Source organism: Leucopleurus acutus (assembly GCF_964270905.1).
Source record: "Leucopleurus acutus genome assembly, chromosome: 6".
Lineage (NCBI taxonomy): Eukaryota > Metazoa > Chordata > Mammalia > Artiodactyla > Delphinidae > Leucopleurus > Leucopleurus acutus.
In genome coordinates, this window is record NC_139149.1 from 50,623,138 (window position 1) to 50,695,226 (window position 72,089).

Here is a 72,089-nt window from a genome sequence, read left to right on the forward strand (position 1 = left end):
ACCTAGGGGTAAGGCAGGAATAAAGACGCAGACCTACTAGAGAACGGACTTGAGGTTATGGGGAGGGGGAAGGGTGAGCTGTGACAGGGCGAGAGAAAGTCATGGACATATACACACTAACAAACGTAGTAAGGTAGATAGCTAGTGGGAAGCAGCCGCATGGCACAGGGATATTGGCTCGGTGCTTTGTGACAGCCTGGAGTGGTGGGATAGGGAGGGTCGGAGGGAGGGAGATGCAAGAGGGAAGACATATGGGAACATATGTATATGTATAACTGATTCACTTTGTTATAAAGCAGAAACTAACACACCATTGTAAAGCAATTATACCCCAATAAAGATGTTAAAAAAAAAGAGAGAGAGGAAACTATTGATTTGAAGTGCCTTAGAAACACATGAACCCAATGCAAACTTGTTTGGGTTCTGATTTGAACAAACCAACTGGAAAAATATGTGACAATAAGGGAAATTTGTATACTGACTGGATATTCAGTGATACTAAGAATTATTTTAATTATTTTAGATATGATAATGCTACTATCTTATATAAAAGAGTTCTTATATTTTAAGGATACAGACTGCAGTATTTACGGATGAAATGATGTGATATTTGGAGTTTGCTTCAATATAATCAAATGGCAACAGTAGCAGAGTGAATGGGACAGTTGAAAGAAGACTGATCATGTGTTGATAACTGTTAAATCTGTGTAATACACACATGGAGTTTCATTATATGATTCTCCTTACTTGTCTGCTTATATATGTTTGAATCTTTCCACAACTAAAATTTACAAAAATTGAATTAATACAAAATTGAGAAGAATTTTACCCCACGCAACAAATAGAACTAGAATCAATGAAGATATGCACAAGAAAAAATACATATTTTTTATATCCTCGAGCATATAATGATAGAACTATACATATGGTTGAATTCTCAATTACACGATGTGTTCCTAAATATAGAGAAACACAAGACACTAGAAACCTGTTAAAATGACAGTAAGTAATAAATTCATTTTCCACAGAAAGAGGCACCATATAGTCCTTGGAATAAAACTTCACACCTGTTAGAATGGCTACCACCAAAAAGACAAGAGATAACAAATGCTGGCAAGGATGTGGGCAAAAGGGAAGGAACCCTTGTGCACTGTTGGTGGGAATGTAAATTGGTACAGCCACTATGGAAAACAGTATGGAGGCTCCTCAAAATATTAAAAATAGAGCTACCTTGGGACTTCCCTGGTGGTCCAGTGGTAAAGAATCTACCTTACAATGCAGGGGATGCAGATTTGATCCCTGGTCAGGGAACTAAGATCCCACGTGCTGTGGGAAAACTAAGCCTGTGAGCCACAACTACTGAGCTCGCACACCTCAACTAGAGAACCCATGTGCCATATATATACATATATATATTTGCCGTATATGCCACACTACAGAGCCCATGCTCTCTGGAAACTGCGCGCCACAACTACAGATCCCATATGACTCGGAGCCTGCACGCCACAACTAGAGAAGAGAAAACCTGCATGCCACAACTAGAGAGAAGCCTGCGTGTCGCAACGGAATATCCTACATGCCTCAGCGAAGATCCTAGGTGCCACAACTAAGACCCAATGCAGCCAAAAATAAATTAAATAAATAAATAATTTTAAAAAACAGAGCTACTTTGTGATCCAACAATTCCACTTCTGGGTATATAAGTGAAGGAAATGAAACCACTGTCCCCAAAATATACCTGCACCCTCACATTCATTGCAGCACTATTTACAGTAGCCAAGACCTAGAAAAAACCTAAGTATCCATCTACGGATGAATGGATAAAGAAAATGTGCCATATATATATACAATGGAATACTCTTCAGTCTTAAAAAAAAAAACAAAAAGGAAATCCTGTCAATTGTAACAATAGGGATGGACTTTGAGGGCATTATACTAAGTGAAATAAGTCAGACAAAGAAAGACAAATTCTATATGTTCTCACTTACATGTGGAATCTAAAAAAAAAAAACTCAGAAAAACAGAGATCTGAATGTAATTAATATGTACTAATTTATGTATTAATAATGAATTGTCATATTAATTTTAATTTTTAGATTAAAAAAGCTCAATTTGTTTCCAAGTGGACAAACATTTCAGAACTGAAATTATAGGGTTTTAAATGTCAAGGTGATCAAGATCACAAATGCCAGATTTGGCTGACTGTCAAACAGTGTTCCTCTCTGGTATAGCTCAGCATATACCTGTGAGTCCAGTATTATTGCTATTAGATGTTTTTGGGAATTGAAATAATTATACTTAAAAAAGCTAAGGTATAGGTTCTATATTTTAGAACACTGAGAAGGAAAAAAAGATCTCTCTACAAGCCATCTGTTCCTCATTATGACTAACTAGGTATTAAGAGTCACTGATTAACAAAAAGCAATGAGGTGTGCTCTTAAATCATCTATGGCAGTCTCCTTCATATTCTGTGAAATAAAAATAATGTTTTTCTTAACTGTCTTTAAACACACACATGGCTAATGAATGGCTATTTTAAAGTCACAACATAAACACCAAATGCTAGGACTAGTCAATTTCTCAGGTGTAGCTTGCAATCCATCTGTACCATATGTTAGAAACACTCAGTATACCTTAAAAGTCTGACTCAATCCTTAGGGAACCATAGTTACTTTTTTCCTGGAACTTTCCATTCATCACAATATTATAATCATACAAAGGAATTTTTCCTCTATAGAACAGGTGTTAACAGTGACCGTAAGAAGTGATTCTAGGGGCTTCCCTGGTGGTCCAGTGGTAAAGAATCCACCTTCCAATGCAGGAGATGTCGGTTCAATACCTGGTCAGGGAAATAAGATCCCACATGCCACGAGCCACAACTACTGAGCTTGTGCGCCTCAATGAGAGAGCCTGTGTGCCGCAAACTACAGAGCCCATGCGCCACAACTAGAGAGAAGCCTGCTCACCACAACGAAGAGCCTGCGCCTCAATGAAAGATCCCACATGTCTCAACTAAAACCCATCCAATGCAGCCAAAAAACTTAAGAAAATAAATAAATAAAATAGAGATTTAAAAAAAGACTGAAAAATAAAAAGAAGCGATTTTATAAAATTCCACTCTTTCCCTTTGAGAATATTCCAATTTTACATATCAGAAAGTGAGCTATTCCTTTGGATTCTCACTTTCACCAGGCTTGAGTGATTTCAAATAAATCTGTGACTTAAATATGATTGATATGCACAAAGACCATTTAATCCTCAGAAACTTGTCCTACATTATCAAAGTCTTCTCAATGCCAAATAGTGGTCAAAATGTATACAACCCAAAATATTGCTCTACTTCAATGGGGTTACTTAACCCCATTTCTTTCTTTCTTGTACTTTTGGCAAATCCAAGTCTTCTATGTCTACCAGAACAAATTTTACACTATAAAAATGGGTTTAAAATCTAAAATTTAATGGAATTTTAAAAAATAAAGCAAAAGTAATCAAAAGCCATCTATTTTCATTATTCTGCAACAAAATTAATTGGATTAAATGCATATAACAAGAGTGTTTACTATATAGTAGAATTCTAAACCACACTGTTGGGGGCATAATTCTGAGTATGACTTTTGTAACCTTTATTGTTTTATTTATGTAATTATCTGAAGATGTTAAATCTAGTACATTAATGCTGAACAATGTTTGGGGTAGAATTAGTAACTGTCAGTTACTAAACACAATGGTTAGCTTCATTAAAGACACATATCATGGGAGAGGAGAAAAGCCAATGCCAGAGTTTTAAGATAGACAAGCAAGGCCTCCATCTTACCAGGGTATCTGAGTGTGGTCATGGGCATGACATTCAGAGACCTAGGTGGGCTTCTCTCAGAGTGCAATATTTAAAACACAAAGCTTGATCAGAGACAGCTAAGCTGACACATAGCTTACAGATGGTACACCTTTCAGTTTCTAAATGTTCAGTTATTGCAATGGAAGAAAAGTGCTGCTTCCATGAACTGTAACTGACATTAATTGTATGTGTCTTTATTTCATCTTCACTGGGTTTTCTGGGGGGAAAGCCTGTCAGAATATAAGAATTCACAAAGAGGAAATATTTTCTGTATTATTTCATGGTAGCGTATTATACTTTCAGAATGTTACAGAACAGACAAAAACGAGTCACTGTCCAGAGATCACATGGTAACAAAGACGAACAAACCTTCCAGAAAGCATTAATATTTCAGAAGTTGTTTGTTATGTGTAAACTGACAGAAGAAAAGTAATCTGAGTTTTACTTTCTCAAACCTCAGTATAGTGTTAGCTATAGTAAGGTGGTCTAGGGTAGAAGACCTCTCTCTGAAAAATAAATAAATAAATATGCCCTACATCTGAATCAGAGGGAAGTAAACTCATTTTTTTACCTCTTCCCAGAAAAGGATATTAAATTTGGGCAACCCTATGTACTGTTTCAGTCAATATGGATTTATATTAGAAAAGTAAACAAAGACTTGCTCTCTTCAAATATGCAGAGAACATTTCCTTTAAAGAAGTGTGGATGCATTTGCACTTAGTAAACTCAGAGACTCAAAGGGCCAGAAGTGGCCTTAGAATTTGTCTAGTCCCATCCCCTGCCCCAATTCACTACTGGTTTCATAGGCGAGAAAATGGAGACCCAGAGAGTATCCTGGACTAAGCCACGGTCTCAAAGCTAGTGAGAAGGTGGTGTTAAAATTGAACTATGTCAGTGTGTGTGCCCCCAGAGCTTACTCTTTTAATGAGTACAACACAGTGTTGCTGACATCTTGATATTAAAATTTGAAAACATATTTTAAACTTAGCTGGAAACTCAGTACATTATTTCAAAATGCTCATATAACTTCCCACAGCTGCCCTTTTCTTATCTTTGGAACACCACAAGAAACTTTAGATGTTGGTGAACACAGACACTGGACAACACAACATACAGCAGCAGATAGTAAGGTAGAATTATAAGTGTTTCTTCTTCCTTATTATGAAAGTTATGCTGTTTTTACACCTACACAACACAGGCATAAATCTTTAGCAAATATTTTCCAAAGATCTGAAATTGTACTTACTGAACAGCTGAAATAATCACAATAAAGCTTTGCTGAGTTTTAAAAATTGTTGTGATTTTGCCGCCAGTTATAACATAACCATTTTCAATAATAAGGAACATTGTTCCTAATCAAAATTTACAAAATAAAGGTAGTATTCACATCAAAGGAACATGCTTTGTACGCTATTTATTTTTCCAAAAGGCAGTGATCTCATTGAAAGGAGGATTAAACCAGACTTAAGGTAATGTGTTTATGTAAAAATAGTAGATACATATTCAGGCCTTATCCATTCATGTCGCAATATATTGAGAACCTGGAGAAGACTTGGGAAATAGAAAAAACTTGTATTGGGGTTACAGGAGAATTACAAGAGGTGAGGTTATTTGGCCTGAATAAAGGAATAAAATATGATTCTACATGGGCCTCAACAGCTGCATGGAGGTCTTCATTATCAGGAGGACATACCTTGTTAAAGCTCATTATCTCTAAAGAAGATCAAAGACAAATAAAAGGGATTAGATTCGTGAATAGAATTGTTCAATTAGACCATGAAGAGACTGTAGAATTCTTGCTGTGTTAGTCCACATCCTCCAAGAAACAAACAACATGACAGAATTAGATGTTCAAGAGATTTATTGGGGAAAACACATATGAATGATAAAGAGAAGTCCAAGCAGGAGTAGGTATGGTGAGCTTTCAGGACATGATGCAGGTCTGACACCTGGAAAAGGACAGAGGGAAGGAAGGAGGACTGAACGGGGGAAGCACAGTTCTGAGAAAGTTTGGACCAGGCTAAGGAAGAGTCTCAGAGAAAGGATTGCCTTCATAGGAATGCCTCATTGCAGGAATAGCCTGGTGCTAGTACTCCACCATGCTCAGTCATTGGTTGGGAGAAGCCCAGGAAGGATGTGGCTTTGGTGTGAACGTTCAGGCAGATCAGAAGGTGTGGAGGGATATGTCTACCAACTATGTCCCTAGCAGCAGCTTCTCTTAAAGGAAGGTCTGAGCTGTTCACCTCCATTGCCACCACAGGGACTTTACAGATTAAGTCACCAGTAAAGTTAGAGCAATTTTAGTTTTAAAATGCCAGGGATTCAGGAAGTGAAAGCAATAACCATTGGCTAACCTTTCCACCACATTCACTTTGGTTTTGAACTTTTATTTGGCAATAATGCTTAAACAAAAGACATCAATCTTTAAACTGAATTATTCAATATCACTCTTCTTTTATTTGTCATAAATTAAAAACATTTTGTTCATTCTTTCAGGCATTTCATGACAGCTAGTAGATTGAATTAAAATAAATTTTAATGCTTATTTGAAGACAGATCACAAGCAGATTGCCTTTTGTTCTTCTGGATTGATTTAAAGCAAATTGCTCTATGTGCTACAGCAATTTAAAATGTATTAAAAGTTTTTTTTCAAATTGGAATTATGTGAAATAGTCTAACAGTTTAAGTTTAGAGGAGGCAATTAGCTGGTTACAACTGGAACTACCAGTCCCTATTTAAAATAATGAGGTCTGACAGTTATGGAATCTGAATTATTCATTGATAACTAGCTTTTCCTCATCAGCAAACCATGGGTAACATTAATAACAGAGGTGTAAGTGTGATAACCAAAGAGTCTGACATTAAGAACACACACGAAAAGTGCTAAATTCTTATTTAATTAAAAAGGATCATGATAGTAATATTTCTCCTGAAAGAAAATCATTAGGCAAAATGTGTTTTCTCATATGTTTAATCTTTCCCTTTCCTGATGTAGATTTTGCATAAGGAAATAATTGTTTTTGACTGCACACAACAAAATAATTTCCTACTCAAGTATTGCCAGTAAAATGTAAAGAACAATTAACATTTCTAATTGTTACATCTTTAAGATAATCATCTAAGAATTCTAGTTTCCTTGTAATCCCTAGAATCAAGTAAATTATATACTCCAACTTTCTAATTGAAAGAGAAAAGTAGACCATAATAAATTACATGAAAAAAGGTAAATAACTCTATTGATGATCATTTAATAGAAGTGAATACTGTGATTACCATGAACCAATTTACTTATTGGCAGTGCAGTTCAAGACTCATGGAATAAATCAAGTTGTTGTTCTCCATAATTTTGCAACAAAGAAAGAAAACTTGCAAGAGGTCACTAAGCATAAATCCATATTGTCCTTTACAGTCAAAAGTGGTTTAACTAAAGGAGGGACTACCCCTGTATGCACGTATGCATGAGCAAAACTAAAAGGCATGACTACAAACTGTTCCTAAGAAAGCAGGTTTACAAAAAAAAGTAAAATGTAAAGCAAAACTAAAAAACCTATCCCCTGGTTTGTTACTCTCGTTGTCCTATGTGCCTCTTAACATTGGAACAAAATGAGAAATTCAGTATCTAATTTCCCCATGCTCATACTTAGGTTGTTTATAGCCTACAATAATCAGGTTGACCATTTGTCCCACTAGACTCAGGATAGCACTGGTTTATGCCTGTTGTTCAGTATAATTATGAAAAAATACACAGTGACCCTGTTTATCTCCAAATTTTCCTGATTTGGCCATGCTAATAATAATAGTAATAATGATCCCACTTATTGAGGACTTACTGTGAGGCAGGCCCTGAGCTTGGGGCTTGTACAATATTACTATTATCTCCAATTCATACTCAGGAAAATTGAACTTCTGAGAGGTCAAGTAGCTTGCCCAAAGTCACACATTTAGGCTGTGTCGTGATTCAGACTTTGGTTAGCCTGAATACAAATCCGTGCTCTTACTCATTACACTAGAATCCTACTGCTCTTCAACTATAAAAACCCATGCCATATTATAGAAAACCATAAACTTACAGACACAAGTACATTTCCAACGTCCCCTAACATCAGAAAGCCAAAGGGTTTTATAAAGCATTAGTGGCAAAATAATTTTAAGCTGAGAAATTTACACAAAGAAAAATATATACCAATACAGATGAGGTAAAATAGCACAGCCAGCTAATAGGGCCAGAAAATCCCGTTTCAAGTTTTCTCCCTGGTATTCATCAGCAGCACGGCCTAGAGAAAGAGTAAGTGACTCTTGTTAAGCCTGAAGTGTCCCAAGAGTCCAAGTAAAGAATGTCCCAGAATGGGCTTTCAGATATGTCTGAAATTGCTGGATTTATGGCTCAGTGCCTATGCATTTGTAACACAGTGGTCTTTTTAGTAAGATTTTCAAAAGGAGGATTCGAAAAATGGTTTTTTTTATTAGTGCAGATATACATGCCACAGCCCGATTTTTTTTCAGTACAGATGTCAGTTACAGTATACCTATCATGTTCTGCAGATTGTGTCATTGGTCAAGAAAGGAGAGAAACCCCAATATAATGATTAATAATCAATGTGTCTGGCCTTTAAGTCCACCCAAAGGAGAAATGAAACACTGATATAGAATCTCTCCCTGAAGGAAGAAAAACAGTGAGGGTGGAAAAAGAGGGCAGGATGAGCCACCCTTAGAGGAATATAAATAGTAGAGCTGTCTAGTGTTGGGTTCTGACTGGTTTGGTCTAAAATGTTGTAAGTGAATGATACATGAGGTTTACATCATGGTTTCTTTTTGTAATAAAGCCATTAATATAAAATAAAGTAAGTAAAATGGAAGAATATCATTTTAGTGTTTGGTTTTTTTTGACAGCTGACCTGATGCCTCCTTTTTTCTCCCGACTAAGCGACATGGTTTGAAACAGGTAAAGGAAGATTTGGCCATTGCGTCTATTACTAATGATATCTGGGCAGGGAATTATTACAGTTTATTCTCAGGGGCTAGAATCTAGTGAGACTGTCTCTTAAAAAAAAGCTAATCTGCATGTTGCTGTTGCTTATCTCCTTAATGTTTTACTCTCCTTTTCTCCCCTCTTTCCCTCTCTATTTTCTTCTGTTAACTACATTTGTCCCTTAAAAGAAAATCTGGCAGTGGTATTTGAAACTCCAGTATATAATTGCACTGATTATTTTATGCTAATGAGTGAACTATCTAGCAATATAATATTTCACTTTCTGTGCCCTCTTGGTGGTAGCATAAGATAAATTCTAGAGTATCTTTAATTAACTAAAAGAAGCAGAGAGAAATCTCTGTGGATTATAATATTTATGGCCCTAAAATGAACAAAATAACGGATGAGGGTGGGAGGGGGCAACTAAACGGTAGACAAATCTTAGAGAGTTAATTAAAACAAAACTCATGCTTATTTTGGCCTTTTTATCTGCATACGGTACTCATGCCAGGGAACAATAAATGGAAAATTTTAAATGTTCTCATTCTTCCTCCAAGCCTATTTAGTCTAAATATCCCACCCTCCCCCAGGACTCCTTCCTCCTACCCTCCACCACCATCCCACACACATATTTCTATACATAACCACTCAGACTTGGCCCTAACACCTTCTCACAAAACTCCAGACTGTTCAAAATGATGGTGACAAGGCTCCTCAGACAGGAGCCCTCCCTCAATATTTGTTTGATTTGTAGATTGAAATGAAGTACTCAAAATAATGAAGCTACGTGCATACTAACAGCCTAACTGCTTTGCTCCCAAGCATTGAGAGAGGCTATCACTGAAAATTCTTACAGAAAGAACCGAAGCAATTCACAGAATTTGGTTCTAGTTATTTTCCCAAAAGTCACAGTAAAAACCAAGTTGTTACCAACAAAACTGGTTATCAGAAACAACTGTTACGAAGATTGAACAGATTGCATGGATGACAAGGGCCAAGAAATCTGAAGCTAGATAAAAGAAGAAATAGGGAACAGGTCAAAGACATGCAGACTAGATTTACCTTGATATTTGGTCTGCAGTAGACCTCCTGGTCTTGAAGACAAATGAACAGCATCTTCTTGATTTTAACTAAATAGGAAAGAAAAAAAAAAAAAGGCAGACATAAACTAATTTAATACAAGTCTGGGATAAGACCTGTAACTCTTAGTGGGATTGTAAATTAATTTCTATTTCATTCTCAGTATTTTTGTATTTTCAAAATTTTGTATGACAAGATATATTACTTTCATAGTGACTACTACTGCTAGCAGTACAAACATAGTAACAGGATATATCAATACATAATATTGTTAACTAAGTAACAGGTTCAAGAAATATACAAGCCCAGTGACTAAAGAGAAACCTGGAGCCCCTTATTTGAAACTTAAAATAATGCTTTCTTTCAAAAAGAGTTTTGAAATCTTCATAGTCTGCTATAATCGTCCCTAAAGACTACTTAAAATGCCACAATAATCAATACCCCTTCAGTGAAAAACTAAAAACACCTAGATCCTTTTCTAGGCTCAATATTAGAGGGAGGTCACTTTGACAACATCTTCAAATAACTATGATTCTTCCTGAACCAAAGCTCACATTTTCCACATTAGTTCCAGCTTCTACCCTACAGGGTGGAGCCTCAGTGAGCCTATAGCTCTGTAAAGCTGCTAGCGCTCCTTGCTTCCAGGATACACCAAAGACAAGAGGAAGGTTCAGCCTTAAATAACGTTGGTTCTCAAGCTTATAATAAGCATACTTTTTTCCCTTTTCCTACGGGCCTATGACCTCATGTACTCCACTGGGAAAAACTGGGGCTGCCAAGTAAGGTTGTGTAAGTTGTGCACACAGGTACTGAGGCAAGGAGGAACATGTGGAGCTAGAAGTCCAGCTCATACTCCCCCTACCTACAACCTTTGTGCCCTGGCTTGAGGGCTACATCATTTGAATTTTAGTAATCCAACCACCAATGATAAATTCACAAAAAGGTGCTATATGTTCTAGCACTGACCAAGAGAGAAGCCCGCTTTGACAACCTCTTAGCTATTCAGTTTCAAGCATCCCCGAAGACCTTGAATCTTTCAACTCACTATTGCAATTCCCCTAGCCTATGTTCCATGCCCTTGGGGTTCTATTCGGAGATAAAATCTGAAAAATAATTCAGACTAAGGTATTAATGGTTAAGATCATGTGTTTGTCCTTCTAGGACGCATTTTTGCATTTTAACTGATGGCTCTGACTTGCTTCTAGAACCACAGGAAACTACCACAGGAACCCTACCTACCTAGGGGCAGAGCTGGTCCCTCCAGCTGTTCTTTGTAAGCCAACAATATACTTGATACCTTCTTTAAATTTAATCCAGGTCCTATGCACTCAAAAATGTGGCGGTTGTGCAAAACCATTGGTTCAAGATATTAAAAATCAATAGGCCAACATCTGACTATATAGAGAGATATTTTTAAAGATTTCAGCTCAAATCCTAAACGCTTATAACGTGTGTGACTTTAGTCAAGTCACTTCACTTGAACAATATAGTATTATTCTGAAGAATAAATTGGACATTTATGGCAAAATCTAGCAAAATGGCAGAAAAATAGGAGACACACAAATACAATGTGTGAAATTGGACGCAGAAAAATTCACAGTTCCCATGGATCTGGTACCACATATGCTACTAGTATACAAATAACCAAAAGATGTGTTCACCAGATAGGGTAATTTTAATAGAAAAAAATGCAATTAATAATACAAGTATAGCCATTTTCAATTTCCGTTTCTGAATTTATTTGTAGTACTACTAGGTTAAGATGAAAAGTAAAGACTATGGGCATAGGCATGTTTGAAGCATCACCAACCATATCAGGCTTACCATGGGAAAATATTTCTTTAACATTACGATTCTTTTGTGGCATCTTCCCTCAGCGGACTTGTTCTTTCATTGGAATTACTCATTTTAATTGAGAATTATAAAACCACACAGGGGGTATCATCACGCTGAGATGAAAATGACTGAAGTTTTCAGAGACGTCTTTTGTGTGCTAGGTTGATGATGGCACACTCTAGCTTAATAATAGATAAAAGAGTTCTGTTTCTTAAATACAGAAAACAGATGAAATATGTTTGCTTTTCACAGCCAAGGTCTAAATAACTGTATTCCTAATTTTCATCTTGCACTAAAATATTCACAGAATATTTCACCAATGAAGTGTGACATTTCTTAACATTATTGTCAGTCTGATTTTTAAATTGTTTCTATTAACTTCAGGAAAACACTCTCATTCATACTTCCTATGGATGTCCTCATATCCTAAAATTTTCCATGATCCCATTGCCAAATTATACTGTGAAAACCCTGCCCTGTAAATAAAACATAAAGTTAATGAAATGTGTAAAGAGAAAGGTTGGTGATATAACAAGGTCAGTTTATATCAAAATATTTAAACTCAGACTTGGAATTAACACCTACATATACAGACTAAAAACGTAAACAATTATAACTTAAAATTAATCTGGCACACAGCATGAGGCTGCCCAAAATGAGATAGCAAAATAAACTTTTTTTAAAAATTACTAGGTACTAAGATTCTAGAATTTCAGACATTTTTTAAAAATGTAACATTAGCAAGAGCTGTGGAAATGATGCGATTCATACATTTTCCTCTTAAAGATAAGGAAACTGAGGCCCAAGTGTCTAAGTATTCTGCCCCAGATCAAAAAAGAGTTAATGTCTGAGGCAGAGGAACCTGGTTCCCTGATTCCTGTTTGAAGCTTCCTCAGAACACTGTACAGCTACTGGATCCGGATTCTACTGGAGGAAAGCAAATTGAAGGACATGTTGATGGAAGTTCAAGCTAGAGAAGGACAATGGGCAGAAGCCTATAGGAAGGTAAGAAGGAGCAAATGTGCCTGCACAGAAATCTGTCTTCCCCACTCTTGTCACATGAAGCTCACTCAGACTCCTTGCATTTGTTTTTCTATTCTTTGTACCTTTTTTAAAAGCCTTCTTATGACTTTGGGAAAAGTCCCATTCACATTAATTTTTCATTCTTCAAATGCCCCATCTTCTTTAAAATCATTTCCAAAATACTATCTTTTAATAGAAACCTACTATCATAATAAAAATAACTGACATTATTGAACAGGCAACCTGTGCTCCCAAGTGAAGACCAGAGATTGATGGCCACATATCATTGTCACAACTACTCCTCTCTCACAGAGCCACATATGTACCATGACTGTATTCCACTTGGGATGCTTACTGTTCTAAGGAGTGTGGAGATTGCAGTTAGTCTGAGTTCAAGTCCTGTCAAGACTCCACATCTTAATAGCCATGCCTCATTGGGCGATTTACTCTTTGCTTTAATTTTCTCATTTATGAAATGAGCTAATACTATCTCATTGATTACAGGAATTAATTCTTACAAAGAATTTAGAACACTTCCTTGTACATTGTAAGCCACTGGTAAGTTTAGATATTATTATTAGTTCACTTTTAGTTATTTAATTACATTTCACTTCTAGACAGAGAGCTCACTGAAAGTAAGGACCATGTATGACTTAACTTTGTACGTTTAGCACTTTACTCAAAAAAGATTTCAAGTTGGAATGCAGTCCCTGGGACAGCGATACGTACCCAACATATTTCTTCTTCCTGGGCACACAGCTTAATTACAGTCCCTTTGTACTAGGTCCCCAGCCCTTTGTACCAGGGTGGAGCCATGGACTGGGTCTCACTAATGAAATATGAGCTGAAGTGACTTGTCTCTTCTGGGCTGGTTAAGAATGGGTATGCCCTGGACTTATATACACTACCAAATGTAAAACAGATAGCTAATGGGAAGCAGCCGCATAGCACAGGGAGATCAGCTCAGTGTTTTGTGACCACCTAGAGGGGTGGGATAGGGAGGATGGGAGGGAGGGAGACGCAAGAGGGAGGGGATATGGGGATATATGTATACGAATAGCTGATTCACTTTGTTATACAGCAGAAACTAACACACCATTGTAAAGCAATTATACTCCAATAAAGATGTTAAAAAAAATAATAATAATGGGTATGCCTGCGCCATTCTTTCTGTCTTCCTGATTGGCTGGTTGGATGCTGAATTTCATGCACTAGAGTAGGCAGAACCACTATCAGCCTGGCTCTCTACATAACTATGTGGAGCAGAAGCCTCTCCTTCCCTCTCCAACCTGCACTGAACTGTAAGATAAAAAAGGAGAAAAAAGCCTTTGACGTGTTAAGTCATTTAAATTTTGCAGTTGTCTGTTAACAGCAATTAGCCTGCCCTGGTTAGTAAAGTCCCTATCAGCCAGACATGACATGTAGAGGAAGACAACAAGAAATAGCCATTGAGAAAGGGGTTATTTGTTTTCACTTTTCCTAGCAGCTCTTCTCTCAGAAACTTTTTCCTCCCAGAATCACAGGAATAAAGTATTTAAATCCTTTAATATATTTTTCATATTAGGTGTCCACAGCAGATTTTTTTAATGGCTTAAAAACCACTGGATTGTGGAATAAGCTCTTATATTTTCTTTATTCTCACAGCCTATTTTAGATACTGAATAAATGTTAAGTAAACAGTGTATTGACCTAGAGTTAGGGCACAGTTTTTCTGTCTAACTTACTTGAACCTTAAAAAAGACAAGTAAGTCAAATCATTATGCTCTACACCTTAAGATTATACAGTGCTGTACGTCAATTATATCTTCCAATAAAACTGGAAGATAAAAAACAAATAAAATAAAGTAAAAAATAAATAAACATTTGGTAGAATTCATCACGGGAAAAAAAAGGCATCATACTCAACTGCTTAAAAGATAAAAATGATCATGATATTTTCTTATGTAAAAGCCTACGAGAGTTCTCAGTTGACAATCTACTGTCCTAGCATTCAAGACCCCTTATGTTCTGGACCCACCTTATCTCAGTCTTTAAGACAGTACGGTATCATGGTTAAAAACTCAAAGTCTGGGATCTGATTTCTCAGATTTAAACCCTGGATCTGCTGGCAACTGTGTGCATGATCTTGAGCAAGTTATACAGCCTCTCAAGCCTCATCTGCAAAGACGGAAATGTCTCATAAAGTTTTTAAGAGGTTTAAATGGATTAATATATCTCATGTTCTTAGAACAGCATCTGACACAGTATGATCAGTCATGTTAATTATTGTTGTGATTACACATCATTGTCTAATCAAATTTTATACTCTAGTGTATGCTCAAGAGACTATGTTGGTTGTATAGGAGAAACAAAAAAATAAATAAAACAGTTTTTGTTCACTAGAATTTGTCAGGTCAGGTAAAAACATCTTAAGCTGGAAAAAATATTAGCTTTAGTAGGTCCACGGTATACGCTTCATTTAATTGAAAATTTTAAAGGAAGACTTATACTATGTTTTAAATATGTTCTTTGAAAGCAAGCTTCATATAAAAACCCCTTTTCATAAGTTTTTTAAAAAACTAAATGCTCAGCATTTTACCAGAAGGGAAAAAAAATAATTTTTATCTTCAGAGATTTAAAAATGTTTAATACTAGAAATCATATTTCAGATAACAAAAGTAAATATCAATTAGCCATATCCTAAATGTGAAACTTGCTAAAGCTTGTTAATGTTGCTAAGTGTACTTGTTAGATATGCAAACAAAAAAATTAACTGTATCATTTTTTTTCCTCCACAATGATGATCTTCGATAGTGAGTTTTTAGAGCCCTGTTCACTCTGATGTTAAATATGCAAAATAAGAGCTTTCCCATATTTTATTCCCTTAGAATTTTTTAATAAAAGATTAACTTCTGCTATGAGCACTTTTATGATATTTTAACTTACAGTGTCTTTCTCCTGATTTTACCTTACTATTTCTGGTTCTATCACCTCGAATCAGAGCCTTCTCTTGCTGTTTTTCCAGCCTCTCAAATGCTTGTAGACAATGATGGAGGTAGGGAGAATGCCAGCAAACACAGTTCCAAGACCTCTTTGCCCCATCAGCCCGTAACTCATTTAACAGTATACAAATGATTTAACAGTAATACCAGCCGAGTTCCCACAGGAAATCATTTCCATTCCCACCACAGTTTGCAGATGGAGGTCATGTTTCCCTCTCTCCTTAGTCACTGCTCAGCCAAACTATTCATATTTACATAATTCTCCCAGTAGTATTAGGTAAACTTTTTGAAATCAGAGCAGTTCGTAGAGTTGCATTTCCAGAAGGGGTTGTGGAATGGGAGGACTGAAGAGATCCTGCACCAGGGCATGGATGATTTTTTATTTGCTCTATCCTGGAATATTGTCCATTTTCTCCTCCATATCCACTCCTACCTTTATCCATTCTCCTCTGTGCCCTTGGAGGCTAATGTGCACAGCCCTGTTCTCTGATTTTCTGTCGGGTTTGATCAAACTGAGGCACTGAGGAGATCAGAGGGCAGGAAGAAATTGGAGCTATAGTATTTATAATTACTGGGTTTCTCCCTGCTGTGCCTCAGATTGGCAATGAGTATATTCCTATACCAACAACCACAGTTTATTTCTTAGGGCTATCTCTTACATCCACAAGTATTCCCTTTAGATTCTAGGTGCAGTTTTTTCTCCTTCCCTCTCTAGGCTTCTCCTTCCCTCTCTAGGCTGTCCTACCATTGCTAGTCCCAGGGTGATTCACCATCCCTTAGTTTCCCTTAATACTACCTACTTCTTTGAAAATAGTGCTTTTGCTGAAGTCTCCTCAATTGCCCTTTATAAGTGTACTCCCCTTTGCTCACCGGGACCCAGGTTGATATTGCTCTAAACCTGGATTGTGCTGATAATATCAGATAGCCTCAACCAGGTTGAAACTGGTGGTATCTAAATAACCAAAAAAGAATGACTTTTTTCTTTCTGAAAAGTCAGTGAAATTTGCATTATTGGGAATCCAGAATTAAGGACAAATTTAATGCGAGACTGCTCAAAAAAAAACTGATTATAAGTCTATTAACTTCAAAACTCCTTGAGGAACTTATCATTTCTTTCATGTATTGAACTTCTTAGTCCTCTCACATATCAGCAAATACCTCCATTTGACGGGACCAGCACATGATACAGTGGATATGATACTGTTCCGGGGGCCAGAAACCCCTGTTCCAGTACCAGCTCTTTCACTGACAAATTATATGACCTTGGACAAGTCAATTTCTCTAACTTCAGCACTTTTTCAGTCTTCAATAGGACAAAGCTGTAATTCATGGGCTTCCAGTTCCTGCTACATCTTTAATATAGGCACAGTCCTTCTCAACAGTAAAATCCACTGGTGAAATACTGGCCTGATCATGCCAAATCCTGAAGTCCATATTTTCATGTAGCCTATAAACCATTCTGCATTGTCTTGAGTTATAGTCAGTGAGGGAGGAGGGGGCCTGCTCTGAGAAATGTGCATTGTTGTCTTCTTGGCTTAAACAGGCAGTGACTGTGTTTTATATCTGACCTCTCAAAACTCTGTGGCTGATGGGGTGGTGTTTTTGAGTTGAGATTTAAACGTGAATCAGGACTCTTTCCTGACCTGGAAAGGATGGACCAGCACTAACGTAGCATTATTTGATGCCTATTCTCTAGATAAACAGCTTTTGAATCTGATCTAATCATACTCTATTACTTTCCTAATAAGCTAAATCTTTTCACAACTCTGTGTATTTGAACATACTATTCCCTCTGCCCAAAATGCTTATGTTCAAGTTTTTTAACTTCTCCTTTACCTTCAAAACCCCATTCAAATATTAATTCCTCTGTGAAACATTTTCCTGCACTCCCACTTTCTTCTCTGCTCTTCCTACCTCTGCTATGACCGTATCATATTACAGTATGCTTATCCCTTTACCTATAGCACATCTCCCACCAGTCCCAATGGATCAAGAGCTCTTCTGTCTCCCCTTTAGTCCCCAACAGAAAATGTAGAATAAAAATGTGTAATTGAGTTATAAAAATATTAATGAAGAAATGTATGATAAAATAAAACACCTTTCAAATGATAGAACTGCAAGATGTCCTTGCTTTGACTTTCTTTTAAAACCAGTGACCCTTCCTTTACATGGAACCACCCTAAAAGCTGAGACACAACTAGACTGACTGGGGCAACAACAGCAATAAAACAACAAATTACAGGGTGAGATGACATAAAATGCTTAGTGGCAGAAGAGAGCTGTAATAGCTTTGAAAGAAAGCTGTCCTGTCAGTAGACATAGAGCTAGGAATAACAGAATAAGAGGAAAAGGAGGAAACTTTTATTTGGTTGTGGTGGTAGTGGTGGTGGTGGTGCCTGTGGTTGTGATGATGCTTCCCGTTGTTACTATTCTCCCAAAGCCTTTTGAAAGTTGAATAGTATGGCCTGAACTGGAGTGGAAAATAAGTCTGCAGACAGCTGTCATGACTTCTGCAAATTTTTTACTAGGGTGTGTTGTTGCAACTACTCTGGTGCAAAATACTCATGAAGTAAGTAAACTTTTATTATGGACTTACATGTTCTTAGCTCTAGGAATAAAAATAGTATTAAGACACATTCACTGTCCTTGTCTTTGAGGACTGCATAATCTAGCATGGAAAACTTGCCCATACACATAAACAACTGCAAACACATTTGCAGGAAGAGAACGAAAGCAGAACGAGATCGTGAAGAAGAAAAAACAAATACAAGGAGATATAAAAGTACACATCCTAAGATGTAGTAAGGGATATGGCCAGAGATGAGATTTAGAAAAAGGAGGTTGGAATGATGTTGGGAAGGTCTTTGAGACACCAAAGAATCACTGCCAAAAGTTTTGCTCTATACTAGGCATTTATGATTCAAGTATGAAAAACACCCTCCAATGAGTTAGGAAAGAACACAGAGGAAACAACTTTAGTATTTTTCTTGTGTCTGTTTTTCTTAGGGCTCTACTCACTAAACCCGATTCCTTCAAATAGCCACTCACTCTTTGGTCTTAATCCCTGTCCTTCTCCTTACCAGTGTATCCTTTTACCATAATCCTGTTCACTGACTTCATGATTCATCTGTTGACTACATGAACGTAATTTTTTAAATCAAATAAATTGTGAGTATTTATGTCTTCTACTCCCCTGGGAGACATTACTTTATGTTTTGAGGGGGATAAACCCAAACCAGTTATTGACACACTTATTTATTAGCTTGTAAGGTTTTCAAGGGTAGGAAATAAGTGTTTAGTTTAATAATATACCAGGTAAGGAAATTCTAAAACCTAAGCTTAGAATTTTTCATGTGGCTGAATAGTCTTTGCTAAGGTCAAAAAGAATTTCAGATTGGATTGTTTAAACATTAAAACTTTTTAATAAGGAATATGCTAGGATTATTAAGAATTTCAAAATGAGTTTGTAATCAGTATACTTTAAAGCTTTTTGAAATGTTTTCTCCATTCATTTCATTTCTAATGTTTTATTGCTATTATTGTCATTATGTATTTGTAAAAGGGAAGAATAACATTTTATGTCTACTACTGCTACTCTTCTAACTACAATCAGTCAACATAAGATATGACAGCTACAGCTTTGTAGTCTTTTTTCTATCTTTCTAACATTTCAGGAATATTTTAAAACCATCAGAAGAAACCAAGCTTATACTTTGCTCAAATCTTTGCTTTTTAGGGCTGGAGAGGAAGATAGCGGAAGAGTAAGATGCGAAGATCACCTTCCTCCCCACAGATACACCAGAAATACATCTACACATGGAACAACTCCTACAGAACACCACTGAACACTGGCAGAAGACCTCAGACCTCCCAAAAGGCTAGAAACTCCCCACGTACCTGGGTAGGGCGAAAGAAAAAACAGAGACAAAAGGATAGGGACCGGACCTGCACTAGTGGGAAGGAGCTGTGAAGGAGGAAAGGTTTCCACACACTAGAAGCCCCTTCGCGGGCGGAGACTGCGGGTGGCGGAGGGGGAGAGCTTCAGAGCCGCGGAAGAGAGCACAGCAACAGGGGTGCGGAGGGCAAAGCAGAGAGATTCCTGCACAGAGGATCAGGGCCGACCGGCACTCACCAGCCCAAGAGGCTTGTCTGCTCACCCGCCGGGGCCGGCGGGGCTGGAGCTGAGGCTCGGGCTTCAGTCGGAACACAGGGAGAGCACTAGGGTTGGCGGCGTGAACACAGCCTGCACGGGGTTAGTGCACCACAGCTTGCAGGGAGAAAAGTCTGGAGTTGTCGAAGAGGCAAGAAACTTTTTCTTCCCTCTTTTTTTCCTGGTGCGCGAGGAGAGGGGATTAAAAGCACTGCTTAAAGGAGCTCCAGAGATGGGCACGAGCCGCGGCTAACAGCACGGACCCCAGAGATGGGCATGAGATGCTAAGGCTGCTGCTGCAGCCACCAAGAAGCCTGTGTACGAGCACAGGTCACTATCCACACACCCCTTCTGGGGAGCCTGTGCAGCCCGCCACTGCCAGGGTCCCGGGATCCAGGGACAACTTACCTGGGAGAACGCACGGCGCGCCTCAGGATGGTACAACGTCCTGCTGGACTCTGTCGCTGCAGGCTCACCCCGCACTCCGTGCCCCTCCCTCCCCCTGGCCTGAGTGAACCACAGTCCCCGAATCAGCGGCTCCTTTAACTCCATCCTGTCGAAGCGAAAAACATACGCCCTCCGGCGACCTACACGCAGAGGCGGGGCCAAATCCAAAGCTGAGCCCCGGGAGCTGTGCGAACAAAGAAGAGAAAGGGATATCTCTCCCAGCAGCCTAAGAAGCAGCGGACTTAAGCTCCACAATCAACTTGATGTACCCTGCATCTGTGGAATGCCTGAATAGACAACGAATCATCCCAAATTGAGGAGGTGGACTTTGAGAGCAAGATTTAAGATTTTTTCCCCTTTTCCTCTTTTTGTTAGTGTGTATGCTTCTGTGTGAGATTTCGTCTGTATAGCTTTGCTTCCACCATTTGTCCTACGGTTATATCCGTCCGTTTTTTTTTTTTTTCTTGTTTGTTTTTTTAATTTGTTTCTTAATAATTATTTTTAATTTAATAACTTTATTTTATTTTATCTTACTTTATGTTATTTTATCTTTTCTTTTCTTTCTTTCTTTCTTTCCTTCCTTCCTTCCCTCCTTCTTCCTCCCCCCCTCCCTCCCTCCTTGCTTTCTATCTTTCTCTCTTTCTTCCTTCCTTCCTTCCTTCCTTCTTTTCTTTCTACTTTTTCTCCCTTTTATTCTGAGCCGTGTGGATGAAAGGCTCTTGGTGCTGCAGCCAGGAGTCAGTGCTGTGCCTCTGAGGTGGGAAAGCCAACTTCAGGACACTGGTCCACAAGAGACTTTCCAGCTCCACATAATATCAAACAGCGAAAATCGCCCAGAGATCTCCATCTCAACACCAGCACCCAGCTTCACTCAACGACCAGCAAGCTACAGTGCTGGACATCCTATGCCAAACAACTAGCAAGAGAGGAACACAACCACACCCATTAGCAGAGATGCTGCCTAAAATCATTATAAGCCCACAAACACCCTGCAAACACACCACCAGACATGCACCTGCCCACCAGAAAGACAAGCTGCAGCCTCATCCACCAGAACACAGGCACTACTCCCCACCACCAGGAAGCCTACACAACCCACTGAACCAACTGTAGGCACTAGGGACAGACACCAAAAACAACGGGAACTACGAACCTGCAGCCTGCAAAAAGGAGATCCCAAACACAGTAAGATAAGCAAAATGAGAAGACAGAAAAACACATAGCAGATGAAGGAGCAAGATAAAAACCAACCAGACCTAACAAATGAAGAGGAAATAGGCAGTCTACCTGAAAAAGAATTCAGAATGATAGTAAAGATGATCCAAAATCTTGGAAATAGAATAGACAAAATGCAAGAAACATGTAACAAGGACCTAGAAGAACTAAGGATGAAACAAGCAACGATGAACAACACAATAAATGAAATTAAAAATACTCTAGATGGGATCAATAGCAGAATAACTGAGGCAGAAGAACGGATAAGTGACCTGAAAGATAAAATAGTGGAAATAGCTACTGCAGAGCAGAATAAAGAAAAAAGAATGAAAAGAACTGAGGACAGTCTCAGAGACCTCTGGGACAACATTAAATGCACGAACATTCAAATTATAGGGGTTCCAGAAGAAGAAGAGAAAAAGAAACGGACTGAGAAAATATTTGAAGAGATTATAGTTGAAAACTTCCCTAATATGGGAAAGGAAATAGTTAATCAAGTCCAGGAAGCACAGACAGTCCCATACAGGATAAATCCAAGGAGAAACACGCCAAGACACGTATTAATCAAGCTGTCAGAAATTAAATACAAAGAACACATATTAAAAGCAGCAAGAGAAAAACAACAAATAACACACAAGGGAATCCCCATAAGGTGAACAGCTGATCTTTCAGCAGAAACTCTGCAAGCCAGAAGGGACTGGCAGGACATATTTAAAGTGATGAAGGAGAAAAACCTACAACCAAGATTACTCTACCCAGCATATCAAATCAAATCTCATTCAGATTTGATGGAGAAATTAAAACCTCTACAGACAAGCAAAAGCTGAGAGAGTTCAGCACCAACAAACCAGCTTTACAACAAATGCTAAATGAAATTCTCTAGGCAAGAAACACAAGAGAAGGAAAAGACCTACAACAACAAACCCAAAACAGTTAAGAAAATGGGAATAGGAACATACATATCGATAATTACCTTAAATGTAAATGGACTAAATGCTCCTACCAAAAGACACAGATTGGGTGAATGGATACAAAAACAAGACCCATATATATCCTGTCTACAAGAGACCCACTTAAGACGTAGAGACACTTACAGACTGAAAATAAGGGGATGGAAAAAGGTATTCCATGCAAATGGACACCAAATGAAAGCTGGAGTAGCAATTCTCATATCAGACAAAATGACTTTAAAATAAAGACTATTAGAAGAGACAAAAAAGGACACTATATAATGATCAAGGATTCGACCCAAGAAGATATAACAACTGTAAATATTTATGCACCCAACATAGGAGCACCTCAATACATAAGGCAAATATTAACAGCCATAAAAGGGGAAATCGACAGTAACACATTCATAGGGGACTTAAACACCCCACTTTCACCAATGGACAGATCATCCAAAATGAAAATAAATAAGGAAACACAAGCTTTAAATGATACATTAAAAAGATGAACTTAATTGATATTTATAGGACATTCCATCCAAAAACAACAGAATACACATTTTTCTCAAGTGCTCATGGAACATTCTCCAGGATAGATGATATCTTGGGTTAAAATTCAAGCCTTGGTAAATTTAAGAAAATTGAAATTGTATCAAGGATCTTTTCTGACTACAACGCTATGAGACTAGATATCAATTACAGGAAAAGATCTGTAAAAAATACAAACATATGGAGGCTAATCAATACACTACGTAATAACAAAGTGATCACTGAAGAAATCAAGGCAGAAATCAAAAAATACCTAGAAACAAATGACAGTGGAGACACAATGACCCAAAACCTATGGAATGCAGCAAAAGCAGTTCTAAGAGGTAAGTTTATAGCAATACGATCCTACCTTAAGAAACAGGAAACATCTCGAATGAACAACCTAACCTTGCACCTAAAGCAATTAGAGAAAGAAGAACAAAAACAACCCAGACTAAGCAGAAGGAAAGAAATCATAAAAATCAGATCAGAAATAAATGAAAAAGAAAAGAAGGAAACGATAGCAAAGATCAATAAAACTAAAAGCTGGTTCTTTGAGAAGATAAACAAAATAAATAAACCACTAGCCAGGCTCATCAAGAAAAAAAGGGAGAAGACTCAAATCAATAGAATTAGAAATGAAAAAGGAGAAGTAACAAATGACACTGCAGAAATACAAAAGATCATGAGAGATTACTACAAGCAACTCTATGCCAATAAAATGGACAACCTGGAAGAAATGGACAAATTCTTAGAAATGCACAACCTGCCAAGACTGAATCAGGAAGAAATATAAATATGAACAGACCAATCACAAGCACTGAAATTGAACCTGTGATTAAAAATCTTCCAAAAAACAAAAGCCAAGGACCAGATGGCTTCACAGGCAAATTCTATCAAACATTTAGAGAAGAGCTAACACTATCCTTCTCAAACTCTTCCAAAATCTAGCAGAGGGAGGAACACTCCAAAACTCACTCTACAAGGCCACTATCACCCTGATACCAAAACAGGACAAGGATTTCACAAAGAAAGAAAGCTACAGGCCAATATCACTGATGAACATAGATGCAAAAATCCTCAACAAAATACTAGCAAACAGTATCCAACAGCACATTAAAAGGATCATACACCATGATCAAGTGGGGCTTATTCCAGGAATGCAAGGATTTCTTCAGTATACACAAATCAATCAACGTGATACACCATATTAACAAACTGAAGGGGAAAAACCATATGATCATCTCAATAGATGCAGAGAAAGCTTTTGACAAAATTCAACACACTTTTATGATAAAAACCTTCAAGAAAGCAGGCATAGATGGAACTTTGCTCAACATAATAAAGGCCATATATAACAAATCCACAGCCAACATCGTCCTCAGTGGTGAAAAACTGAAAGCATTTCCACTAAGATCAGGAAGAAGACAAGGCTGCCCACTCTCACCACTCTTATTCAACATAGTTTTGGAAGTTTTAGCCACAGCAATCAGAGAAGAAAAGGAAATAAAAGGAATCCAAATCGGAAAAGAAGAAGTAAAGCTGTCACTGTTTGCAGATGACATGATACTATACATAGAGAATCCTAAATATGCTACCAGAAAACTACTAGAGCTAATCAATCAATTTGGTAAAGTAGCAGGATACAAAAGTAATGCACAGAAATCTCTGGCATTCCCATACACTAATGATGAAAAATCTGAAAGTGAAGTCAAGAAAACACTCACATTTACCACTGCAACAAAAAGAATAAAATATCTAGGAATAAACCTACCTAAGGAGACAAAAGACCTGTATGCAGAAAATTATAAGACAAATAGATGGAAAGATATACTATGTTCTTGGCTTGGAAAAATCAACATTGTGAAAATGACTCTACCACCCAAAGCAATCTACAGATTCAATGCAATCCCTATCAAATTACCAGTGGCATTTTTCACAGAACTGGAACAAAAAATTTCACAATTTGTATGGAAACACAAAAGACCCCGAATAGCCAAAGCAATCTTGAGAATGAAAAACGGAGCTGGAGGAATCAGGCTCCCTGACCTCAGACTATATTACAAAGGTACAGTAATCAAGACAGTATGGCACTGGCACAAAAACAGAAATATAGATCGATGGAACAGGATAGAAAGCCCAGAGATAAACCCACGCACATATGGTCACCTTATCTTTGATAAAGGAGGCAGGAATGTACAGTGGAGAAAGGACAGCCTCTTCAATAAGTGGTGCTGGGAAAACTGGACAGGTACATGTAAAAGTATGAGATTAGATCACTCCCTAACACCATACACAAAAATAAGCTCAAAATGGATTAAAAACCTAAATGTAAGGCCAGAAACTATCAAACTCTTAGAGGAAAACATAGGCAGAACACTCTATGACATAAATCACAGCAAGATCCTTTTTGACCCACCTCCTAGAGAAATAGAAATAAAAACAAAATAAACAAATGGGACCTAATGAAACTTCAAAGCTTTTGCACAGCAAAGGAAACCATAAACAAGACCAAAAGACAGCCCTCAGAATGGGAGAAAATATTTGCAAATGGAGCAACTGACAAAGGATTAATCTCCCAATTTTATAAGCAGCTCATGCAGCTCAATAACAAAAAAACAAACAACCCAATCCAAAAATGGGCAGAACACCTAAATAGACATTTCTCCAAAGAAGATATACAGACTGCCAACAAACACATGAAAGAATGCTCAACATCATTAATCATTAGAGAAATGCAAATCAAACTACAATGAGATATCATTTCACACCAGTAAGAATGGTCATCATCAAAAAATCTAGAAACAATAAATGTTGGAGAGGGTGTGGAGAAAAGGGAACACTCTTGCACTGCTGGTGGGAATGTGAATTGGTACAGCCACTACGGAGAACAGTATGGAGGTTCCTTAAAAAACTACAAATAGGGGCTTCCCTAGTGGCGCAGTGGTTGAGAGTCCACCTGCCGATGCAGGGGACACGGGTTCGTGCCCCGGTCTGAGAAGATCCCACATGCCGCAGAGCGGCTGGGCCCGTGAGCCATGGCCACTGAGCCTGCGCGTCTGGAGCCTGTGCTCCACAACGGGAGAGGCCACAACAGTGAGAGGCCCGTGTACCACAAAAAACAAACAAACAAACAAACAAAAACTACAAATAGAACTACCATATGACCCAGCAATCCCACTACTGGGCATATACCCTGAGAAAACCATAATTCAAAAAGAGTCATGTGCCAAAATGTTCATTGCAGCTCTATTTACAATAGCCCGGAGATGGAAACAACCTAAGTGTCCATCATTGGATGAATGGATAAAGAAGATGTGGCCCATATATACAATGGAATATTACTCAGCCATAAAAAGAAATGAAATTGAGCTATTTGTAATGAGGTGGATGGACCTAAACTCTGTCATACAGAGTAAGTCAGAAAGAGAAAGATAAATACTATATGCTAACACATATATATGGAATTTAAGGGAAAAAAATGTCATGAAGAACCTAGGGGTAAGATAGGAATAAAGACACAGACCTACTAGAGGATGGACTTGAGGATATGGGGAGGGGGAAGTGTAAGCTGTGACAAAGCGAGATAGTGGCACGGACATATATACACTACCAAACGTAAAACAGATAGCTAGTGGGAAGCAGCCGCATAGCACAAGGAGATCAGCTCGGTGCTTTGTGACCACCTAGAGGGGAGGGTGGGAGGGAGGGAGACGCAAGAGAGAAGACATATGGGAACATATGTATATGTATAACTGATTCACTTTGTTATAAAGCAGAAACTAACACACCATTGTTAAGCAATTATAGTCCAATAAAGATGTAAAAAAAAAAAACTTTGCTTTATATTTTATTTTCCTATGGTACTGCATGACTTGAAGAAGCAAGATAAAAATTGTCAGAATATTGTCGGGGCAATGCATGCAAAAACCAATCTAGTTTCACCGCCCATATTAGCTTTTCCACTTTCCATGCAAAAATTATTTCTGTCAATATTTTAATTTCAACTAGATGGGGTGGAAGGAATGAGTGACATCTAAGCAGATGGTTGTCAGAAAACTGATGACTACATAGTGTGATTAAGAATTAGGGAATAAATATATGTAGCTAGTTGTAAATACCTGGCATCTACATATATCCCCCTGGAGAACTCAATCTTAAGGATTATATTTGATTAATATAAACATATTTTGATAATATATTTTAACAAATGACTAAAGTGTTACATAAATATTGGCTATGCTTTAAAGGGCCAATAAAAGAAGTTATTTTAGGTGGACATAAATATGACATTAAAATCATTATTCAGCTTTCTTATTAACTTTCTAAACACCTTGTAAGATGTGTCAGCTGCTCAAATAGAAAGAAGTATAATTAGAATCATACAAATTATTTGCCTGTGGTTATTGGGGTCAGAGAGGACCACCCCAAATCAGTACACTTTATACCATATTGCATCTTCAAATCAATATACAATTTTGCTCTTTTTGAATAGCTTGGTTTTAGGGGCTAAATGTGGACAGGAAATGCCTACACAGAAGCTCTCAAACTTTTTTTACCATGACCTATCTTATGGGTTGAACTGGGTGCCCCAAGAGATGTTAAACTCCTAATATCCAAGTGTTCCTGAATCTGGCCTTATTTAGAAATAGGGTCTTTGCAAATGAGCTAAGAATAAGTCATTAGGGTGAGCCTGAACACAATATGAATGTGTCGTTATAAAAAGGGGAAATTTGGACACAGAAAGAAAAATGCACAAGTAGAGACTGCCCCGTGAATATGAAGGCAGATATCAGGGTGATGTGTCTATCAGCCGAGGCATGCCAAAGGTTGCCAGAAAACCACCAGGAGGTAGGAGAGAGGTATGGAATAGATTATCCCTCACAGCCCTCAAAAGGAACCAGTCCTGCCGATACCTTGATCTAAAATTTCTAGCCTCCAGAACTGTGAAACAATAAATTTCTATTGCTTAAGCCATCCAGTTTGTGATACTCTGTTATGGCAGCTCTCACAAACTAATACAACCCACAATCAGAAAGGCACTGAAATCCACAATAACCACACCCATACAGGATGGAAAGTTTTCACAAAACAATGTTTGCCGTTACTCTGAGTGATGCATTCTGACATTTTCTAATCCACATACTTTAAAACTTTTTCTTGTCACATCTCATGAAATCGATTTTTTACAGTTTAGAAAATATTAGCCTAATAGTGAGAGCAATATTTAGTTCCTACACATGGGTCCCTTTTATTTGTTGTGACCGAATAAGATTTGAAATGAGATAACATTTTAAAAGGACATGGTAGGTACCACTTATGGAAAACAACATCCAATCTACGAAACATGACAAAAATTATTATTTTTTAATAGATCTTTATTGGAGTATAATTGCTTCACAATACTTTGCTAGTTTCTGTTGTGAGGAAAGTGAATCAGCCATATGCATACATATATCCCCATAGCCCCTCCCTCTTAAGCCTCCCTCCCACCTTCCCTAACCCACCTCTCTAGGTCATGCAAAGTACCAAGCTGATCTCCCTGTGCTATGCTGCTGCTTCCCACTAGCTATCTATTTTACATTTGGTAGTGTATATATGTCGATGCTACTCTCACTTTGCCCCAGCTTCCCCCTCCCACCCCGTTTCCTCAAGTCCATTCTCTATGTCTACGTCTTTATTCCTGCCCTGCCACTAGGTTCATCAGTACCTTTTTTTTTTTTTTTTAGATTCCATATATATGCGTTAGCATACAATATTTGTTTTTCTCTCTCTGACTTACTTCACTCTGTATGACAGTCTCAAGGTCCATCCACCTCACTACAAATAACTCAATTTCGTTTCTTTTTATAGCTGAGTAATATTCCATTGTATATATGGGCCACATCTTCTTTATCCATTCATCTTATGATGGACACTTAGGTTGCTTCCATGTCCTGGCTATTGTAAATAGTGCTGCAATGAACATTGTGGTACATGTCTCTTTTAGAATTATGGGTTTCTCAGGGTATATGCCCAGAAGTGGGATTGCTGGGTCATACGGTAGTTCTAATTTTACTTTTTTAAGGAACCTCCATACTGTTCTCCATAGTGGCTGCATCAATTTACATTCCCACCAACAATTGCAAGAGGTTTCCCTTTTCACCACACCATTTCCAGCATTTATTGCTTGTAGATATTTTTGATGATGGCCATTCTGACCAGTGTGAGGTGATATCTCATTGTAGATTTGATTTGCATTTCTCTAATAATTAGTGATGTTGAGCATCTTTTCATGTACCTCTTGGCCATCTGCATGTCTTCTTTGGTGAAATGTCTATTTAGGTCTTCTGCCCGTTTTTTAATTGAACTGTTTCTTTTTTTGATATTGAGCTCCATGAGCTGTTTGTATATTTTGGAGATTAATCTTTTGTCCATTGTTTCATTTGCAAATGTTTTCTCCCATTCTGAGGGTTGTCTTTTTGTCTTGTTTAAAGTTTCCTTTGCTGTGTAAAAGCTTTTAAGTTTGATTAGGTCCCATTGGTTTATTTTTGTTTTTATCTCCATTACTCTAGGAGGTGGGTCAAAAAAGATCTTGCTGTGGTGGATGTCAAAGAGTGTTTTTCCTATGTTTTCCTCTAAGAGTTTGATAGTGTCTGGCCTTACATTTAGGTCTTTAATCCCTTTTGAGTTTATTTTTGTGTATGGTGTTAGTGAGTGTTCTAATTTCATTCTTTTCCATGTAGCTGTCCAGTTTTCCCAGCACCACTTATTGAAGAAGCTGTCCTTCTCCATTGTATGTTCCTGCCTCCTTTGTCATAAATTAGGTGACCATATGTGTGTGGATTTATCTCTGGGCTTTCTATCCTGTACCATTGATCTATATTTCTGTTTTTGTGCCACTACCATACTCTCTTGGTTACTGTAACTTTGTAGTATAGTTTGAAGTCAGGGAGCCAATTTTCTCCAGCTGCATTTTTCTTTCTCAAGATTGTTTTGGCTATCCGGGGTCTTTTCTGTTTCCATACAAATTGTAAAACTTTTTTTTCTAATTCTGTGAAGAATGCCATTGGTAGTTTGATAGGGATTGCATTGAATCTGTAGATTGCTTTGGGTAGCATAGTCATTTCCACAATACTGATTCTTCCAATCCAAGAACATGGCATATTTCCCCATCTGTTTATGTCATCTTTGATTTCTTTCATCAGTACTTTATAGTTTTCTGAGTACCAGTCTTTCGCCTCCTTAGGCATGTTTATTCCTAGGTATTTTATTCTTTTTGTTGCGATGGTAAGTGGGATTGTCTCATTAATTTCTCTTTCTGATTTTTCGTTGTTAGCGTATAGGAATGCTGAAGATTTCTGTGCATTAATTTTGTATCTTGCACCCTTACCAAATTCATTAGTTCTAGTAGTTTTCTGGTCACATCTGTAGGATTTTCTATGTATAGTATCATGTCATCTGCAAACAGTGACAGTTTTACTTCTTCTTTTCCTATTTGTATTCTTTTATTTCTTCCTCTTCTCTGATTGCTATGGCTAGGACTTCCAAAACTATGTTGAATAAGAGTGGCTAGAGTGGACATCCTTGTCTTGTTCCTGATCTTAGTGGAAATGTTTTCAGTTTTTCACCATTGAGTATAATGTTTGCTGTTGGCTTGTAATGTAAGGCCTTTATTATGTTGATGTAGGTTCCCTCTATGCCCATTCTAGAGATTTTTTATAATAAATGAGTGTTGAATTTTGTCAAAAGATTTTTCTGCATTTATTGAGATGATCACACGGTTTTTATTCTTTAATTCATTAATATGGTATATCACATTGATTGATGTGTGTATACTGAAGAATCCTTGCATCCTGGGGATAAATCCCACTTGATCATGGTGTATGATCCTTTTAATATGTTGCTGGATTCTGTTTGTTAGTATTTTGTTCAGGATTTTTGCATCTATGTTCATCAGTGATATTGGCCTGTAGTTTTCTTTTTTTTGTGACATCTTTTTCTAGTTTTGGTATCAGGGTGATGGTGGCTTCATAGAATGAATTTGAGAGTGTTCCTCCCTCTGCAACTTTTTGGAAGAGTTTGAGAAGATAGGTGTTAGCTCTTCTCTAAACATCTGGTCCTGGACTTTTGTTAGTTGGAAGATTTTTAATTACAGTTTCAATTTCATTACTTGTGATACATCCGTTTATATTTTCTAATTCTTCCTGGTTCAGTCTTGGAAAATTGTACATTTCCAAGAATTTGTCCATTTCTTTGTGGTTGTCCATTTTATTGGCATAGAGTTGTTTGTAGTAGTCTCATAATCCTTTGTATTTCTGTGTTGTCAGTTGTGATTTCTCCTTTTTCTTTTCTAAATTTATTGATTTGAGTCCTCTCCCTTTTTCTTGATGAGTCTGGCTGAGGGTTTATCGATTTTGTTTATCTTCTCAAAGAAACAGCTTTTAGTTTTATTGATCTTTGCTATTGTTTTCTTTGTTTTTATTTCATTTATTTCTGCTCTGATCATCATGATTTCTTTCCTTCTACTGACTTTGGGTTTTCTTTGTTCTTCTCTCTCTAGTTGCTTTACATGTAGGGTTAGGTAGTTTATTTGAGATGTTTCTTGAGGTTAGACTGAATTGCTACAAACTTCTCTCTTAAAACTGCTTTTGCTGCATCCCATAGGTTTTGGGTGGTCGTGTTTTCATTGTCATTTGTTTCTATGTATTTTTTTATTTCTTCTTTGATTTCTTCAGTGATCTCTTGGTTATTTAGTAGCATACTGTTTAGCCTCCATATATTTGTGGTTTTTACAGCTTTTTTTCCTGTGATTGAGTTTCTGTCTCATAGGGCTGTGGTCAGAAAAGATACTTGATACGCTTTCAATTTTCTTAAATTTTCCGCAGTTTGATTTGTGACCCAAGGTGTGGTCTATCCTGGAGAATATTCCATGTGCGCTTGAGAAGAAAGTGTATTCTGCCACTTTTGGGTGGAATGTTCTATAAATATCAATCAAATCTATCTGGTCTATTGTGACATTTACAGCTTTTGTTTCCTTATTTTCTGTTTGGGTGATTTGTCCATTGGTGTAAGTGGGATGTTAAAGTCCCTAATATTATTGTGTTACTGTTGATTTCCCCTTTCATGGTTGTTAGCATTTGCCTTATATATTGAGGTGTTCCTATGTTGGGTGCAAAACATTTATAATAATCATTATATTTTCTTCTTGGATTGATCTCTTGATCATTATGTAGTGTCTTTCGTTAACTCTTGTAACAGTCTTTATTTTGCCATCTATTTCATCTGATACAAGTACTGCTACTCCAGCTTTCTTTTGATTTCCATTTGCCTGGAATATCTTTTTCCATCCTTTTACTTTCAGTCTGTATGTGTCCCTAGGTCTGAAGTGGGTCTCTTGTAGACAGCATATATATGGGTCTTGTTTTTGTATCCATTCAGCCAGTCTGTGTCTTTTGGTTGGGGCATTTAATCCATTTACATTCAAGGTTATTATCGATATGTATCTTCCTATTACCATTTTCTTAATTGTTTTGAGTTTGTTTTTGTGGGTCTTTTCTTCTCTTGTGTTTCCAGCCTAGAGAAGCTTCTTTAGCATTTGTTGTAAAGCTGGTTTGGTGTTGCTGAATTCTCTTAGCTTTTACTTGTCTGAAAAGCTTTTGATTTCTCCACTGAAACTGAATGAGATCCTTGCTGGGTAAAGTAATCTTGGTTGTAGGTTTTTCTCTTTCAACACTTTAAGTATATCCTGCCACTCCCTTCTGGCCTGCAGAGTTTCTGCTGAAAAATCAGCTGATAACCTTATGGGGATTGCCTTGTATATAATGTTATTGCTTTTCCCTTGCTGCTTTTAATATTTTTTCTTTGAATTTAATTTTTGCTAGTTTGCTTAATATGTGTCTTGGTGTGTTTCTCCTAGAGTTTATCCTGTTTATCCTATTATCTCCTAGAGATTATCTAGCTTATCCTATTATCTCCTAGAGCTTCCTGGACTTGGGTGACTATTTCCATTCCCATGTTAGGGAAGTTTTCCACTATAATCTCTTTGAACATTTTCTCAGACTCTTTCTGTTTCTTTTTCTAGGACCCCTATAATTCAAATGTTGGTGCATTTAGTGTTGTCCCAGAAGTCTCTGAGATTGTCTTCAATTCTTTTCATTCTTTTTTCTTTATTCTGATCCTCATCAGTTATTTCCACCATTCTGTCTTCCAGCTCACTTCGTTCTTCAGCTTCAGTTATTCTGTTACTGATTCCTTCTCATGTATTTTTCATTACAGTTATTGTGTTGTTCATCACTGTTTGTTTGTTCTTTAGTTCTTCTCGATCTTTGTTAAACATTTTTTGTATTTTCTTGATCCGTGCCTCCATTTAGCTTCCAAGATTCTGGATTATCTTTACTATCATTACTCTGAAATCTTTTTCAGGTAGGTTGCCTACTTCCTCTTCATTTATTTGGTCTTGTAGGTTTTTACCGTGCTCCTTCATCTGTGACATATTTTTTTGTCATCTCTCTTTTTTTTTTTTTGATGGGTGGGATTGTGTTCCTGACTTACTGGTTGTTTGGTCTGAGGCTTCCAGCACTGGAGTTTGTAGGCTCTTGGGTAGAGCTGGGTCTTGGTGCTGAGATGAGGACCTCCAGGAGACCTCACTACAATGAATATTCCCTGGGGTCTGAGGTTCTCTGTTAGTCCAGTGGTTCAGACTCGGAACTCCCACTGCTGCAGGAGCTCTGGTCCAACCCCTGGCTTGTGAACCAAAATCCCAAAAGCCATGCAGGGAAGCAAAAAAAAAAAAAAAAATAAGAAAGGAAAAAAGGAGAACAATAACAAAAAGTAAAAAATAAAATAAGATTAGAAAACTAATGGAAATGTTATAAAAAAAATTAAAGAAATAAAAATATGGATGCAATGACAACTGGAAGGTAAAACAGAACCACAGTAGCAAAAAAGAAGAGAGAAAAAAAAAGTGGAAAAGGCCTTGGCTGTGGAGGGCAGGGCCTATGCTTAAGACCCACAGGGCTGGAAAAGGCTTTGGGGGGTGGGGGGGGGTGGTGCTTAGGCTCAACAGAAGAGGCCCAGGCATGCCCCGCACCTCTGGTCTCAGAGTGGGGGCGACCCCACCTGGGAGCCCAGCAGGCTTCCTGTGCCCGAGTGGGTGGGACAAATGCCCTCAGCTCCTTTCCCACTCTTCCAGTCCTGGAGGGTCCCTCCCACCTGCCTCTCCTGTCCTCTCCTGGCCTCCCTTCTATGCCCCCAGGACCAACCCGGCCCGGAGAGGACCTCTGAGGCTGTAGGACCCAGCCCAAACGCCAGGCAGACTTCCCTAGCCAATTGGGCAGGGGAAACACTAGGCATGCTCCCCCCGATCAGAGCCCCTGAGGGTCCCTCCAAGCATGGGAATCCCTCCCCCCTCTCAGCCACCCCTCAGCGGCGCTGGTCCTTTCTGGCCTCCACTTCTCCTCCCCCCTCAGTCCCGTCACATCCTACCAGTTCGCTTGAGGGTTCTTCCCGTCTCCTTGGGAGTTGGGATCCCCTACCAGCATCCAGCAGGTGCCCTAGTTGTGGGGAGATGCAAACTCCATGTCTTCCCACACACTGCCATCTTGACTCCAACAAAAATTATTTATAGGAGTTCTTTATCATCATCACTACAAACTCTAGATTAGTAGGATTCTGAAGCGTCTTCAAGTATTGTTCTGACCCCAGCTGACATCCAAAGAATAATTTCTACCCCAGTAACCATTCTGACTGCTATTTATCTTGAACAACATTGAGCAGGTTTAAGTAGGTGAAGATCTGTGACCAATTGTTAAATCACTAATCAAATTTTAATAATCTCTAGATCAGAGGTGGTCTACTCTTTAGCTCACAACTGTAAAGGTATGTTCTCACTGGATCCTCTATTTCTAAATTACTAACACTATGTGTCCTTTTGTCTCTTTCTTCTCTCAATACTTTTTGGTTTTTTTTTTTAATTTTTAAAATGTTTTTTAAAATGTTCTCTCATCTCTCACACTGGTCAAGTTTTTGATTCCACCTTCATGCTCTTCATGCTTAGTGTACCCCACTCTCATTGCTTCTGTATCTGTTTCCTTGCCTATTCTTGACTAGGTTTTTTTAATCTTTCCTTCCTCATCTCTCTCTGTGTTTTTATTTCTTTATCCTTCTCTCCTTTAACTCACATTGATACACAGAATTGAGTTTTCAGGTTATATATGGTAAACTAAAATTAATAATGTATTTTGATTGTAATAAGATAAACTGAATTAAAAAATTTTTTTATTTAATGCATTTTTAAGTGTAAATTGTTGATTTTCATAATGTAATCTTTAATGGATCTCCCCAATGGTCAGAAGCTCTTGATAAGAAAGAAAAAAAAAAAAGGTTCCTATCCCTCCTTAAAGAGCAGCCCCTCCCTGCAGTGGTTTCAAAAGGGCTGGTTTGTATATTGTTAACTTATTTAAAAGAGGATTTTTAGAGAAACTTTAAAACTAAAGTGATAGGAGGGCTTCCCTGGTGGCACAGTGGTTGAGAGTCCACCTGCCGATGCAGGGGACACGGGTTCGTGCCTCGGTCTGGGAGGATCCCACATGTCGCGGAGTGGCTGGGCCCGTGGGCCATGGCCGCTGGGCCTGCGCATCCGGGCCCTGTGCTCCACAACGGGACAGGCCACAGCAGTGAGAGGCCCGCGTACCACAAAAAAAAAAAACCAAAAAACTAAAGTGATAGGAATTAATGACAATGAAATATCTACAGAAGTAGAAAAGGAACATCCTTAATGTTTTAATTGAAGTCAATGGAAAATTGATTTCTAAAATTTAAAACTTTCTAAAATTTTTAAAGCAGATACATAAAGGACCTTGCAATGTTTTAAGTATAAAGATTTGCCAAGGGGCACAATTTAATATCACTTAAAAATATGGTCATGATGGCTAAGGAAACTACACTTTTATCAGGCAAAATTGCTCACTGTGTTTCTTTTGCACCTCTGAGAACAATTCACCCACTTCTAGCCTTCACTCTTATGTTTTCCTAAAGCTGGCTCTCTTGTCTTCTGCAAACCCCAAATCTCCCAAATATACCAAGGTCTTTTCTATTACTGCCAAATTCCTCTCTATTTTAACATAGCAAGTTAAAATAATCATTCTCTGAAGACTCAGAAAGCAATCCATAAAGAGAGATTTCGAGTATTCAGATTTAAGGATTTCCCCACTTAGGCATAAATGTGGGGCATGTACAATACTGTAACTCACCTTCCAAAGGGATCTCAAATGAAAGAATCTAGTTAAAAATACTCTTGAGGGCTTCCCTGGTGGTGCAGTGGTTGAGAGTCCGCCTGCCGATGCAGGGGACACGGGTCCGTACCCTGGTGCGGGAGGATCCCACATGCCGCCTAGCGGCTGAGCCCGTCAGCTATGGCCGCTGAGCCTGCGCATCCGGAGCCTGTGCTCCGCAACGCACGGGAGAGGCCACAGCGGTGAGAGGTCTGCGAACCGCATTAAAAAAAAAAAAAAAAATACTCTTGAACTAAATTCTCCCACCTTGCCCCGACAAATCTCCTATATCCACCATAATCCATCAGTGGGAAAAATAGAGAAAGTCAGTTATGTCATTGTTTCTTATACTGAGATCCATATATATTTGTATGCTTAGGAGTCTGCAAAAAAACAGTGTTTTTCTAAAAGGAATCTTTAGGGAGAGAGATTGTGGTAGGTTGAATTATTTTCCCATTTCTTTATCACTCACAGATTCCACATTTTAACCATGTAACTTTTCAGTTTCTCCCACAAAAAAAAAAAAAAAAAAAAAAAAACCACAGTGTATTTCCTGCGCTCTTTACTTTTGGCTCAGTTATATGACTTACTTTAGCTATAGAAAATTAGTAGAAGCAATGCAAGAAGTCATCTAAAATGTGCTTGTGCTTCCCCTGTGCAGCTGCTGCCCTCTCACTCTGGACCCCAGAAAGAACACACATGGAACATATGCATATCAAAGCCAGGTAACTACACTTGAAGCCTTTCAGCCCAGCATAGTCTAGCTTAGCCAGGCCCTAGTCAACCTGTAGACATGTAGGCAAGCCCACCTGAGATCAGCAGAGATACCCTGAAAATGGATGAGAAATAAATGCTGGTTAGTTTGTATACCATTGAGATTCCGTGGGGTTTCTTTTATAGCTGACTTATCCCATGCAAGAGTAAAAGGAGCTCAGGAATTTTAAGGTCCTAGCAGGACCTAGGAAGTGGTAAAGGTACTAATATATTTTAGATGTTAAAAAGTCAAATATATGTGTCTCAATTTTTAAGTAACTATTAAAATATTAGTAAAAGGGTAAATAGCTGACAAATTGATGGGTTGAGATGAAACAACAATGTATGATTAATCAGAAAGAATTAAAAGTGAGAGAAAAAGAATAAAGAACAGGTGGGAAATAGAGGATGATTAGGTATAAACCCTTAAGTGTAAACGAACTAAATACTCCAATTAAAAAACTAATATTGTTTGACAAGTTAGAAAATGAAACTTGAACTCACAGTGCTTACTGAAAACTCAACTTTAGTAAGGACACAGAAAGAAAACTCAATTTTATTAAGGATATAGAAAAATTAAATGTAAAAGGATGGAAAAAAGATTTATCATGTTCAAACTGACTGAAAGCAAGCTAGTGATGATACATTAATATCATATAGAATAAATTTTAAGAAAATAAGTATTAACAGGACTAAAGAGAAATATTTAATAAAGGTAAAGGAGCTAATCACCCAGGAATATATAACTATTCTGAATTTAAATGCCTCCAGTAGCACCTCTTCACAATTTATAGAGAAATTGACAAAACTAAACAGAAAAATCCACACTCATAGTGAAATATAAGCATACTTACATCTACAAAATAAGCACCCCAAAATTCATCTGTGAAAATACGGATCTATAAAACCTATAAAAATATGGATCTATAAAACCTATAAAAATATAGATCTGAACAACATGATTAATAACTTAATAATTTACCCATATAGATCACTGAATCCAACAGAGTATGTATTCTTTTCGAGGAAGATTTGTTCCAATAGCAATAGAAATAAATACATATAACAATAAATGAAAATCACAATCCAAACTTTCTTACAACACAGATGCAAAAATCCTAAAGAAAATATTAGCCAATCAAACCCAGTGATACATACGAACATAATATATCACAACCAATTAGATTTATTCCAGGAAAATAAAAAATGTAATGTACTATGCTATATGAACAGTATAGGGCACAGTGGCCAAGATGGTGGAGTAGAAGGACCCTAAGCTTGCCTCCTCTCACGAGCACACCAAAATCACAACAATCTGCAGAACGACCATCACTGAAAAACTCTGAAACCCATCAGAAAATATCTTCTACAGCTAAAGACACAAAGAAGGAAAGAAAACAAGACTGGTAGGAGGAGTAGACTCACGATATAATCAAATCCCATACTCCCCAGATGCATAACCCACAAACTGGAGAATAATTATATTACAGAGGTTCTCCTGCAGGAGTGAGAATTTTTTTTTTTCCTGCTTGGCGCCTCAGCTCCCCACGTGGCCACTGCCTGTCCCTACCCAGGGAAAGGGACACTGGGGTTCACACACATGTGGACTTTGGTCAGGCATTGTGCAAAATGGGGTCAGAGGGTAGGGGCCACATCTGACTCGGCCTGGGTAGGGGTTGGAGAGGACCCAGAGAAGGGGCAGTGGTGACCCTGAGTCCTGGATGGAGAGGGAGAAGAAGCTTAGGGGGAACCACTTGGGGACAGACACCACAGCACCTGGCAGCACAGCATAGTCACAGAACGAAGCAACCGCATAGTTCCTGCATGAGGCTTGTGCCAGGTCTCTCTGTGGCCGTGTACCTGGGATGGGGAGGCTGGCAACTGGGGGGCTGAGAGCCATACTTTCCAGATAACTACGACAACAAAAATACAGACCCTCCTCCAACCAGTAACAGGTGGCTGGCTGAGTAGTTAACAAGGTGCCTGTGTCTAGCCTCATTCGAATACTACTTTTTTTTTTAAGAATTATTAAGGAGTGAGAATTTTGAGCCCCACATCAGGACCCCAGCCTGGGGGTCCAGCACTGGGAAGCAGAGTCCCCAGAGTATTTGGCTTTGAAGGCCAGCAGGGCTTGATTGCAGGAGCTCCATGGGATTGGGGGAAATAGATATTGCACTCTTAAAGGTGCACGCAGAATCTCATGCACAGCAGGACCAAAGGAAAATCCAGTAATGTCATAGGAAACTAGGCCAGATCTACCTGCTGGTCTTGGAAGGTCTCCTGGGGAGGCGGGGAGCAGCTGTGGCTTACTCTAGGGACAAAGATGCTGGTGGTGGACATATCTGGGAGTATTCATCTGCATCTCTCCTGGAGGCTGACATCTCGCTTGGGTCATTAGCACCAAGACCTGTTCCTATCCAACAGCCTTTAGGCTCCAGTGCTGCGATGCCTCAGGCCAAACAACTAACTGGGTGGGGACACATGCCTACCCATCAGCAGACAGACTGACTAAAGATTTCCTTAGCCCACAGCTGCCACTAGACACACCCCTAGAAATGCCCCTCTCCACCAGAGAGCCAAGACCTATCTCCATCCCTAGTGGGCAGGCACCAGCCCTTCCTGCCAGGAAACCTGCCCAAGCCTCTAGACCAGCCACGAGAAGCAAGAAAACTGAGATCCCACAGCCTGTAGACAGAATCCACAAAAGCAGGCTAGATACTACCTGGGGACCAGCTAGTCCCTGGCTCTTGGGTGACAAGAAGGGAATGCACTGCTGAGAAGTACAAAATGTCTCCTAAAGAGGGCTACTTCCCAGGGTTGGGAAACGTAACTAACCTACCACATAGAGAGGCTGAAGGAGATGGCGGAAGAGTAAGACGCGGAGATCACCTTCCTCCCCACAGATATATAAGAAATGCATCTACACGTGGAACTGCTCCTATAGAACACCCACTGATCGCTGGCAGAAGACCTCGGACCCCCCAAAAGGCAAAAAGCTCCCCATGTACCTGGGTAGGGCAAAAGAAAAAACAGAGACAAAAGAATAGGGACGGGACCTGCACTAGTGGGAAGGAGCTGTGAAGGAGGAAAGGTTTCCACACACTAGAAGCCCCTTCACGGGCGGAGACTGCGGGTGGCAGAGGGGGAAGTTTCAGAGCCACAGAGGAGAGTACAGAAACAGGGGTGCAGAGGGCAAAGCAGAGAGATTCCCGCAAAGAGGATCGGTGCCAACCAGCACTCACCATCCCGTGAGGTTTGTCTGCTCACCTGCCAGGGCAGGCAGGGGCTGGGAGCTGAGGCTCAGGCTTCGGTGGGAGCACAGGGAGAGGACTGGGGTTGGCGACGTGAACACAGCCTGAAGGGGTTAGTGCACCACGGCTAGCCGGGAGGGAGTCCGGGAAAAGGTCCGGAGCTGCCGAAGAGGCAAGAGGCTTTTTCTTGCCTCTTTGTTTCCGGGTACGCAAGGAGAGGGGATTAAGAGCGCTACTTAAAGGAGCTCCAGATACGGGCGCTAGCTGAGACTATCAGCGCAGACCCCAGAGACAGGCATGAGACGCTAAGGCTGCTGCTGCCGCCACCAAGAAGCCTGTGTGAGAGCACAGGTCACCATCCACACCTCCCCTCCCGGGAGGCTGTGCAGCCCTCCACTGCCAGGGTCCCGGGATCCAGGGACAACTTCCCCGGGAGAACTCACGGTGCACCTCGGGCTGGTGCAACATCACGCCGGCCTCTGCCACCGCAGGCTCGCCCCACATCCGTACCCCTCCCTTCCCCCGGCCTGAGTGAGCCAGAGCCCCCAAATCAGCGGCTCCTTTAACCCCATCCTGTCTGAGCGAAGAACAGACGCCCTCCAGTGACCTACACGCAGAGGCGGGGCCAAATCAAAAGCTGAAACCCGGGAGCTGTGCCAACAAAGAAGAGAAAGGGAAATCTCTCCCAGCAGACTAAGGAGCAGCGAATTAAAGCTCCACAAGCAACTTGATGTACCCTGCATCTATGGAATGCCTGAATAGACAACGAATCATCCCAAATTGAGGACATGGACTTTGGGAGCAAGATATATTATTTTTTCCCCTTTTCCTCTTTTTGTGAGTGTGTATGTGTATGTTTCTTTGTGAGATTTTGTCTGTATAGCTTGCTTTCAACATTTGTCCTAGGGTTCTGACCGTGTGGTGTTTTTTTTTGTTTTTACTTAAAATAATTTTTTTTCTTAATTATATTTTTATTTTAATAATTTTATTTTACATTACTTTATTTTATTTTATCCTCTTCCTTTCTTTCTTCCTTTTTCTTTTTTTCTATTTTTTTCTCCCTTTTATTCGGAGCCGTGTGGATGAAAGGCTCTTGGTGCACCAGCCAGGCGTCAGGGCTATGCCACTGAGGTGGAAGAGCCAACTTCACGACACTGGTCCACAAGAGACCTCCCAGCTCCACACAATATCAAACGGCAAAAATCTCCCAGAGATCACCATCTCAACACCAACACCCAGCTTCACTCAACGACCAGCAAGCTACAGTGCTGGACATCCTATGCCAAACAACTAGCAAGACAGGAACACAACCACACCCATTAGCAGAGATGCCTAAAATCATTATAAGCCCACAAACACCCCAAAACACACCACCAGACGTGGACCTGCCCACCAGAAAGACAAGATCCAGCCTCATCCACCAGAACACAGGCACTAGTCCACCAGGAAACCTACACAACCCAATGAACCAACTTAGCCACCGGAGACAGACACCAAAAACAACGGGAACTACAAACCTGCAGCCTGCGAAAAGGAGACCCCAAACACAGTAAGATAAGCAAAATGAAAACACAGAACAACACACAGCAGATGAAGGAGCAAGTCAAAAACCAACCAGACGTAACAAATGAAGAGGAAATAGGCAGTCTACCTGAAAAAGAATTCAGAATAATGATAGTAAAGATGATCCAAAATCTTGGAAATAGAATAGACAAACTGCAAGAAACATGTAACAAGGACCTAGAAGAACTAAAGAGGAAACAAGAAACGATGAACAACACAATAAATGAAATTAAAATTACTCTAGAAGGGATCAATAGCAGAATAACTAAGGCAGAAGGACGGATAAGTGACCTGAAAAATAAAATAGTGGAAATAACTATTGCAGAGCAGAATAAAGAAAAAAGAATGGAAAGAACTGAGGACAGCCTCAGAGACCTCTGGGACAACATTAAACACACCAACATTCGAATTATAGGGGTCCCAGAAGAAGAAGAGAAAAAGAAAGGGACTGAGAAAATATTTGAAGAGATTATAGTTGAAAACTTCCCTAATATGGGAAAGGAAATAGTTAATCAAGTCCAGGAAGCACAGAGTCCCATACAGGATAAATCCAAGGAGAAACACGCCAAGACACATATTAATCAAACTATCAAAAATTAAATACAAAGAAAACATAATAAAAGCAGCAAGGGAAAAACAACAAATAACACACAAGGGAATCCCCATAAGGTTAACAGCTGATCTTACAGCAGAAACTCTGAAAGCCAGAAGGGACTAGCAGTACATATTTAAAGTGATGAAGGAGAAAAACCTACAACCAAGATTACTCTACCCAGCAAGGATCTCATTTGATGGAGAAATTAAAACCTCTACAGACAAGCAAAAGCTGAGAGGGTTCAGCACCAACAAACCAGCTTTACAACAAATGCTAAAGGAACTTCTCTAGTCAAGAAACACAAGACAAGGAAAAGAACTACAAAAACAAACCCAAAACAATTAAGAAAATGGGAATAGGAACATACATATGGATAATTACCTTAAAAGTAAATGGATTAAATGCTCCCACAAAAGCCACATACTGGCTGAATGGATACAAAAACAAGACACGTATATATGCTATCTACAAGAGACCCACTTCAGACCTAGGGACACATACAGACTGAAAGTGAGAGGATGGAAAAAGATATTCCATGCAAATGGAAACCAAATGAAAGCTGGAGTAGCAATTCTCATATCAGACAAAATAAACTTTAAAATAAAGACTATTACAAGAGACAAAGAAGGACACTACATAATGATCAAAGGATTGATCCAAGAAGAAGATACAACAATTGTAAATACTTATGCACCAACATAGGAGCACCTCAAAACATAAGGCAAATACTAACAGCCATAAAAGGGGAAATCGACAGTAACACAATCATAGTAGGGGACTTAAACACCCCACTTTCATCAAGTGAAACACCTCACTTTCACAACCAGATCATCCAAAATGAAAATAAATAAGGAAACACAAACTTTAAGTGATACATTAAACAAGATGGACTTAATTGATATTTATAGGACATTCCATCCAAAAACAACAGAATACACATTTTTCTCAAGTGCTCATGGAACAGTCTCCAGGATAGATCATATCTTGGGGCACAAAGCTAGCCTTGGTAAACTTAAGAAAACTGAAATCATATTAAGTTTCTTCTCCGACCACAACGCTATGAGACTAGATATCAATTACAGGAAAAGATATGTAAAAAATACAAACACATGTAGGCTAAACAATACACTACTTAATAACGAAGTGATCACTGAAGAAATCAAAGAGGAAATAAAAAAATACCTAGAAACAAATGACATGGAGACACGACAACCCAAAACCTATGGAATGCAGCCAAAGCAGATCTAAGATGGAAGTTTATAGCAATACAATCCTACCTTAAGAAACAGGAAACATCTCAAATAAACAACCTAACCTTGCACCTAAAGCAATTAGAGTAAGAAGACCAAAAGACCCCCAAAGTTAGCAGAAGGAAAGAAATCATAAAGATGAGATCAGAAATAAATGAAAAAGAAATGAAGGAAATGAGAGCAAAGATCAATAAAACTGAAAGCTGGTTCTTTGAGAAGATAAACAAAATTGATAAACCACTAGCCAGACTCATCAAGAAAAAAAGGGAGAAGACTCAACACAATAGAATTAGAAATGAAAAAGGAGAAGTAACAAATGACACTGCAGAAATACAAAAGATCATGAGAGATTACTACAAGCAACTCATGCCAACAAAATGGGGAACCTGGAAAGAATGGACAAATTTTAGAAATGCACAACCTTCCGAGACTGAACCAGCAAGAAATAGAAAATATGAACAGCACTGAAATTGAAACTGTGATTAAAAATCTTCCAAAAAACAAAAGCCCAGGACCAGATGGCTTCACAGGCCAATTCTATCAAACATTTAGAGAAAAGCTAACAGCTATCCTTCTCAAACTCTTCCAAAATCTAGCAGAGGGAGAAACACTCCCAAACTCATTCTATGAGGACACTATCACCCTGATACCAAAACCAGACAAACATGTCACAAAGAAAGAAAACTACAGGCCAATATCACTGATGAGCATAGATGCAAAAATCCTCAACAAAATACTAGCAAACAGAATCCAACAGCACATTAAAAGGATCATGCACTATGATCAAGTGGGGTTTATTCCAGGAATGCAAGGATTCTTCAATATACGCAAATCAATCAACGTGATACACCATATTAACAAATTGAAGGAGAAAAACCATATGATCATCTCAATAGATTCAGAGAAAGCTTTCGACAAAATTCAACACCCATTTATGGTAAGAACTCTGCAGAAAGTAGGCATAGAGGGAACTTTCCTCAACATAATAAAGGCCATATATGACAAACCCATAGCCAACATAGTCCTCAATGGTGAAAAACTGAAAGCATTTCCACTAAAATCAGGAACAAAACAAGGTTGCCCACTGTCACCACTCTTATTCAACACAGTTTTGGAAGTTCTAGCCACAGCAAGCAGAGAAGAAAAAGAAATAAAAGGAATCCAAATTGGAAAAGAAAAAGGAAAGCTGTCACTGTTTGCAGATGACATGATACTATACATAGAGAATCCTAAAGATGCTACTAGAAAACTGCTAGAGCTAACCAATCAATTTGGTAAAGTAGCAGGATATAAAATTAATGCACAGAAATCTCTGGCATTCCTATACACTAATGATGAAAAATCTGAAAGAAAAAATAAGAAAACATTCCCATTTACCATTGCAACAAAAGAATAAAATATCTAGTAATAAACCTACTTAAGGAGACAAAAGACCTGTATGCAGAAAATTATAAGACACTGATGAAAGAAATTAAAGATGATACAAATAGATGGAAAGATATACCATGTTCTTGGATTGGAAGAATCAACATTGTGAAAATGACTTTACTGCCCAAAGCAATATACAGATTCAATGCAATCCCTATCAAACTACCACTGGCATTTTTCACAGAACTAGAACAGAAAAATTTCACAATTTGTATGGAAACACAAACGATCTCGTATAGCCAAAGCAATATTGAGAACGAAAAATAGAGCTGGAGGAATCAGGCTCCCTGACTTCAGACTATACTACAAAGCTACAGTGATCAAGACAGTATGGTACTGGCACAAAAACAGAAATAGAGCTCAATGGTACAGGATAGAAAGCCCAGAGATAAACCCACGCACATATGGTCACCTTATCTTTGATAAAGGAGGCAAGAATATACAATGGAGAAAAGACAGCCTCTTCAATAAGTGGTGCTGGGAAAACTGGACAGGTACATGTAAAAGTATGAAATTAGAACACTCCCTAACAGCATACACAAAAATAAACTCAAAATGGATTAAAGACCTAAATGTAAGGCCAGACACTATCAAACTCTTAGAGGAAAACATAGGCAGAACACTCTATGACATAAATCACCGCCAGATCCTTTTTGACCCACCTCCTAGAGAAATGGAAATAAAAACAAAAATAAACAAATGGGTCCTAATGAAACTTCAAAGCTTTTACACAGCAAAGGAAACCATAAATAAGACCAAAAGACAACCCTCAGAATGGGAGAAAATATTTGCAAATGAAGCAACTGACAAAGGATTAATCTCCAAAATTACAAGAAGCTCATGCAGCTCAATAACAAAAAAACAACCTAATCTAAAAATGGGCAGAAGACATAAATAGACATTTCTCCAAAGAAATGTTGGCATTTCTTTGGAGAATTGAGTTTCTGCTGAATTGGAGAAGAGATTGCCAAGAAACACATGAAAGAATGCTCAACATCATTAATCATTAGAGAAATGCAAATCAAAACTACGAGATATCATCTCACACCAGTCGGAATGGCCATCATCAAAAAATCTAGAAACAATAAATGCTTGTGAGGGTGTGCAGAAAAGGGGACCCTCTTGCACTGTTGGTGGGAATGTGAATTGGTACAGCCACTATGGAGAACAGTATGGAGGTTCCTTAAAAAACTATAAATAGAACTACCATACGACCCAGCAATCCCACTACTGGGCATATACCCTGAGAAAATCATAATTCAAAAAGAGTCATGTACCAAAATGTTCACTGCAGCTCTATTTACAATAGCCAGGACATGGAAGCAGCCTAAGTGTCCATCAACAGATGAATGGATAAAGATGTGGCACATATATACAATGAAATATTACTCAGCCATAAAAAGCAACGAAATTGAGTTATTTGTAGTGAGGTGGATGGACCTAGAGTCTGTCATACAGAGTGAAGTAAGTCAGGAAGAGAAAAACAAATACCGTATGCTAACACATATATATGGAATCTAAAAAAAAAAAAAAAAAAAAGGTCATGAAGAACCTAAGGGTAAGACGGGAATAAAGACACAGACCTACTAGAGCATGGACTAGAGGATATGGGGAGGGGGAAGGGTAAGCTGGGACAGAGTGGGAAAGTGGCATGGACATATGTACACTACCAAACGTAAAACAGATAGCTAGTGGGAAGCAGCCACATAGCACAGGGAGATCAGCTAGGTGGTTTGTGACCACCTAGATGGGTGGGATAGGGAGGGTGGGAGGGAGGGAGATGCAAGAGGGAAGAGATATGGGAACATATGTATATGTATAACTGATTCACTTTGTTATAAAGCAGAAACTAACACACCATTGTAAAGCAATTATACTCCAATAAAGATGTTAAAAAAAATACCTACCACATACACAGAAACACAAATAGCAATTTAGACAAAATGAGGTCACAGAGGAATATGTTACACAAGAAGGAACAAGATAAAACCCTAGAAGAAGAGCTAAGTAGCGTGGAGAGAGGCAGTCTACCTGAGAAAGAGTTCAGAGTAATGATCGTAAAGATGATCAAAGAACTTGGGATGAGAATGAAGGCACAGAGTGAGAAATTAGAAGTTTTTAACAAAGAATTAGAAAAATATAAAGAATAACCAAACATAATTGAAGAGTACAGTGAAAAATACACTAGAAGGAAACAATAGTAGACAAAATGAGGTAGAAGAATGGATCAGTGAGCTGGAAGACAGACTAGCAGAAATCACTGCTGTTGAACAGAAAAAAGAAAAAAGCATGAAAAGAAATGAGAACACTTTAAGAGACCTCAGGAACAATATCAAGTGCACTAATATTCACATTATAGGGGTCCCACAAAGAGAAGAGAGAGAGAAAAGGCCTGAGAAAATATATGAAGAGATGATAGTTGGAAAATTCCCTAACCTGGGGAAAGAAACAGTCATCCAAGTCCAGGAAGCACAGAGAGTCCCATACAGGATTAACCTGCAGAGGAACACTGGAAACCAACAAATAACATACAAAGGAACTCCCATAAGGCTATTACCTGATTTTTCAGCAGAAACTCTGCAGGCCAGAAAGGAGTGGCATGATATTCTTAAAGTGATGAAAGAAAAAAACCTACAACCAAGAATATTCTACAGAGCAAGGCTCTTGTTCAGATTTGATGGAGAAATCAAAAGCTTTACAGACAAGCAAAAGCTAAAAGAATCCAGCACCACCAAACCAGCTTTACAACAAATGCTAAAGGAACTTCTCCAGGTGGAAAAGAAAAGGCCACAAATAGAAAAAGAAAATTACAAAAGTGAAAAGCTCACTGGTAAATACAAACATACAATAAAGGTAGGAAATCATCCACACCCAAAGCTAGTAGGGAAGTTAAAAGACAAAAGTAGTAAAATCATATGTATACACAATAAGCAGTTAAGGGATACACAAAACAATTAGATGTAAAATATAATATAAAAACAGTAATTGTGAGGGGAGAAGAGTATCAATGCAGGATATCTAAAATTCATTTGAAATTAAGAGATCAGCAACTTAAAACAAACATATATGTATATATGCTTATAAAACAAGCATACATATACACACACACACACACACATACATACTGCTATACAAAAACCTCATGAAAACTGCAAAACAAAAATCTATAATAGATACACACACAAATAAGAAGGAATCCAGACATAACACTAAAGATAGTCATCAAATCACAAGAGAGCAAAAGAAAGGTAGAAAAAACACCTACAAAAACAAATCCAAAACAATTAACCAAATGGCAGTAAGAATATACATATCAATAATTACCTTAAATGTAAACAGACTAAATGCTCCAACCAAAAGACATAGACTGGCTGAATGGACACAAAAACAAGACTCGTATATATGCTGCCTACAAGAGTCACTTCAGATGTACAGACACATACAGATTGAAAGTGAGAGGAAGGAAAAAGGTATTCCATGCAAATGGAAATCAAAAGAAAGCTGGAGTAGCAATACTTAGATCAGAAAAAATAGACTTTAAAATAAAGACTGTCACAAGAGACAAAGAAAGACACTACATAAGGATCAAAGGTTCAATCCAAGAAGATATAACAATGTAAATATATATGCACCTAACATAAGGGCATCACAATATATAAGGCAAATGTTACCAGACATAAAAGGAGAGATTGACATTAACACAATAACTGTGGGGGACTTTAACCCCCCACTTACACCAATGGACAGATCATCCAGATAGAAAATCAATAAGGAAACACAGACCTTAAATGACACATTAGGTCAGATGGGCTTAATTGATATTTATAGAGCATACCATCCAAAAGCAGCAGAATATACATTCTTTTTAAGTGCACATGGAACATTCTACAGGACAGATCACATGCTGGGCCACAAAGCAAGCCTTGGTAAATTTAAAGAAAACTGAAATCATATCAAGCGTCTTTTCTGTCCACAGCACAAGAAAAAACACAAACATGTGGAGGCTAAACAATATGCTACTAAACAACAAATAATTAACTGAAGAAATCAAAGATGAGATCAAAAATATGTAGAGGCAAATGAAAATAAAAACATGATGATCCAAATCCTGTGGCACGCAGCAAAAGCAGTTCTGAGAGGGAAGTTTATAGTAATACAAACTTACCTCAGGAAACAAGAAAAATATCAAACAACCTAGCCTGATGCCTAAAGCAACTAGAGAAAGAAGAACAAACAAAACCCAAAGTTAGTAGAAGGAAAGAAATTATAATGATTATAGCATAAATAAATGAAATAGAGACCAAAAAAATAGAAAAGATCAATGAAACTAAAAGGTGGTTCTTTGAAAAGATAAACAAAATTGAAAAATCTTTAGCCAGACTCATCAAGAAAAAAAGGGACAGAGCCCAAATCAATAAAATCAGAAATGAAAAAGCAGTTACAGCCGACACCACAGTAATACAAAGGATCATAAGAGACTACTACAAGCAAACATAGGCCAGTAAAATGGATAATCTAGAAGAAATGGATGAATTTTGAGAAAGGTACAATCTCCCAAGACTGAACCAGGAAGAAATAGAAAATATGAACAGGCCAATAACCAGTACTGAATTTGAATCAGTAATTTTAAAACTCCCAAAAAACAAAAGTCCAGGACCAGGTGGCTTCACAGGTGAATTGCACCAAACATTTAGAGAAGAATAAACACTTATCCTTCTGAGACTATTCTAAAAAATTGCAGAGGAAGGAATACTTCTGATTCATTCTATGAGGCCACCATCACCCTGATACCAAAACTAGACAAAGAAATCACAAAAAAAGAACGTTACAAGCCAGTATCATTGATAACTATAGATGCAAAAATCCTCAACAAAATACTAGCAAACCGAATGAAGCAATACATTAAAAGGATCAGACACCATGATCAAGTATTTATCCCAGGGATGCAAGAATTTTTCAAAATCCACAAATTAATGTGATATACCACATTAACAAATTGAAGAATAAAAACCACATGATCATCTCAATAGATGCAGAAAAGGCTTTTAATAAAATTCAACATCCATTTATGATAAAAACTCTTCAGAAAGTACGTAGAGGGAACATACCTAGACATAATAAAGGCCATATATGACAAATGCACAGCTAACATCAGACTCAACAGTGAAAAGCTGAAAGTCTTTCCTCTAAGATCAGGAATAAGAGAAGGATGCCCACTTTCACCACTTTTATTCAACACAGTTTTGGAACTCCTAGTCACAACAATCAGAGAAATAAAAGAAATAAAAGGCACTCAAATTGGAAGAGAAGAGGTAAAACTGTCCCTGTTTGTAAATGACATGACACTACATAGAAAACCCTAAAGATGCCACTGGAAAATTACTAGAGCTCAACAATAAATTCTGTAAAGTTGCTGGATACAAAATTAATACACAGAAATCTGTTGCATTTCTATACATTAACAATGAAAGATCAGAACGAGAAATTAAGAAAACAATCCTATTACCATTGCATCAAAAAGAATAACATACCTAGGAATAAACCTACCTAAGGAGGCAAAAACCTTTACTCTGAAAACTATAAGATGATGATGAAAGAAATCAAAGATGACACAAACAGATAGAGAGATATACCATGTTCTTGTATTGGAAGAATCAATATTGTGAAAATGACTATACTACCCAAGGCAATCTACAGGTTCAATGCAATCCCTATCAAATTACCAATGGCATTTTTTACAGAACTAGAACAAAAATATTTTTTAATTTGTATGGAAACACAAAAGACCCCAAATAGCCAAAACAATCTTGAGAAAGAACGAAGCTGGAGGAATCACACTGACTGCAGACTATACTACAAAGCTATGGAAATCAAACAGTATGGTAGTGGCACAAAAACAGACATATAGATCAATGGAACAGGAGAGAAAGCCCAGAAATAAACCCATACACTTATGTTCAATTAATCTGTGATAAAGGAGGGAAGAATATACAATGGAGAAAAGATAGTCTCTTCAATAAATGGTGCTGGGAAAACTGGAGAGCTACATGTAAACAAATGAAGTTTGAACATTCTCTACACCATGTACAAAAATAAACTCAAAATGGATTAAAGACCTAAACATGAGACTGAATACTATAAAACTCCTAAAGGAAAACATAGGCAGAACACTCTCTGACATAAATCGCAGCAATATGTTTTTGGATCCATCTCCTAGAGTAACAGTAATTAAAAACAAAAATAAACAAATGGGACCTATTTAAACTTAAAAGTTTTTGCACAGCAAAGGATATTATAAACAAATCAAAAAGACAACCTATGGAGTGGGAGAAAATATTTGCAAATGATGTGATTGACAAGGGCTTAATTCCCAAAATATACAAACAGCTCATACAACTCAATATCAAAAAACAAACAACCCAATCAAAAAATGGGCAGAAGGCCTAAATAGACATTCCTCCAAAGAAGACCTACAGATGGCCAACAGAAAGACCTACAGTGCCAAAGACCTACCGATGGCACATGAAAAGATGCTCAACATTGTTAAGTGTCAGAGAAATGAAAATCAAAATTACAGTGAGGTATTACCACACACCAATCAGAATGGCCGTCATCAAAAAGTCTACAAATAATAAATGCTGGAGAGGGTGTGCAGAAAAAGAAACACTTCTACACTCTTGATGGGAATGTAAGTTGGTGCAGCCACTATGGAAAACAGTATGGAAGTTCCTTAAAAAAACTAAAAATAGAGTTACCATATGATTCAGCAATCCCATTCCTGGGCATATATCCTGAAAAGATGAAAACTATAATTCAAAAAGATACATGCACCCCAATGTTCATAGAAGCACTATTCACAGTAGTCAAGACATGAAAGTAACCCAAGTGTCCATCAACAGATGAATGGATAAAGATGTGGTATAAATACACAATGGAATATTACTCAGCCGTAAAAAATAATGAAATAATGCCATTTGCAATAATGTGGATGGACCTAAAAATATCATATTAAGTGAAATAAGTCAAACAGAGATAGACAAATATCATATGGTATCACTTATATGTGGAATCTTAAAAAATGATATAAATGGACTTATTTATAAAACAGAAATAGACTCACAGACACAGAAAACAAACTTATGGGTACTAAAGGGATTAGTGGGGGGGGCAGGGGGAGAGAGATAAATTAGAAGTTTGGGATTAACATATACACACTACTATACATAAAATAGATACACAAGAAGGACCTACTGTATAGCCCAGGTAACTATATTCAATATCTTATAATAACCTGTAATGGAAAAGAATCTGAAAAAAACATACATATATATGTATAACTGTATCACTTTGTACACTTGAAACTTAACACAACATTGTAAATTAACTATACTTCAATTTAAAAAAAACAGAATAAAGGAGAAAAAAATCATATGACTATCTCATTACAGACAATAATAACAGTATAAAGAAGAAACACTATATACACATTCATCATAGAAATCCCTAGAAGTTAGTAAGAGAAGGAAACTTCAATTAACTGACTTATTTTAAGTTTCTACAAGAACCTACAACAACATTACACTTATTACTGAATAAGAAACAAGACAAGAATGATTTTAATTATCATTTCTAGATGACATTGCACTGGCATTCCTAGCCTATGCAATATTACAAGATAAATTAATGACAGAATGAATGAACCAAGAAATGCCAAACAATTAAATAAATGGTAGGAGCATTTGAATGGAACAAATAAAACCATTATTTGTAGTTGTCATAACTGCATATATAGAAAATCTAAAAGAATCTACAGATACAGTACCAGAATTAATAAGTAAATTTTGTTTTCTCACAATATACAAATTCAATACAAAAATCAACTGTATGTATACACCACTACAAAATTATAAAATGGAAAATTGAAAATCATATATAATAGCTTAAATATATAAAATACATATGAATCATTCTACCAAAAACATACGCCAGACCACTACACTGAAAAACTTAATTCTGCCCCAGATTGCCCCATATATTTTATGTGATACCAATTAAAATCCCAATAGGTTTAGTCTGTGGAAATTGACAAGCTAATTCAAAAGTATTTTATGAAAAACAAAGGGTCACTAATAGCCAAGGCAATCTTGAAGAACAAAGTTGGAAACCCACACTTAGCTATCAAGATTAATTATAAAATACAGAAACTAAGACACTGTATAAGGATGTACTATAATATGTGCAAGGATAGACAAATAGAAAAATGAATTAGAAGAGAGCTCAGAAAGAGTTCCACACATATATGGTCACTGGATTTGTGACAAATATGACACTGCAGTAAAGAAAGAATGTCAGTTTTACAAAAGATCCTAGGTCTTGACCTCTACTTTGTACCACATAGAAAAATTATTTCCACATAAATTGTGGACTTAAAATTGAAAGGAAAAACAATACAGCAATCTAGAAGATACCACAGGAGAATATCTTCATACCTCTGGGGTAGTCAAATAAATCTAAATTAGGAGAACAAAATAGACTAACTGTACAGAAAAAGATAAATTTGACTTTATTAAAATTAGAAACTTCTGTTTATCAAAAGATATCATTAAGAGAATGAAAAGCAAGTTACTTAGGGAGAAATAGATAAATTTTATATATTTGGTATATATAATATATATATGTAGAAAACTCATATCCAAAACATATAAAGAAGTCCTAGAATTCAGTAAGAGAAGTAATAAACAACCCAATATAAATATGGGCAATAAATTCAACAGGTATTTTCCAAAACGAGAAATCCATTTGACCAAGGAAACATGAAAAAAAACAAACAAAAACTCATGTTCTTTACACAACTGTTCTATGAGATACCACTACACACCAAACAGAAAGGTTAACATTTGAAATTTAACAATATGAAAATAATAGTATGTTTTTGCCATATGTGAAGCAAATATAACTCCCATATTCTGCCAGTAGGAGTATAAATTTTGGAAAACTATTTATCAGCATCTACTTAGGCTGAGCCTACATATAAACTACAACTCAGCAATTCCACTCCTGGGTTTATATCCAAGAGAAAGGCATATCTGTGAGCACGAAATGACATACACAGGAATATTCACAGCAGCTTTAGTCATAACAACCCAAAGGTCCATCACCTTTAGAATTATAAAATAATTTGTGACATTTTCATGTTATGAGAATGAACGTATACTGATACACTTAGCAATATAAGTCAATCTTATAACAAAACACAAATTCCAGTCACAGAAATTCCATCCATAGAAAGTTCTAAAACAGGCAAACTAATCAACAGTGATTAGGAGAGCAGTGACTGAGGAAACAGGAGGGCGTTCATGTCTTATTTCTTGATATGTGGTAGTTATAAGGTATGTTTATTTTATGAAAATTTGAATGTAAAACACACTATTTACTTTTTTGCATGTACACTATAATTAAATGTTTACTTAAAAATTTAAATAGAAACTTATAAATTACTGATTTTTGACACACAATAAACTGTATATCAAGAAACCACCCGTCTTCACTTCTGCCTATACACATTGGCCAGACACAGTGTAACAAATCTAGAAGCAGTGTTTAATATTTGTTGAGGGTTTCTATGTGCTAGGATAAATGCATCCCATGAATTAGCACAATAAATTCCTCAAACAATGCTATGAATAAATACTACTATCTTAATTTTACAGATGGTCAAACTGTGGTTTAAAGCAACTACATAATTTGCTCAAGGTTACAAAGCCCAAGGTGTGTCAACACAATTCTACTGTCTTTGCTTAATGCTCAATCTCTTGATCCTCACAGACTTGTTCACTATGAGAGCACTTGACCTGGGATAAATAGAGAAGTGAAGTGTTGTGAAAGATAAGAGTTCCTAGTCCTGGAAAGAGATTGGGGGTGGGGCAGAGGGGTTCCTTTGCTCCAATTGCATCTAGAGTCCAGGGATTAAAAATGACCATGTTTGGTGTCTCAAATACAGTATCAGAGAAAAATGGACAGGAGACTCAATTTAGGTCCTTCTATTCATTTGCCTCCTGGGTTTTCCACGTGGATGAACATTAGAGGCACAATTTAGTCCCTCTGAATAATTAAACCATATTTAAGATACACTTCAGTTCTAACACTATGGTTCTTCAATTCTCAGAAATGTCATAAGTGTGAGAGTTGCTAAAACATTTTTCCTAAGCAACAGAGCAAACAAATACTGCTCTGAGAATGTTGAATTCAATATTTTCTGAAGTTTCCCCCTGTGATGAAGAAATGATGTGCTCTGAATGGCAAAATAGTTTCAGGGATGCACATCTTAGATGCTGTCTCAATCTCAAGATTCAAGGATTTACACATGCTGATTCACAGAGGCCTTTCCTAGAAATTTTGTAAAAGTAGCATAGATTTGGAATATATACATATGGCAATATTATGAAATAAGACTAATGAAAAATGGATTGCCATCTCTTCTTCAATAGAGTAAGTCTTTAATATCACAAGGGATGTTATAATCCCCAAAATATCATCTCATTGCAGGCCAAAATCTAATTTCCTTCCTATTTTCAAATTAGACATTGATGAAATAAAATGAGCAAGAAAATACAAGACAGAATTTAATTTACTTAGAATAAAAGAGGACTAAAATAATCTCAACAATTTTAATCTACAAAAGTTCTCTAACAGTGTGGAAGTAGTTTGCCAAGAAACAGAATGTCATTTAGAATCAATTTGTATTTGACACCATTCTGGGAACTCTTGCAAAGAAACAAATGTTTTGGGGAAAAAGGCTGGATTGAAGAAGAACATAGATTGAAATGATTAGGATTTAGCACAATCATTTTAAAGGTAGAAAATAAAATGGAAGTGTCCAATCTTGACAAAATATATGAGACTCTATGATTAATTTTTGGCATTTTCAAATTCATACTGTGATAGAACTAAGGTGCCTGATACTTCTTACAATGATAGATAATTTTAAGTTCTTAAAAAGTAGATAATGCTAACACTGTTGCTATTTATTTCACAGAACTGAAAAACCAAACTAAAGCAGGTGTGGAATTCACCTTGTTAAGACTAAAGCTGAATTTGTGATATTAAAAGAAGTTGCAGAACGTTTTAGAAAAAAAAAATCAGACGTTGAAATATGTCCCAATGAGAAATAAGGCCACACGTCCAAACGTGTTGTTCAGAAGTAAAAAATGTAATTCTGTGAACACACGGAACGTTTCCCCTGTATTACTGTGCTATTGTGGTATTATAACTAGGTAACATTTTTAGTTTAATGGAAAAAATTAATTTTAAGAAATAAAACAGCTTCTTAGAGTCTTCATAAACCATACCTATCTCATCAGATTGATGAGGTTAAATAAGAAAATTCATATAAAGTACTTAACAGCTTGCAAGCCACACAGTAAGCACTAAATAAACTTTATGCTCATTATTAAGATATTATTTGATTCATCACAGCAAGGATTTAAGAGTGAACAAGCAAAACATGTGTAGCAGTATATGTTTAATTCTTTTAGAATACTAATGCAATTTCATTATGGAAATAATTCATGTTTTATTTGACAGAGTTAAATATCCTAGAGTAAAATTCAGACTCTATGAAGCAATATTTTTAAAGAACAGGTGTTGTAATTATTGAAGGAACACATTTATTGAGAAACTACTATGTGCAGTATTTTTTGCCAGATGCTGCTTTAGCAACTCCAACTTCAGAATCTGAAGTCACCACTATTTAGAATGTCACTTAACTGAGAATTTTATTGAGGTCTTCCAAGAAACCATGTTTCTTCAATATTTTTCTAACCACTACCACCATCACCTTTCATGATGGCTGAATTTAGAAAGGAAATTCTCATTTTAAACAGTGCTTTTACAGCAACTTATCAAACAGTGGCCTTTAGTGGTTGTTCTGTGACAGCCACTCTATTAAAATCTTGATGTAAACAAGTGGAGAAGGTGAACTAGAAGTGCAGATATTTGCATGGCATTACTGTCAGGTAAAATTTTTTGACTATAGCATCTGAAATCATTTAAGGAGACAAAATGTTTTGTCAAAACATACTGCTGGGAGTCACTGTGTGTTACTTCTTTTTATGTAATTCAATTTAGTCCTGTTGTTTGCATGAAAGAGAAATTCTAGCTGGGCAGCCATAGTGAGCCAGTAAAAAGTGACAACATGGTGAGCATCAGAGGCAATTAAAATTAAATGCTTTTAGTCTTACATTTTATTTCTTAATAAATGGGTAATTGCATTGTGTGTACCTGGTGACAGACTAAATTAGTAGATATCAGGCATATTTTCTAGCTCTGTCCATCAAATATAAACTTATTTTTAAATTCTACATCAGATGGAGGAAAACCCTAGGCAAGTTTTCTTTCCTAAAATATGTCTGAGAAATGGGGTCACCGTGCCATTAGCTGGAGTTATTTTGACATAGGTAGGGACCTAGTTTAGAAACAACAAATGATGGAATAAGATAAATGAAGAAAAGATTTGTTTAGAGCTGGGTCTTACACAGCTGGTACTGGTGGTAGTGTTAAACACCAGCAGTATAACTGTTATGGTAGGTAAATAATCCTGAATCCTCTTGAGTTTCCAAAGGCAAACTTCTCTGTCTAGCAAAGTATGAAGTTTCAAAAATAGATACGTTCTTTAAATTAATATGAATGGACAGAAGTGTGAGAATATGAGTAAATCTTGATCATTTGGATCCAACTTATTAAACTAATTATACAAGATTTATCAAATACCTATTACACACCAAGCACTTTACTTGGATCTGAGAATGAATGCAAAATCAGATGTGAGATTCCTGTCCTCAAGCAATGTATAGTCTGATGGGAGAGAAAGGCCTGTAAATGAATAAATGCAACAGGAGATTAAGGTGTTATAGAAATAGCATTAAAGTTTGCAGTGGAGGGCTTCCCAGGTGGCGCAGTGGTTAAGAATCTGCCTGCCAAGGCAAGGGACACGGGTTTGTGCCCTGGTCCGGGAAGATCCCACATGCGGTGGAACAACTAAGCCCGTGCGTCACAACTACTGAGCCTGCGCTATAGAGCCCATGAGCCACAACTACTGAGCCTGCGTGCTGCAACTACTGAAGCCTGCACGCCTAGAGCCCGTGCTCCACAAGAGAAGCCATTGCAATGAGAAGCCCACGTGCTGCAATGAACAGTAGCCCCCACTCGCCACAACTTGGGAAAGCCCGCGTGCAGCAACGTAGACCCAACACAGCCAAAAAATAAAGAAAGAAAGAAATAGAAAAAAAAATTTTTTTAATGTTTGCAGTGGAGACTCAAAAGTAGCTGTGTCCATCTTAAAGGTCATTGTAGAAGAGATTGTTCAGATTTTAGGACATGCTCCCCATATCACAGCATGGGTGGAGAAGACATGGCTGGAAGAAAGTTCTAAGCAGTAGACATGTGAAACAGTATGGACTGTTGGGGAAAAAAAATAAGTAGCATAGGGAGGTGTGGAGATTTGGAAGCTATGGTATTTAGGGTTGTGAGTTTACTAGAGATAATTTAGGAGATTTTGCAGAGGCCAGATCATGCTAAAGAGTTTGGATTTCAACTCCTACATAATATGGAGTCATCGATGAAAGCAGAGAAAAAAAATCAGATTTGCATGATAGAAACATTAGTTTAGCAATCATGCAGAGTACTAATTAAAGCAGAATATGATCAATAGCAAGAAATCCAGCTGTCATTTATCATAATTAGGAATAAGGCCTAGACTAAGGAAGTAGCAAGTAGGAATAGAGAAGAAGGTAGAAAAGTGACATTTAGAGAAGAGACATTCTGCTGACACAGAACTGACAGCACTGGTGGAAAGTGACATTAAAGAGTTTCATAGGCTTCCCTGGTGGCGCAGTGGTTGAGAGTCCGCCAACCGATGCAGGGGACACGGGTTCGTGCCCCAGTCCGGGAAGATCCCACATGCCACGGAGCAGCTGGGCCCGTGAGCCATGGCCACTGAGCCTGCACGTCCGGAGCCTGTGCTCCGCAACGGGAGAGGCCACAACAGTGAGAAGCCCGCGTACCGCAAAAAAAAAAAAAAGAGTTTCATTGTTGGTAGTTGCTAGGTTTGGGGCTTGAGTGATCAAGTGGGTGGTGACATTCTTTACTAAAACTGTATGAATAATAACAACAACAACTAGCACTGAGAGCTTAGACATTCATGATCTCATTTGGTTTTTATAATATCTAAATAAAGTAGGCACAATTACTATTTGTCTTAGTGTAAAAAAACATGAGGCTTAGATTAGTTTACTAACATGCTCAAAGTCTCTAAGGTAGTATGTGATAGAAACTACATTCAAACCCAGAAATGCTTGACTCAGAAGTAAGTTATTTTAGGTATTATTTTATATCTAAGAAAATGAGCGGAGTTACTTTTGACACACTGAGTTTGAGATGCCTGTTGAGGTATTTTGTAGGCAGGTGGATAGAAAGGTCTGGAATTCTCAGCATGTGACTGCTGGTTGAAGGTACAGAGTGTATACAGAAAACACAGAGAAGAGAATTGCAGGCAGAAGTCAATTATTTTATATTTAAAAGGCAGGCAGAAGATGATGAGCCCCTACAGGTGTCTGAGAGATTAAAAGAAGGAGAAAAAAGGAGAATCCTGGTGGTCAGTTCTACACTATACTGTGCTGATGTCCATCTCCATGTTTGCAAATCCTACCAGTTGTTTAAGACCTAAGAAAAATGTTACTTCCTCCAAGAGGTCTTCTCTGGTATTCTTATTCAAAGTTAATCTTTTTCCTCAACTCTTTATACTAATTTTCATAATTTTCACCACTTTCTGTCCTTGTATTATGCTGATATGCACATTATTTCTATCCACCTATAGTTTTATTCAAGGTGAAGTCAATCTTTTTCAGCTTGTATCTCCCCATAATATACTTAGGTGGTCAATGGTAATTAGTTGGGTGTATGGATTAATGGATACTCTTGTTGAAATGTTAATGAAACTTTGGGCATCAAGGAATCTATTGGAAAAACAAAATAAAAGCCAGCCAACATGATGTTAATCCCAAACAATACAACACAAATGCATATGCAACAAATCACTAAAAAATTCCTATCACTGCATTTCACACATGATATTATTGGATTGGAAAAGTTCTACAGGAAAAAGTTAAGTTATCCAAGTGCAGGAATAGTGCAAATATAACAGCAGACTCAAAAAATTAGTCAACCAAAGACACAGAAGGGAAATACATGAAGTCTTTAATGAGTGATGTAGTGAGTTGAAGCATTAAAACATAGCTGATAACTTACAATTTTGAAAAATCTTATATTTGTTTAATTTAAAAATCTTAGTTTAAATTTCAGTTTTGTCATTTGCCAATTGTGTGATCTTGTTCAAGTTATTTAATATTCTTTAAAATTAGGAAAATAAGTTGTAATTTATAAAGATGTGTTAAGGCTTAAGTTTCAGTATATATCAAACACTTAGCATAATGGGGTTTATTCAGTAAAGCCAGTAGTGCTGCTGTTGCTGCTGCTGCTGTTGTTGTTGCTAATAAATGTTCAGGGAGAAACAATTAGAAATCAAAGTATTTTCTACTTTACCCAGCAGACGATAGACTACTGCAATCCATTATAACTAAGATGTGGGGTTAAACACAGGAAATAGGAAGATTTTAGAAAAGATTTGACAGCATAATCCAGAGACGAAGTAAGTGTCCACCTAGGGAGGATGTCATGCCCTCCCTGGAATACTGGACATTTCCAATTAATACCAACTTAACCCTGGAACACTGGACTAGTAGGCCATGTGGCTTGTTCTTTCTTTTTTTTTTTTTCAATTTATTTTTGGCTGCACTGGGTCTTCATTGCTGAGCGCCAGCTTTCTCTAGCTGTGGCGAGTGGTGGCTACTCTTCCTTGCAGTGCACAGGCTTCTCATTGAGGTGGCTTCTCTTGTTGCGGAGCATGGGCTCTAGGCGCGTGGGCTTCAGTACTTGCGGCACTCAGGCTCGGTAGCTGTGGCTCGCGGGCTCTAGAGCGCACGCTCAGTAGTTGTGGTTCACAGGCTTAGTTGCTCCGCAGCATGTGGGATCTTCCCGGACCAGGGCTTGAACCCGTGTCCCCTGCATTGGCAGGTGGATTCTTAACCACTGCGCCACCAGGGAAGTCCAGGCCCCCTCTTTCTAATAAATATTTTTTTAAGTAAATGCTATGCTATTTGACTGTTTGTATTTCTAAAATATGAATGTAAATAAATAATTGTGTGAAAAAATAAAGAATAAATTCTTCTGTACAGAAGAATTGCAAGTAATTTGTATAGACACTCTGTCCTTAGCAGGTGGTACATGAGCTCCCCACTCCGTAAGTGCAGACTGTACAGAGTAACTTCTTTCCAAAGAGAAGTGTGAGAAGGGAAGGGAAATAAGGGTAACTTTACAGTGGAGAAACCTGACAAACACTACCTCAGTTAGGTGACCAAGGATAACATCAATGCTGGTAAGTCACATGTACCCTTAATATATGTGAGGAAAATGATACTTTATCTCTGTGGTCTTCTCTCCCAAAATTCAAAGACCCAGTCTAATCATGATAAAAACATCAGAAAAATCCCAAATGAGGGACATTCTACAAAATATCTGACCAATAATCCTCAAAACTGTCAGGGTCATTAAAAACAAGGAATGTCTGAGAGACTATCACAACTAAGTGGATCTTACAGAGACATGACAACTAAATGTAATGTGGTGTCCTAAATGGGATCTTAAAACAGAAAAAGGGCATTGAGGTAAACTGAGGAAATATGAATGAAGTGTGGACTTTTCACGTAATACTGCATCAATATTGGCTCATTATTGTGACAAATGTACCATACTAACGTAAGATATCAATAATAGGGAAAATGCAGTGTGGGGCATATGGGAACTCTCTGTACTCTTTCATAATAATTCTGTATATATTAAACTGTTCTAAAATAAAATTTTATTTTAAAAATCAAGGTTCTCTGTATAAAGTGTGGACTTTGGTTAATAATAATGTATCAATATTGGTTTATTAATTCTAACAAATATACCATACTAATATAAGATGTTGATAATATGGGAAACAGGGTGTAGGGTACATGGGAACTTTCTGTACCATCTTTGCAACTTTTCTGTAAAGCTAAAACTACCTTAACATAAAATTGTATTTTTAAAAATATGAATGTAGGGGCTTCCCTGGTGGTGCAATGGTTGAGAGTCCGCCTGCCGATTCAGGGGACACGGGTTCGTGCCCTGGTCCGGGAGAATCCCACATGCCGCGGAGCAGCTGGGCCCGTGAGCCATGGCCTCTGAGCCTGCGCGTCCGGAGCCTGTGCTCCACAACAGGAGAGGCCACAACAGTAAGAGGTCCGCGTACCGCAAAAAAAAAGAATGTAATAAAAGCATTTTAACTAAAATGTTTCTTCATTTTTCTCAATTGTTATTTCAAAGTGTATATTCTACTTAGATATTTCAGATTTTATGGCCTTACATCTCTACAATTTTTGGACAGGTGGAGAAAATCTCAAAAACGATCTATGATTCACATGCATATTCAATGAAATATTTTTATTACTTGTATAAATCTGTAAAACAGTATAGTTAATTCAAGTAGATCACCACAGCTGATTTGAAATAGAAACATCAGACATAAAAAAGATAGTATTTCTACATAATCATAGACAGGTCATTTTCTCTTTCACAAATTCTAGGTTCAACAAGACTGTCTATGTCACATATCGTAACATCGAAATGGGTGAGGGAGGATTTCTGTTTAGGATGCCAGAAACTGCAGTAATACCAAAGAAGTCACTTATCTTTTTTTCCCTCTTCTTCCACTTGCATGTTTATTACTGTACTTTGTAAATGGTTTAGCCTTGACATGAGAATCCAGAGGCGGGTTTTTTATTTTTTACAGTATCTCTTTTTAAGCATAGGACGTGAAGCATGTATGTCTGCTTTAGACAAGAATTTCATACCTCCACATCACAAGCTGCCAATATAACCTTGGCGTTGAAATTTGTCAGACTACAGTCTTTGTGTGTTCCATATGGCAGAGAAGTACTTAGCGTCTAAAAGAATGTGAATAAAAAGCAAAAACAGCACTAAAGAAAAAAGTATTCATATAACAACTATAGATAACAATGTCAGTTAGTGAGATTTGAAAAAAAATCATTTTCAATGAAATACTGCTTTATTGAGTGCACCAAATGTCCACAAAATTAAATCTTCTGAGTAGATCTTGTTTTCAATAGCCATTACTACTTATATGGTAACCTGACAAAATGATTATAGTGTTCCTAACTACACACTGCCCCCACCCCACACACAAAAAAACCCATTATGTATGGCATCTTTCTTAGTTCAAGGACTGATTCCCAAGGAAAAGTACCAGGCAAAGACAGATGATGGATGGATGGATGGATGGATGGATAGATGGATAGATGGATGGATGGATGGGTAGATAGATAGATTATATATGTAGATATTACATACATAACACAAACACTTGAATATAGAAATACTGTATTCTGCATACATGTGTAGCTTGCTTTCAGAATATCTATATCCTCCTTCATCAGAAGCCCATTTGGGGTCTCTCTGGTTTCAGGGACACACATGTGATCTAACTTAAGCCAAGCAGAGCATTTTATCTCTGTGACCACAGTAATTGATTCAGGGGCAGACAGCGACTTAAACTGGCTCATTCAGGAGGATGCTCAGGACTTTTGCAAGAAATACTGAGACCAAGACACACTTTTCCTTGCTGAATGTGAATAAGGAAGCATTTTCCTCTGACGCTGCTGGCATCCATCTTGGGAAAACAGTCTTGAGACTGAAGGAAACTGAGCTCTTAGTGACATCATTGAACCAGTAATTCAAGCCTTGCCTGAAGCAAGTGCTAACTCTAGTCTTTTTAATTATGTGAGCCAGTAAATTATTTTTATTGTTTCCACCAGTTTAGGTTAGGGTGATACTTGTAACTAAAGGCATCCTAAATAATACACCATTCTTGAATTAAGAAAAAAAAGTGGGGTTAGTTTAGGTCAACTGTCAGGAACACAGACTCTGTAGCCCAACTTCCAGGCTTCAAATCTCTGGTCTGTCACATACTAGTTGTCTGAATTGGGTTTAGTTTACTTTACCTTTAGGAATCAATTTCCTCATCTGAATAAAGGAGGTAGTAAGAACGCTAGTTTATAAGGTGATAATGAGGTTTAAAAGAGCCAATGCATGTAGAATATAGTTCCTAACACAAAGTACGTGCTCAGTAAGAGTTTGCTATTATTATTAAATACTAAGCTAATGCTATTTGACAAAAATAAAACAAGTTTATTACATATTCTGTGAAGCCTAAATTTACAGATGGTCTGATGTAGTTGTAGGAAATGACTGGCATTAGAAAATAATAGACATGCTTTAATTTCACTCCCTAGAAAATCATGTAAGTAAAAACAACATAAACCAAACCCTCCTGAGATCTAACCTATTTCTACTCTTCAACTTCATAAAACAATGCACTAATTCTTTCAAAGTACATGATTATATTTTAGAAATTTGTTTATTAGTCAACTGCCTGAATATACTAATTTTTAGCAACTTGAATTAAATTAATTAGCTGTTCCAAGGCATTTTAAGTCACATTGGTATTCAAATTCATTTATATGACAGAAAGAATACCTGGTGATCATGATGTTGTTTCCAGAACAACATAAAATAAAAAACATATTAAATTAAATAAGTCATAATTTTAAAACTATTTAAAATAATCTACAACATAAACAAGCAATACCAGGCATCAAACATTTAAGAAAACTAGCAAAGAAAACTAAAATTGATAAAATTCTAAGCACTAAGTTAACTACTTTCTAGAAACTGGGGAAAAAAGTGTCTTTATTTTATTTTAGTGACAAGACCCAGTTGGCTCTGCTTAAAACGCACCAGGAGCATAGTTTAACAAAAATAGCAGAGACAAAACTGTACACTTAATACAGTTCTTTACACACAGAGGGCACATAATAAATGTTTTTGATTGGATAACTGGGAGAATCTGCTTTAACATTTATTCTTCACCAAATCACTGCAGCTTACAAAGTACCCACAGAGATGTTACACTTTCAAATATTACACATGGCCCACGGAGTACAATTGTACTAGTGCCCTTTCATAATATCTTCCATTATGATCTTCTATCAATGACGAATGAAATGTTAAAGTGAAGTATGCAAGCGGTGATTAGTGATCTAGCCTTTCATTTTTTGAAGATTTGGGATTGATTTGACTACTTGTACCAATCCAAAAGGGGGATTAGCTATTACAGACTGAAAGAAATCAGTGTACAATATCCTAGAGCATTTTCAACATGTCTTCTGAATAGGAACAAATCCACATCATTGTATTTGTAGAAGATAATACTTTTCTGATGTGTTACATTTAGGATCTCTTACATCCTGTGCTTAATACTATAATAAAAGAAAATCTGTGAGCAATGAACAAGTTTGGTATCTTCAATGTGTTTGTTTCTGACAGATGATGCTCAGCCTCATGATAACTGGTGAGGCATTAGTGTAAAACTGAAATTAAGTTCCCAGTAAATTTTACAGAAGATTATAGATTTAAATTTTTGCTTTTGCTGTTCTACACTATCATAAGAACCTTTTGCTTTTGTTGTTTCATACTATCATAGGAAACTGTGAAATCAGGTCTATACTGATCAGAAGATAATTGTTATTTCATCAACATCAATAATGATCAGAGTGCAAATTTAATGTATAAATTCCAAATAAAGTTGTTTAGCAACACATCTCAGCACAAATAATTGATAAACGTTTCAATAGCAGATAGAGAGGTATGAAGATATGGGAAAGCAAAACATCTATGGTTGAATTTGGAATCACTATTGTCATAAATTAACTGAAAATCTTAAATGTAAATTACAATGGTTAGCAAAATAGTGTGGAAAACTATTCATTCTTAAGGATTCCTACACAGGCACTTAGCTACTAAATTTAAAATTAAGACTAAAATATTTATTTTATTGCAGATTGATCTCATAATCAACAAAGTCAGCAACAGGACAAATTTGTGCTTAATAATTACACTCATTAATTACATTTTGAAAGCACACAATGTCAAATGGCATCAAATGTTGCCGAGATCCAGCTGGATGTAGATTTCATTTGCTCTTTTTTTCCATGAATGAACATGGAAGCATCTAGTTATTGGCTGAAAACTATCTGTGTTAATTTACAACTACTGACAATAGCAGTGGTGGATAAAAAAACTGTGTGCTTGAGTTACTCACTTAATCTTTACTATACCACATGTAATATTATGCATGTGTTACCTCTTAGGAATTTAAAATACAGTGCTTAAAGGCGCTTATAAAAATTATTTAAATAGTTTAATATAACTGAAGTATTTAGAACAGTGGATCTCAGGCCCAGAAGCATATTAGACATCACGCCTTAAAAAATATTGAATTTGAATTTGAATTAAAAAAATGTGCTTTCAAGTATTCCCTCATACCCAGGCTCCAGTTTTCCAAGGCTCTACACTTTATTTTTACTTCATATCTGCACCTACCCTCAACTTCTAAAGTCCTTTCATTCTGGGCCTTCTGGAACTTATGGTCTAGCATCAACAAAACAATTTCTTCTACTAAGCTCTTATAGCACCATTTTGTGAGTTAGAAAAATGGAGCTTCTCCTTAAGACACTTTACTTCCATTTGATGAAAAATTGCCAGACTAAATAAATATAAAGCTGTGAAGTCCTTGCTGTGTATGAAACCTCCTTAGATGTGGCACTTCTATGCAGTGCAGAGCCCTTCCCTTTTCTATTTTCACAGAAGCCTGGCTCTGCAGAGGACTCTATTTCATATCTAGCCCTTTCATGTTTTCTCCCAACCACTCTCCTGCCTTCCAGCCTGACAGTGTGGCAAGCGCTTTCCATGTTCTTCATTGCTGCTTTCAGACCAATCTCTTCTCCCTAAAAAATCCCAAATTTTGAATCCCTTGTCAGACTATACCACATACCACCTGTCATTGTTGCTTTGTGTCACTCAACATTCCTGGCATATTTTCTCTGGTAATTCTTCGCTGGTACTCTAACACATTATTCCTGTCAAAATTTCAGTTATCATACAGACTGATCTTTCCAAAACTCAGGATTCTGAGTCCCATGACATCTTCTCCTCCAGTGGTCTTGTCATTTACCTTTCCTCATTTCCCAGAATAAATCCCAGACCTTCTCATTACAATGACTGCAACTTTCCCACTGTCTCTTATCCCCTAAGATCCTCACATCCCTACTCTCTAGTTTAAATCTATGGTATCTTCATAATTACTCTCTTACATACACACTCAACTCCCTGCTCCTCTCTAGTGTCATTGTACAACCACATCATAACTTCAGCCCTGGTTAAATAATACTACCTCCTTACTCTGCACCTGTACTTATACAGCCAAGTGTAGTTGAAAGAAAATAGACAGTCATGCTACGTAGTCTTACTTTAATTTTATGACCAGTAACATCAACTGTGCCATTAATGCTACCAGCAATCATAACACATTTTCCTAAACAATTTATTGTTCCACTCCTTTCCCCTTCCTCCTTAAACCTTTAATAACCTCCCCCCTTCCTCAATTTTAGTTTCTTAGTTCTCTAAGAAGATATAAGTAACAGAGAAGAACCATCCAAGTTTCCACCACTGAATGACTCAACCCACTTTTATCCGTGCCCATATATTCTGCCTATTCTCATAACCAAGGTCAAGCCCATGATTTTATACTAGACAGTATCTCCTATGCCTATTCAAGGACATGCTCTAATAATTTTCTCATCCCTCTCCTATATTATCAATTATTCCTTCACTATTGGACCTTTCTCAGCAAAATACAAATTGGTTATAATTTGGATATAGACTGGAGATTATATAATAGTATTGTATCAGTATTAACTTCCCATATTTTAGTTATTATACTGTGGATAGGTAAAAGAATGATCTGGTTCTTAGAAAATTCACAATGAAGTATTCAGAAAGGAGGGCATGGTAGCTCCAAATAGCATTCAATTGGCTCAGAAAAAAGCAGATAAAGAGAGGAAAGGAAGGAAGGAAGGGAGGAGGGAGGGAGGCAAGGAGAAAGAAGGAGAGAATGAAACAGAGAGTAAATGGAGGAAAAGTAAAAAAAAATCAGTGAATAAATAAAGGATATAGTGAACTCCTTGAATCATTCTTGCAGCTTGCAATTTTTCTGTAGTTTGAAATTACATAAAAGTAAAAGTTATAATATAAAAACCTTCCAAAATAAAAAAAAAATTCAAATAGGTCAACAGATGATTTGTATTGCTTCATAAGATTTGGCTAAAATTCTGCATAAAATACAACAGATTACGGCATGTTACACAATTGGTTAATACATACTTCAAACTCTTCAGCAGATATCATAAGTGTTTCTGAGAAGTGTGTGGTAGCCAGATCACCAAGTGGTAGCTTGGCTTTATATATATATATGTCTGCGTGCGTGTATATGGTGTGTGTAGACAGATAGATATATAAAGTTATCTAAAAATTCCTACCAATTGGGCTTCCCTGGTGGCGCAGTGGTTGAGAGTCCACCTGCCGATGCAGGGGACACTGGTTCGTGCCCCGGTCCAGGAAGATCCCACATGCCGTGGAGCTGCTGGGCCCGTGAGCCATGGCCGCTGAGCCTGCGCATCAGGAGCCTGTGCTCCACAATGGGAGAGGCCACAGCAGTGAGAGGCCCGCGAACCACAAAAAAAAAAAAAAAAAAAAAATTCCTACCAATCTTCTTTTACCACTAGAATAAGAATATATATTTTATAATACTTAATGTTCACTTTATTTAAATTATAACACAATAGAGGCTGCATTATGGTAGTAAGAACCTTTCAATAGCAAAAGTCAAGAAGCATATAAGATGCAAATAAGCTTCTTTATGTTGCAGGTATTCTGGAATTTATTTTGGTCAAAAAGCAGTCCAAGAAATGGCCATTTGACATATCTAAACCAAGCAAACAGAATTGTTTAAAGTATGAGGATTTCAGTAGGTGAGTTATTAGGGACTCTCTAAAATATGTTAAAAAGCAGAGTATAAATGCCCTGAAGTTCCAAGATTTTTAAATAAAATATACTTGCATTCTGTGAGTGTGTTTAGGGGGTCCATAAACATATGCATTTCTTAAGGTAATAAATAACAATAATTTCAGGACCACCAAGTATTAGAAATCTGTAAGTTTGTAGAGGTTGCAACTGCAGTTGGCAGCTCTATATAAAGCTGGTTACAAAAGCCTTGTTTATGCCTTATATTTTATTTCATTCAAGCTGGAATTTATGGTAAGGTCTTTGCAGTAGTGCATTTTCCACAATACTGACAATGAGGAAGGTTAGGGATGACAAACAAGTGGTAGGTGTGCCCCACTTACCCCTTGCTCACCAATGAAAGCTAGGGCTCAGAATTCATTGCACTCCCTGGACCGCACTTCACAATCCTTCTCAGCACAAGACCCTAGGCAGCCACTCAGCATGAGCTGAAAGCCGTTTACCATCCTCACAGCGGGTGGAAATCTGCTGTGATGAAAAATTATTTAGAAAGCTTAGTCGAACTATATTGACACAATTAAGGTAATCCTTTGTCAGTTTTCTAGGCCCAAATTCAGAGGAGATAAGCACTTCTCTGTAGGATTTGTCATTGTTAAATAGTAACTACTAGTATTCCAGAGGAGGCATACTCAGAACAGGTTCAGGAATAGAAAAGACTTCAGATCTCATCAAACTCAACCCCCTTATTCTCCAAATAAGGAAAACTGAAGACAACAGAAATGAAAATGACTTATACAATGAAACCCACAGGTTCTAGGAAGATAGAACACAAGATTCTTCCTTTTCTGACTTCTAGCCAACCAAGTACTTTAGCTTTTGCATAATGTAGCCTCTGATTAAAAAAAAAAAAAAAAAAAAAAAAAAAAGCTTATCCTTCCTAGTGTATGTGAGAGAGAGAGAGAGAGAGAGAGAAGGATGAGAGGGGAGACAGAGAGAGACAGAGAGAGGAAAGGAGAGAAGGAGATACAGGAAGAAAAGGAGGAAATGAAAAAAGGTAAGAAATTATTTACCTGGACTTTGTTTTAGGTATTCGACTATCCACTGATGAGCTGAACTCACATCAGTAGGACTCAATCATTTGAAAAGAGCAGACAGAAAGAAACTGTACCTAATGACACATCCAATCCTCTTCACATCTAAATTTCCGTAACTAGGGTGTGATAACCATGGGTGTCATAGTGGGTGGTGACTGCATTGAGCATCACTTAGAATCGAATGTAATACTCCTCCACAGAACTGTGGAAAGAGTTAAAATGCAGACATTTCAAGGCAAGTTTCTCTCTCAATCAGACTCAAAGAGTCAGAAGATTTGAAAGCTATTAGGACTATGATAGATGATCCTCTTTCAGACACCTTTCTTTTTTACTGACAAGTTGCTGTTGAAAATTAAAGTAAAAAGAGGCCTCCTTTTTTGCTGCACATTTTTAATGGACCTGAAGCCAAAATAAGTCAGACTAAATTATGGGAGTAAATGACCTCCCAGGAAGTATTATAGCAAACTCCAAAGTACTAAAAAGACTTTCCTTTGATCTTTTCAGCTTCATAGCCTGAAATTCAAAATCTGTATTTAATTTTAGATTGCATTTACCAGCTTTTAAATTTTCTTTCCAAAATGATATATCATTTTAAATGATAGGACACCTTTAACTTGTATTTCCTAAAACTGCTGACCGTCATTTCTTTATTCTTTTACTCTATAAAAACAGATATAGATATAATTAATTGCTAGAAGTATTTGGGTTTGGGTGCTATAATGGATAAACCACTGACCTTCACTTAAGAGACAGCACTTTAAACTCAACCTTAGCTCCTAAGTGAAATGACTGATCCAAAAGGAAGTTTTCAGTTCATACCTGAGAAAGACGCTGCATAAAGAAAAAAGAAGACTGAAAAGAAATAAGGCTTTCTAATCCCTGCTTTTTTGCTTTTTTTTTTTTTTTTTTTAGCAGTACGCGGGCCTCTCACTGTTGTGGCCTCTCCCATTGCGGAGCACAGGCTCCGGACGCGCAGGCCCAGCGGCCATGGCTCACAGGCCCAGCCGCTCCGCAGCATGTGGGATCTTCCTGAACCGGGGCACGAAGCCATGTCCCCTGCACCGGCAGGCGGACTCTCAACCACTGCACCACCAGGGAAGCCCTAATCCCTGCTTTTTTAAATTTTGGATAACTACATCTTATCCTCAATGCATCTTTTAGCAGGTTGCAAACAGGTATACTCATTTTCAACACAGCCCTTTCTGTAGTTCCACAGATGCCTTAATTGAGCAGCATTTCACCAATAATGCATGCCCATTAACACGTGTAAATCATTCCACATTCTTAAACAGAGACAGCCCACTCTGGTAGGTAAAACGAATCTCTTGGACCTTTTCTGTAGATGCTGACTGTAAATGTCTTTATTACCTTGTTTGTAGAGACTAGTGCTGCATCTGCCATGGTAAAAAAAGAGTATACAATAATAGTTTGATTTCATAACTAAGGCTTGCCAAAATTTAAGTGTCATCTGTTAATTCAAATTTAAGCCTGATTGGTGTGGTAGAGATCAACAAAAACAAGAAGTAATAAAGTCAATGTGTACCACCCAGAAACCAAAAATAGTATTGTTTCAGGTTGTGAAGCATGAGAGATATATGGGGACAGATCCTATGAAATCTACATTTACTACCACTGCTCTAAAGTATTCACATGGCTTTGATCTAAGTTTGACTAGCACTGCACCTGGCTTTCTGGTACTATAAAAAAATTGTGTATCCTACTCATATTTACCGAAGTTATTTTTCTATTATTTCCCTTGATCAGTCTTCTAGGTTCCAATATGGTCTTAGGGAAATCACATTAACTTTCTATGCCT